Genomic DNA, 72,089 nt, shown 5'->3' on the forward strand with positions numbered 1-72,089 from the left:
CACATGACACCCACTAGAGACTTGAATGTCACTCTAACAACCCTAACACAGCATCTCAGTCATCAATCTGAGCAAACAAGCACCAGTTCTACAGGCACAACCCCCTTAGTGTTACCTGTAACATCGCCACCAAGACGTTCTGCCAAACACGACCAGACACAAGTGGAAAAGGGCCATCCAGCTTCAGAGGACGACCTGCAAAATAATTGATCATAATAATGTTTGTAATGGACATTGGTAATATTATAGAAGTAGCATTTTACATGTCCTGATCACAATTAAGGCCATGGTTTAATTTTTGCTAATTTTTTTTTTTAAATTGACATATTCAAAACTAAAACCAAGGTGAAAAAGTTGTCTGTCAATAAGTTCTAGAGTAATTTGAGTATAGTTGTTTAATTATATAATATGCAGGGGTGTATCTTCCTATTGACCAGGATGGCACTCGCCAGGGGCGCCAGCCGAGGAGGGGCACCATCCAGAGGTGCCACCCCGGGCAGTAGGTAGATTCACTTTTAGAGACAGCAGCTATCCCCCCACCCCCGTGTAGTTCCTCACCAGCAGGGATGCCCAGTAATGATCACAGCATGCAGCAGCGGCTGCTGGGAGGTGTAGTTTATGTAGAGCTTCTTGTCTGTATTGTGGTGCGGTGCTGGACCTCGACGCCAATTACAGTGGCTGCTGCTGCTGCATTCTTTGATCATTAATGGGCATCCCTGCTGTTGAGGAACTACACGGGGGTGGGGGGATAGCTGTCACCTCTAAAAGTGAATCTACCTACTGCCTGGGGTGGCACCTCTGGATGGTGCCCCGCCTCGGCTGGCACCCCTGGCGAGTGCCATCCTGGCCAATAGGAAGATACACCCCTGCATATTATATACTTATAATATGATTATATATTTATAGTTTGATATCATAATATAAAATTGTGAGGCCACGCCCACTTGCCCAGGAGTGTGCACGCCCTTCCCATATATATATATATATATATATATATATATTAGTGATGTGCACCGGAAATTTTTCGGGTTTTGTGTTTTGGTTTTGGGTTCGGTTCCGCGGCCGTGTTTTGGGTTCGAACGCGTTTTGGCAAAACCTCACCGAAATTTTTTTGTCGGATTCGGATGTGGTTTGGATTCGGGTGTTTTTTTTTCAAAAAACCCTAAAAAACAGCTTAAATCATAGAATTTGGGGGTCATTTTGATCCCATAGTATTATTAACCTCAATAACCATAATTTCCACTAATTTTCAGTCTATTCTGAACACCTCACAATATTATTTTTAGTCCTAAAATTTGCACCGAGGTAGCTGTGTGACTAAGCTAAGTGACCCAAGTGGCCAACACAAACACCTGGCCCATCTAGGAGTGGCACTGCAGTGTCACGCAGGATGGCCCTTCAAAAAAATACTCCCCAAACAGCACATGACACAAAGAAAAAAAGAGGCGCAATGAGGTAGCTGTGTGACTAAGATAAGCGACCCAAGTGGCCGACACAAACACCTGGCCCATCTAGGAGTGGCACTGCAGTGTCAGACAGGATGGCACTTGAAAAAAATTCTCCCCAAACAGCACATGACGAAAAGAAAAAAAGAGGCGCAATGAGGTAGCTGTGTGACTAAGATAAGCGACCCAAGTGGCCGACACAAACACCTGGCCCATCTAGGAGTGGCACTGCAGTGTCACGCAGGATGGCCCTTCAAAAAAATAGTCCCCAAACAGCACATGACGCTAAGAAAAATTAAAGAAAAAAGAGGTGCAAGATGGAATTGTCCTTGGGCCCTCCCACCCACCCTTATGTTGTATAAACAGGACATGCACACTTTAACAAACCCATCATTTCAGCGACAGGGTCTGCCACACGACTGTGACTGAAATGACTGGTTGGTTTGGGCCCCCACCAAAAAAGAAGCAATCAATCTCTCCTTGCACAAACTGGCTCTACAGAGGCAAGATGTCCACCTCATCATCATCGTCCGATTCATCACCCCTTTCACTGTGTACATCCCCCTCCTCACAGATTATTAATTCGTCCCCACTGGAATCCACCATCTCAGGTCCCCGTGTACTTTCTGGAGGCAATTGCTGCTGGTGAATGTCTCCACGGAGGAATTGATTATAATTAATTTTAATGAACATCATCTTCTCCACATTTTCTGGAAGTAACCTCGTACGCCGATTGCTGACAAGGTGAGCGGCGGCATTAAACACTCTTTCGGAGTACACACTGGAGGGAGGGCAACTTAGGTAGAATAAAGCCAGTTTGTGCAAGGGCCTCCAAATTGCCTCTTTTTCCTGCCAGTATACGTACGGACTGTCTGACGTGCCTACTTGGATGCGGTCACTCATATAATCCTCCACCAATCTCTTTAATGGTGAGAGAATCATATGCAGTGACAGTAGACGACATGTCCGTAATCGTTGGCAGGTCCTTCAGTCCGGACCAGATGTCAGCACTCGCTCCAGACTGCCCTGCATCACCGCCAGCGGGTGGGCTCGGAATTCGTAGCCTTTTCCTCGCACCCTCAGTTGCGGGAGAATGTGAAGGAGGAGATGTTGACGGGTCATGTTCTGCTTGACTTGACAATTTTCTCACCAGCAGGTCTTTGAACCTCTGCAGACTTGTGTCTGCCGGAATGAGAGATATAACATAGGTTTTAAATCTAGGATCGAGCACGGTGGCCAAATGTAGTGCTCTGATTTCAACAGATTGACCACCCGTGAATCCTGGTTAAGCGAATGAAGGGCTCCATCCACAAGTCCCACATGCCTAGCGGAATCGCTCTGTTTTAGCTCCTCCTTCAATGTCTCCAGCTTCTTCTGCAAAAGCCTGATGAGGGGAATGACCTGACTCAGGCTGGCAGTGTCTGAACTGACTTCACGTGTGGCAAGTTCAAAAGGTTGCAGTACCTTGCACAACGTTGAAATCATTCTCCACTGCGCTTGAGTCAGGTGCATTCCACCTCCTTTGCCTATATCGTGGCCAGATGTATAGGCTTGAATGGCCTTTTGCTGCTCCTCCATCCTCTGAAGCATATAGAGGGTTGAATTCCACCTCGTTACCACCTCTTGCTTCAGATGATGGCAGGGCAGGTTCAGGTGTTTTTGGTGGTGCTCCAGTCTTCTGTACACGGTGCCTGTACGCCGAAAGTGGCCCGCAATTCTTCTGGCCACCGACAGCATCTCTTGCACGCCCCTGTCGTTTTTTAAATAATTCTGCACCACCAAATTCAAGGTATGTGCAAAACATGGGACGTGCTGGAATTTGCCCAGATGTAATGCACGCACAATATTGCTGGCGTTGTCCGATGCCACAAATCCCCAGGAGAGTCCAATTGGGGTAAGCCATTCTGCGATGATCTTCCTCAGTTGCCGTAAGAGGTTTTCAGCTGTGTGCATATTCTGGAAAGCGGTGATACAAAGCGTAGCCTGCCTAGGAACGAGTTGGCGTTTGCGAGATGCTGCTACTGGTGCTGCCGCTGCTGTTCTTGCAGCGGGAGGCAATACATCTACCCAGTGGGCTGTCACAGTCATGTAGTCCTGAGTCTGCCCTGCTCCACTTATCCACATGTCCGTGGTTAAGTGGACATTGGGTACAACTGCATTTTTTAGGACACTGGTGACTCTTTTTCTGAGGTCTGTGTACATTTTCGGTATCGCCTGCCTAGAGAAATGGAACCTAGATGGTATTTGGTACCGGGGACACAGTACCTCAATCAAGTCTATAGTTGACTCTGAATTAACGATGGATACCGGAACCACGTTTCTCACCGCCCAGGCTGCCAAGGCCTCAGTTATCCGCTTTGCAGCAGGATGACTGCTGTGATATTTCATCTTCCTCGCAAAGGACTGTTGGACAGTCAATTGCTTACTGGAAGTAGTACAAGTGGTCTTCCGACTTCCCCTCTGGGATGACGATCGACTCCCAGCAGCAACAACAGCAGCGCCAGCAGCAGTAGGCTTACACTTAAGGATGCATTGGAGGAATCCCAGGCAGGAGAGAACTCGTCAGACTTGCCAGTGACATGGCCTGCAGGACTATTGGCTTTCCTGGGTAAGGAGGAAATTGACACTGAGGGAGTTGGTGGTGTGGTTTGCAGGAGCTTGGTTACAAGAGGAAGGGATTTAGTGGTCAGTGGCCTGCTTCCGCTGTCACCCAAAGTTTTTGAACTTGTCACTGACTTATGATGAATGCGCTGCAGGTGACGTATAAGGGAGGATGTTCCGAGGTGGTTAACGTCCTTACCCCTACTTATTACAGCTTGACAAAGGCAACACACGGCTTGACACCTGTTGTCCGCATTTCTGTTGAAATAATTCCACACCGAAGAGCTGATTTTTTTTGTATTTTGACCAGGCATGTCAATGGCCATATTCGTCCCACGGACAACAGGTGTCTCCCCGGGTGCCTGACTTAAACAAACCACCTCACCATCAGAATCCTCCTTGTCAATTTCCTCCCCAGCGCCAGCAACACCCATATCCTCATCCTGGTGTACTTCAACAGTGACATCTTCAATTTGACTATCAGGAACTGGACTGCGGGTGCTCCTTCCAGCACTTGCAGGGGGCGTGCAAATGGTGGAAGGTGCAAGCTCTTCCCGTCCAGTGTTGGGAAGGTCAGGCATCGCAACCGACACAATTGGACTCTCCTTGGGGATTTGTGATTTCGAAGAACGCACAGTTCTTTGCTGTGCTTTTGCCAGCTTAAGTCTTTTCTTTTTTCTAGCGAGAGGATGAGTGCTTCCATCCTCATGTGAAGCTGAACCACTAGCCATGAACATAGGCCAGGGCCTCAGCCATTCCTTGCCACTCCGTGTCGTAACTGGCATATTGGCAAGTTTACACTTCTCCTCAGACGCTTTTAATTTTGATTTTTGGGTCATTTTTTTACTGATCTTTTGTGTTTTAGATTTTACATGCTCTGTACTATGACATTGGGCATCGGCCTTGGCAGACGACGTTGATGGCATTTCATCGTCTCGGCCATGACTAGTGGCAGCAGCTTCAGCATGAGGTGGAAGTGGATCTTGATCTTTCCCTATTTTTTTAACCTCCACATTTTTGTTCTCCATATTTTAATGCGCACAACTAAAAGGCACCACAGGTATACAATGTAGATGGATGGATAGTATACTTTATGTATGACGACGAGTGACTGAAGACACAGAGGTAGGTACAGCAGTGGCCTACCGTACTGCTATATACAGTATAATGGACCTGGTGGACACTGTCAGCAGACTGCGTTTATAGTATAAAGAAAAAAAGACACCACAGGTATACAATGTAGATGGATGGATAGTATACTTTATGTATGACGACGAGTGACTGAAGACACAGAGGTAGGTACAGCAGTGGCTTACCGTACTGCTATATACAGTATAATGGACCTGGTGGACACTGTCAGCAGACTGCGTTTATAGTATAAAGAAAAAAAGACACCACAGGTATACAATGTAGATGGATGGATAGTATACTTTATGTATGACGACGAGTGACTGAAGACACAGAGGTAGGTACAGCAGTGGCCTACCGTACTGCTATATACAGTATAATAGACCTGGTGGACACTGTCAGCAGACTGCGTTTATAGTATAAAGAAAAAAAGACACCACAGGTATACAATGTAGATGGATGGATAGTATACTTTATGTATGACGATGAGTGACTGAAGACACAGAGGTAGGTACAGCAGTGGCCTACCGTACTGCTATATACAGTATAATGGACCTGGTGGACACTGTCAGCAGACTGCGTTTATAGTATAAAGAAAAAAAGACACCACAGGTATACAATGTAGATGGATGGATAGTATACTTTATGTATGACGACGAGTGACTGAAGACACAGAGGTAGGTACAGCAGTGGCCTACCGTACTGCTATATACAGTATAATGGACCTGGTGGACACTGTCAGCAGACTGCATTTATAGTATAAAGAAAAAAAGACACCACAGGTATACAATGTAGATGGATGGATAGTATACTTTATGTATGACGACGAGTGACTGAAGACACAGAGGTAGGTACAGCAGTGGCCTACCGTACTGCTATATACAGTATAATGGACCTGGTGGACACTGTCAGCAGACTGCGTTTATAGTATAAAGAAAAAAAGACACCACAGGTATACAATGTAGATGGATGGATAGTATACTTTATGTATGACGACGAGTGACTGAAGACACAGAGGTAGGTACAGCAGTGGCCTACCGTACTGCTATATACAGTATAATGGACCTGGTGGACACTGTCAGCAGACTGCGTTTATAGTATAAAGAAAAAAAGATACCACAGGTATACAATGTAGATGGATGGATAGTATACTTTATGTATGACGACGAGTGACTGAAGACACAGAGGTAGGTACAGCAGCGGTCTACCGTACTGCTATATACAGTATAATGGACCTGGTGGACATTGTCAGCAGACTGCGTTTATAGTATAAAGAAAAAAAGACACCACAGGTATACAATGTAGATGGATGGATAGTATACTTTATGTATGACGACGAGTGACTGAAGACACAGAGGTAGGTACAGCAGTGGCCTACCGTACTGCTATATACAGTATAATGGACCTGGTGGACACTGTCAGCAGAGTGCGTTTATAGTATAAAGAAAAAAAGACACCACAGGTATACAATGTAGATGGATGGATAGTATACTTTATGTATGACGATGAGTGACTGATGACACAGAGGTAGATACAGCAGTGGCCTACTGTACTGCTATATACAGTATAATGGACCTGGATGACACTGTCAGCAGACTGCGTTTATAGTATAAAGAAAAAAAGACACCACAGGTATACAATGTAGATGGATGGATAGTATACTTTATGTATGACGACGAGTGACTGAAGACACAGAGGTAGGTACAGCAGTGGCCTACCGTACTGCTATATACAGTATAATGGACCTGGTGGACACTGTCAGCAGACTGCGTTTATAGTATAAAGAAAAAAAGACACCACAGGTATACAATGTAGATGGATGGATAGTATACTTTATGTATGACGACGAGTGACTGAAGACACAGAGGTAGGTACAGCAGTGGCCTACCGTACTGCAATATACAGTATAATAAACCTGGTGGACACTGTCAGCAGACTGCGTTTATAGTATAAAGAAAAAAAGACACCACAGGTATACAATGTAGATTGATGGATAGTATACTTTATGTATGACGACGAGTGACTGAAGACACAGAGGTAGGTACAGCAGTGGCCTACCGTACTGCTATATACAGTATAATGGACCTGGTGGACACTGTCAGCAGACTGCGTTTATAGTATAAAGAAAAAAAGACACCACATGTATACAATGTAGATGGATGGATAGTATACTTTATGTATGACGACGAGTGACTGAAGACACAGAGGTAGGTACAGCAGTGGCCTACCGTACTGCTATATACAGTATAATGGACCTGGTGGACACTGTCAGCAGACTGCGTTTATAGTATAAAGAAAAAAAGACAAAACAGGTATACAATGTAGATGGATGGATAGTATACTTATGTATGACGACGAGTGACTGAAGACACAGAGGTAGGTACAGCAGTGGCCTACCGTACTGCTATATACAGTATAATGGACCTGGTGGACACTGTCAGCAGACTGCGTTTATAGTATAAAGAAAAAAAGACAAAACAGGTATACAATGTAGATGGATGGATAGTATACTTTATGTATGACGACGAGTGACTGAAGACACAGAGGTAGGTCAGCAGACTGCGTTTATACTTATAGTATAAAGAAAAAAAGACACCACAGGAGTGTTTTTCAGGCAGACAAACGTATACTGGTGGTCACTGTCAACAAAACTGTGCACTGTGCTCCTGCTATAGCTGCTCCCCAGTCTCCCCCACAATTAAGCAGTGTGAGCACTCAGCACAGTCAGATATATCATGCAGCACACTGAGGCTGAGCACAGATATGGTATGGAGCGTTTTTTTCAGGCAGAGAACGGATAAAAAAAAACTAGCAAAACTCTGCACTGTACTCCTCCTAACAACTGCTCCCCAATCCTCCCCACAATAAGCTAATCAGTAGCAATCAGATCAACTAACTATAACTATATAAACGGAGAGGACGCCAGCCACGTCCTCTCCCTATCAATCTCAATGCACGTGTGAAAATGGCGGCGACGCGCGGCTGCTTATATAGAATCCGAATCTCGCGAGAATCCGACAGCGGGATGATGACGTTCGGGCGCGCTCGGGTTAGCCGAGCCATACGGGAGAATCCGAGTATGGCTCGGACCCATGTAAAAAGGGTAAAGTTCGGGGGGGTTCGGTTTCTCGGAAACCGAACCCGCTCATCACTAATATATATATATATATATATATATATATATATGTGGGCACTACTGTATGGCATAATGTATATAAGGGGCATAGGCGTGCGCAGCTAATTGTATTAGGGGGTGCACCGCCAGAGAGGCGTGTCTAGCACCGCCTTTTGGGCGTGTCTAGCACCACACAGGGACATGTCTAGAACTATTTTACATTCTTGCAGTAAAATCACATGGCTTAATCTAATTTCTCCCTAGTTCCTAATAATAAAGCAGATATAATATACCCCAGTGAAATAAAATAAAACATAATGGTGCGACCGCCGGCCGGTACTGACTGTCTGCTGTGGCATAACCCTGAGTCCTAGCTTCTGCAGCACCATATCGCTACTTACACTTCCCCAACCTTTCCCTGACCAAGTGGCAGAACTAGAGAGTGGTAGGCCTAGGTGCATATGCATACCCCTCCCCTTGCACCCCCCAGCACCTACACCCTGATTTTGATTGGACCACTCTGAAAAATATGGCAGATTTAGGGGGCCAAATATTTCAGTTTTAATATAACACAAGTAAGGTTTATAATTTACACATGTGCCATCAGAGCCACATCTGCCTCTTTCTATGCCATCAGACCCCTCATCTGCAGGACACCAACATTTGTCACACATGTCCCCATGCTCACCAGCTACTGACAGTAGTGCCCCGTACTCACATTATGCCACACAGTATGAGCCGAAATTCACATTACACCACACAGTATGAGCCGAAAATTCACATTACACCACACAGTATGAGACGAAATTCACATTACACCACACAGTATGAGCCGAAATTCACATTACACCACACAGTATGAGCCTAAATTCACATTACACCACACAGTAGGAGCCGAAATTCACATTACACCACACAGTAGGAGCCGAAATTCACATTACACCACACGGTATGAGCCGAAATTCACATTACACCACACGGTATGAGCCGAAATTCACATTACACCACACGGTATGAGCCGAAATTCACATTACACCACACGGTATGAGCCGAAATTCACATTACACCACACGGTATGAGCCGAAATTCACATTACCCCATATGGTATGAGCTGATATTCGCATTACACCACACGGTATGAGCTGATATTCACATTACACCACACGGTATGAGCGGAAATTCACATTACCCCACACAGTATGAGCTGATAATCGCATTACACCACACAGTATGAGCTGATATTCACATTATGTTTCACAGTATGAGCTAATATTCACATTATGTTTCACAGTATGAGCTGATATTTACATTATGTTTCACATTATGAGCTGAAATTCACATTATGCCACATTGTATGAGCTAAGTTCACATTATGCCAAAGTGTATGCCCCCAGCAGTGCCAGAGACTCATAATACCCCCAGTGCTCACCATTATAATGTAAGTAAAACACATTATTAATATACATTTCGAGGGATATAACTAATCTATAGTAATAAAAAAATAGAAATGTAACATATATTAAACAGACATGTTACATACGGTGACTTACAGTACTGTCTCACTCGGCTCCGACTCAAAGCCCGCCCGAAAGGAATGCTGGCCTGATGCTGTAGCTGCACATTGGCACAAGAAGAGAGAGTGCAGGCTGGAGGGGGGAGAGAGAACGCGGACGGGAGGGGGGAGAGAGCGCAGACGGGAGAGGGAGAGAGAGCACGGACGGGAGGGGGAGAGAGAGCGTGGACGGGAGGAGGGAGAGAGAGCACAGATGGGAGGAGGTAGAGCACGGATGGGAGGGGGAGAGAGAGCGCGGATGGGAGGTGGAGAGAGAGCGCGGATGGGAGGAGGGAGAGCACGGATGGGAGGGGGAGAGAGAGCGCGGATGGGAGGGGGAGAGAGTGCGGGCGGGAGGAGGGAGAGCACGGATGGGAGGGGGAGAGAGAGCGCGGATGGGAGGGGGAGAGAGAGCGCGGATGGGAGGGGGAGAGAGAGTGCGGACGGGATGGGGGAGAGGATAAAAATATTAGTCCATCTTGACTGGGTGGCGGGCAGGGCCAGATTAAAGTCTGTGGGGGCCCCTGGGCAACAAACTTGTGGGGGCCCCTATCAATAAAAGTGATGTAGTGGCAATTAACAACATAATTATTGAATATAGCAATTGTTTCCCTATATATGTAAATATATATATATATATATATATATAATATTTATCTTATTAATTGTGGTTAGTACAAATTCACTAGTTAATCCTACAGTAGTTTAATCTGTAAAATCACAATTATTATTGAATAAGTAATTCTTACTAAGGGATTATTAGTAATAACCTCTTAGAAAAAATGACTGATTCAATATTTTTTTGATTTTACAGCTTAAACTACTGTAGGATTAATTAGTGAATATGCACTAACCACAATTAAAAGATCAATATTATATTTTACACATATATAATAAAATTAATGCTATATTACAGGCTACTACCTAAAAAGCTCACATTTCTGCATACCACTGGTCCAGGCAGCACTGCACCACAATGGGTAGGGGGTTCGGTGTAGTCAGCCAAGCTGCCCGCCAGCACCTGTCAGCTGGCGGCGCTGAAGTTGGAGCCTCATTCACTCATTCACTGAAGCACCATCACTTCAGTACTGCAGCATCCGCATTGAGTGTCTCGCGGGATTTGGCGTCCCGCGAGACTGTGTTCCGGCAGTATGATCATGATGAGTGGCTCCTCGGCGGCTGCACAGAGGGGGGAACGGAGACAAGCTAAATGCTGTGTCCCGTTTCAATAGTGCCTGTGTCTGATTCAAGGGACAGTGTGTGGGGGCCCAGGGATGACCGCCCCTTCTTTAAACCGAGCTTGATGGCGGGAGGGGGGCACAGAAACAAGCAACAATCACTGTGCTGCAGGTGTAGCGTGTGAGGGGTGCCGGACATTAGGGGGTGCCTGTGCGCACCAGGCACCCCCCGTGCGCACGCCTATGATAAGGGGTACTACTGTGTAGCATAAAGTGAATAATGTACATTACTGTGCTGTGTAATGTGAGTAAGGCACACTACTGTGGTGTAATTTGAATTGGGGTACTATTTAGCGGCCACGCCCCTTTTTTGACACTCGTGCCTTCCCTATTTCAAATATTGGGGGGGGCACCAGTCCTTTACTTTGCCAGGGTCGCTCGGACACCTAAATACACCCCTGATAATATGCATTCAAGCAACATAGATTACACATGCAGTTGTGGTAAAGTATAGATATAGAGAAGAGTGTCCTTAATAACAGTTTATTCTACTCTTAAAAATTACCTTAGGGAGATGTAAAAGCATGGCCAAACATACACAAAGCAAACAAAAAAAAAACACATAGAATACTGTGCTACTATAATGTTTATACTAACTTTAATTGCAGTTATTATAGATTAAAATGCATAATGCATGCAGTAAAAAGTGGTGTTATTTAAAAACTAAAAATAACACAATAAAAATGAAATACTATTTTCAAAACCATACAGGGTTATTATAACACTTACCTTAGTAATTGGACAGAAGTGACAGATGTTAAACCCGCCAGCCAAAAGCAGTTCTACGAATCGAGGCCTTTTGCGGCCGAATTTAAGGTATTTACGTCCGCATTCATAAATACGAATCCTTGATAAATTACCGCGTTGTATGAAATGACAACCGCATTTGACCGATGGTCTATGCATTCGTATTTGTGTCAGCCGTGAAAAACAATACGAATGGCTCAAACACTGCCCAGTTTAATGTTGAGTAAATTACAGAGATGCCACTTAAAAAAAAAAAAAAAACTCGAATGGATTCAAATGAAATCGGGACCTTAGTAAATTTCCCTATATGAGTCTGATACAGTGTTGAAAGTAAATTTGGTAAATGTTTCTCCAAATATGTGTGCATGGATAAAATGTGTATATTCCCCTGCATGTGGAGTTGTATGCATCTCTATGGTTCCTCTGCCTGCTAACCAAATGCTTAGTTTGGTAGCCAGCATCATCATCATCATAAATGCACACTAGTACCATCCTATACTGGATGTAAATTACAAACTTACAATCAACTGTGCATAGGCTGCAATTCTGTCTACTTCACCTATGTGAGAAAGTCCCAATACTTCCCAGTTACACCACTTCAGTTGCACGTGGAGATGCGATTGACATGTATGTGTCTCTGCATTGCCCATATAGTGGGAGACATGCAACATTAGCTCCATAAACAGGGACACCTACTCCGCAACAGCCACTAAATCCCTGTGATATTAACATTTATTTATAATACACATATACAGGCTGGTCATTATGTTTCCTGGTCCGATGTGAGGAGGTTGCTTTTCTGGATCTGTCCTTGTTATACCTGTTTGCCAAACAACCTGCAAAGGCCAAGCTTTGGTGGTTCTTGGATTCCTGGCCTGCCTACATCCTGCAAGATTCTTCGGATCATTTTCCAGACAAGAACTCCACAACAACATTGCTCGTAGATTCTTCAGATCAGTTCCCAGGCTAAAACTCCACAATTACAGATGGTGTCTCATATGAGATTCCGAAACTGAAACCTCTGGATGTAAGATACCTCTAATATTCCTGTATATTGTTACATAGAACATCTTGTTACCATAATTGTTCACAAACATTATTTTCATTCAGCTGTTTTTATTCAGCAATTGCACTTGAAACATTGTATAGAAATGTCCGTATAAGGGGAAGTGCCAAAGGAATCCCTTTCTAGCATAAACATATACATATAAGTCTATGACAGTGTACAGAAAGTGGCTTTATGACTGGGAAGTCAATTTATTGTCCTGTAAGACCAACATGTGAAAGTTGTGTGAATGGCAAGCATGTTGAAAGAAAGAGGAGTGCACTAGTGCGCAGACTCCAGTCTTCCTGTTCTCCAGGGAGGCTTCATGCCCTATTCCAAGATGGCCACCGACAATGTGCAGGGGCCATCTTATCTTTTGACTGTGTAGAGAGACTTGATGGATGACAGAAGTCTCCTCCTTAGCTCCTCTAAGAGATCTATCTGATTATTACCCTCTAGAACTCTGTTCCAAAATTCTGCACTGCTATCCCATTTTGGGTGGTGAGCTGTAAGAAATTATTTATTATTTATTTATATAGTGCACACATATTCCGCAGCACTTTATAGATAATATTTGGCCATTCACATCAGTCCCTGCCCCAGTGGAGCTTACAATCTATATTCCCTATCACATGTACACACAGACACATTCACGTTAGTGTTAATTTTGTTGGTAGCCAATTAACCTTCCAGTATATTTTTGGATTCTTGGAGGAAACCGGAGTACCCAGAGGAAACCCATGCAAGTACGGGGAGAATATACAAATTCCACACAGTTAGGGCCATGGTGGAAATCGAACCCATGCCCTCAGTGCTGTGAGGCTGTAATGCTAACCATTACACCATCCGTACAGTCCCAGTGAAATCTCACTCTGCTCAAAATCCTCTCAATCACCAGTGTACATGTTACAGTGAGTATGGCTGTACCTGTTATCTATCAATAAACCAACATCTCTAGTTAAGTAACTGGGCTGTTCATAGTTTGAGTCATCCGCTGGTGTGTGCATATATATCTCTGCCATATCAACACTTGCAATATAAACACCTGCACCTACATAATATCCAACAAAATAAACACGTTGCACCTTTCCTATGTTTGCAACCAGAGCACAAGTCCATTGTGTTGGTGCATACTGATGTGTTTGAACAAATGGAGGTAGAATCCATTAATGGGGAGCGTTTCATCATGATACTCATTGATGATGCTACAAGGGTGACATATGTGTATTTTATGCAAAACAAAAGTGAAGTAACAAGTAAGTGTACAACAGCCTCGTTGAAAACCAAACAGGTCTAACTGTAAACTGAAGGTACTAAGATCTGACAATGGCAAGAATAAAAATTTAGTGGCACACGGTATCAGCTATTTCCTCCACATCATAACAGAAGTGATATAGTAAGTCTAACAAGTTGAGAGAACTTGAGCTATTCTGAATGATTTAAGTTTTGATAAGAGATTTTGGATCAAACCAATACAAACAGCTGTTTACCATGAAAATCGATCACCTACAGTGGCAGTCAATGACAAGAAAAGCGGGGAATTGATGCAAGGGATGAGAGTGTTATACTCCCATTATATAAATCCCTAGTGAGGCCACATCTTGAATACTGTGCACAATTTTGGGCACCATACTACAAAAAGGATATCCTGGAACAAGAAAAGGTTCAAAGGTGGACAACCAAACTGATAAAGGGGATGGAGATGCTGTAATATGAGGAAAGGCTTGCTAGGCTAGGCATGTTTACACTGGAAAAGGGGAGATTAAGAGGGGGCATGATTAACATATACAAATATATAAGGGGACAATACACAGAGCTTGCGGAGGATCTGTTTTTGATAAGATCGACACAGAGGAGATTTCGCACACAGAGGCGAAAAGGTTTCTTCACAGTAAGTACAATACGTGTTTGGAATTCCCTGCCTGAGAGAGTAGTAAAGGCGGACTCGGTCAATACTTTTAAGAATGGGCTAGATAAATTCCTAATGGATAAGTATACACAGGGTTATGGTGGGTAGATAAAGCAATATAGTAAAAAATAAAAAGAGGAATAGACACAACAGCCGACATTCACAGCAGATAAAATTAGGCCTAAAAATAATACAGCGTAGGAGACCACAAACAGGTTGAACTCGATGGACAAATTGTCTTTTTTCAACCTTAGAAACTATGTTACTATGTTACACCTTTGGAAGTGTGGATTGGCAAAAATCCCAACATAAGCCACCTACTTTATTTGGAAGTAGAGCCTATGCTCACGTACCTAAAGAAAGAAGACGCAAACTTGATCCTGAGGCCATCGAGTGTACCATGCTAGGATACTGCATACAGAGCAAAGGTTACCATCTATGGGACTGCAATAAAAGAAAACTCATACTTTCACTGGATGTTTTGTGTCATGACAATACTTCAGCTAATGTCAACCAGATACTTGTGTTGCTATACATGCCCAGGGTTGGAGTAGCCCACAGGGGTCCACTTCCTCCTCTAGGATCAGGTTCCAGACTGTGCACTTGAATTATACATAATATATATGTTATGGTAAGAACTTACCATTGATAACGGTATTTCTCCTAAGTCCACAGGATCCACAGGATAACAATGGGGATATGATGAAGCGACAGCGAATTTGTACCAATCAGTCAAAGCTTTCCAGCCTCCCAGGATGCAACGGGCCCGTCCATATATCCCCGCCTCCTGGTTCAGGCAAATCAGTTGTATTCCAAAGCTCAAGGCAGAAGCATCATAGATAGCCCTAATCAGGCGATAAAAACACACATGCACACCCTTCCATACAAGATGACGAGTAGAATTAGCAGATACATTAGCCAGAACAGGGAGATCAGCTTGAGAATATGCTTCTGAAATCGTCATCCAAAGCCATCTTGCCAGTGTCTGCTTATCAACAGGCTATCCTCTCTTGTGAAATCCATAGAGAATGAAAAGAGAATCTGTCTTTCTGTTGGCACTGGTACGATCCACGTAGATCCTTAATGCACGGACCACATCCAGTGATGCATCTCCCGCAGAAAGGCCCGGTACCTGGAAAGCTGGGGCTACAATTTCTTCATTAAGGTGGAATTTAGACACCATCTTTGGAAGATACCCAGATCTAGTTCTGAGAACTGCTTTATCTGGATGAAAAATCGGAAATGGGGAACGACATGATGATGCCCCCAAATCTGATACACTTCTAGCTGATGCCATAGCCAGTAGAAAGAGAACTTTACCTGTCAACCATTTAAGATCCACTTTATTAAGTAGTTCAAATGGGGCAACTTGAAGTGCTTTCAGGACTAGACTTAAGTCCCAAGGCACTGTAGGAGGAACAAAAGGAGGTTGAATGTGCAGCATTACCTGGAAAAAAGTATGCACGTCCTGTAAGTTGGCAATTTTCTTTTGGAACCAATGTCAATGCTGACACTTTCACTCTTAAGGAAGCCACCATGAAACCTTTATCCATTCCTCACTGCACCAATAAATATAGGTTTGCCATATTTGGTGATAAATGCGAGCTGAGGAAGGTTTCCTTGCTCTGAGCATAGTTTGAATTACCTGTTGTGAGAATCCTCTTGACTTCAGGATAGAGGTTTCAAGAGCCACGCCGTCAAAGACAGTCGATCCAGATGTCTGTGATAACAAGGACCCTGCATCAGTAGATCTGGACGTTGAGGGAGCAGAAGTGGAGCATCCATCGACATTCTCTGCAGATCTGTGTACCAATGTCTTCTGGGCCAAGCCGGCACTATTAGTATCACGGCACCTTTCCCCTGCTTTATCTTTATCACCACCCTGGGTAATAGGGTGATTGTAGAAACACATAAGCCTGATGAAAGTCCCATCTCACAGACAGGGCATCCACAAAGATCACTCTGGGATCCTTTGTTCTTGACCCGTATGTGAGAACTTTGTTGTTATGACGGGACACCATGAGATCTATCTATGGCAACCCCCACTTGTCTACTAGAGTCTGGAAGATCTCCGGGTGTAGAGCCCATTCGCTTGCCTGAATGGCGTGTCGACTGAGAAAGGGCACTGCCCAGTTTAGGACTCCAGGAATGAACACTGCGGACAAGATTGGATGATGAAGTTCTGCCCACTTTAGTATGTGACATACCTCCTTCATCGCTTTTCGGCTGCAAGTTCCTCCCTGATGGTTGAGGTACGCTACTGCTGTCGCATTGTCCGAATGGATCTGGACTGGTTTTCTCAGAAGTTCCAATATATTTATTATCAGGCAACCTTCTTCCTTGGTCCATTGACCCTGGAAACACAACCTTCCTGACACTGCTCCCCAGCCTTGGAGACTGGCATCTGTCGTCAGAATTTCCCAATCTGATATCCAAATGGTCTCCTCTTGTCCAGATGGGATGTCTGTAGCCACCAGGCTAATGACCTTCTTACTTCTATCGTAAGAAGCATAGTCTGTGTTTTTATCATCTGATGCAACCCATTCCATTTGGCAAGGATCAGATGCTGCAGAGGCCTCGAGTGGAATTGTTTATATGCCACCATGTTGAATGTTAACACCATAAAACCCATCACACGCATTGCTGCGTGAATGGATACCTTTTAACTGTGTAGCAAGTCCTGAATCCTTGCCTGAACCTTGGATATCTTGTTCAGAGGTAACATTACTCCCTGAAGACTTGAATCCAGTACAGCCCCCAAGTGAGTCATCCGCTGTGACGGAACCAAAGACGATTTTGCCCAATTTATGAGCCACCCGTGCTTCTGCGGACACGTTATTGTCTGTTGCAGATGACATAGGAGCAATTCCTGTGACTGTGCCAGGATTAAAAGATCGTCGAGGTATGGAAAAATTCTTATCCCCTGCTGGCAGAGATAAGCTGCCATTACCACCATAATCTTGGTAAATACTCTGGGGGATGTGGCTAACCCAAAAGGTAGGGCCTGGAGCTGAAAATTCTGTTGAAGAATAGCAAACCTGAGATAGCACTGATGGGACAGTGCTATAGGAACATGTAGGTAAGCATCCTGTATATCCAGGGATACCATATAATCCCCTGGCTCCATGGCTAAAATGATAGAACGTAAAGTCTCCATGTGAAACCGAGGTACCCAAATGTATTTGTTCAGCACTTTGAGATTGAGAATGGGCCGAAATTACCCATTTGGCTTCTGAACCAAAAACAGGTTGGAGTAAAACCCCTGTCCCCATTGTGCATGAGGAACTGGAATGATTACTCCTGACTGAAGCAATTTCTGAACTGCCTCTTGCAAAGCCCTGACCTTCGTCTCTTCCCGAGATGGGCTGGTACAAAAAAACCTTTGAGGAGGGTGCTTCTTGAAGGCAAAAGTATAACCTAGAGATACAGCTTCCTGCACCCAGGCATCTGTTGTAGACTGCTGCTAGGTCTGTGCAAACTGAAGAAATCACCTCCCCACCCTAGGAGCCCCCAGATGGAGGCCTGCACCATCAGGCTGATGGCTTATCTGTCTTACCAACCGGTCCTCTGGTAGCCCAATGCTTTTTAGTCTTACCAGACTTGTTGTATTGGGACTGCCTGCTATCACTTTTACCTTTAGCTTTTCCTTTAGACCAAAAGGGCTGAAAAGCCAGAACTTTAGGTTTGAAATTGTATGTGGAAGGAAACTTTACTTTCTTGGAGTCTGCTTCTAACTCCAAAATATTTTTCAATTCTTTACCAAAAAGAATATCTCCAGAAAAGGACAAAGATTCCAAAAACTTCTTAGATTCTGAATCAGCTTTCCACGTACGTAGTCAAACTGCTCTACGAGCAGCTATTGTTGAAGCTGATGCCCTGGAGGCAATAGTACCCATATCCAATGTTGCTTCTTCCAAGAACATTGCAGCCTGTTTTATATGTGCTATATGGGATTTTTGCTCTCTAAAATCCCCCTCCAATGCATCAGCCCAGGCAGCCACTGCAGAGCCGGATTAAGGGGGGATCCCAGGGGACACATTACCCTGGCCCCCCCAGATTTAAGGGCCCCCCGTGCCTTCCGTCAAGCACTGGTAGTTTTTACTTTATTTTAGGAAGTTCATTCATTGGTGGCAGTGGTGCAAACTTTCCCCTCTCTGCAGACAAATTTTGTGTTTCAGAGACGGAGACAGCCTTGTCTCCGTCTCTGCACCCAGCGGGGCCACCCACAGGCACTTACGAACTGCCGTGAATGAATTGGCTGCTCCTCACTGAGAGCTCTGCCTCTGATCAGCTGAGCTCTCTGCCTCTCGAACACACAGTGGAGGGAGCTGCTGAGCATGTGCAGCAGCAGCAGCTCCTCCTATGTGTAACTCACATGGACTCCGGCAGAATCTCCTCCTCTTCTCCTCTGTTCAGTTGGTTAGTGGTGTGTGTGTGTATATATATATGTTGTAGGTGTGTAGTGTGTGTATATGTTGGTGTGTGTATGTATGCATGCTGTGTGTGTGTATGTGTATGTATGTATGTATGTATGCATGCATGCTGTGTGTGTGTGTGTGTATATATATATGTTGTTGGTGTATAGTGTGTGTGTATATGTTGTTGGTGTGTAGTGTGTATGTTGTTGGTGTGTAGTGTGTGTGTATGTATGCATGCTGTGTGTGTGTGTGTGTGTATGTGTGTATGCTGTGTGGTATGTATGTATGTATGCTGTTTGTGAGTGTTTATGAATGCTATGTGTGTGTTGTGTGTATGTATGCTAATTTTCTATTTAATAAAATGTGCTATACTTCGTTTCTGCCTCCAACAGCTTTCTGCTCACTTTTATCAATTATATATATATATATATATTTATTTGTAAGGAACCTCCCCTTCCTACAGTATATACACTATATTTAGCCCTCAGGGGCCCCCCTTGTCTAAAGTACCCTGGGCCCCTTGGAGCCTTGATCCGGCCCTGAGCCACTGCCTTTGCCATCCAAGCTGAAGCTATGGCTGGCCTTATGACTGCCCCAGACAGGGAAAAAAATGTTTTTTAGAAAACCATCCACTCTCCTATCCATGTCATCATTTAGTGATGCTGAAGGCAAAGGTAATGTAGATTTTTGCACTAATCGAATTACATGTGTATCTACTTTAGGAGCCTCCTCCCTTTTTAAACAATCTCCAGCTGGAAGAGGATACTTGGAATTCCATTTCTTAGGAAATCTAAACTTCTTATTAGGCATAGCCCAAGCCTCTTCCATGATTTCCATCAGCTGATCTGACCCTGGACACTCAGTCTTAACTGTTTTGGGACGTTTAAACACGTGCCTTGGTTTTTAACACAGGCTCCGCTGAATCCTCTAAGGATAGAATGGATTTCATTGCTTTAATTAACTCAGCTATATCCACTGAGCTGAGACCTTCCTCCTCCTCTTCGTATGCCGAAGTAGAATTAATTGAGCTTTCATCCTCCGATGAATCCTCATCTGAACCATGTGTAGCCTGTGAGGATGAAGATTTACTTACCACCAGCTTATAAGCCTGTTTCTTTTGAGAGGCAGCTGCTGGAAGTGATACACCACAGGTGGGAAGCTGCATGTAAGGGTTAATCGTGTAACCTATCCCCGGTACAGGAGTTGGAGGAAATATCCTTGCATCTATACTGAATAAAGTCTGGCAAACATAGCCCAAGGTAGATCATGCTGCACCTGAATCTGCTTTGTATTTTTCAAGAACCCCTGGTGAAAGCTAAAACAATTTGCACACAAACTATCCTGAACCAGATCCTTAGAGGATAACATAGCTTTGCAAGACAAACATGATATGAGTGTTGGTGATGCTGTGAGTGTATCTTCCTCACCTTTGCTGCTCTTAGACATGATAAATAATCAACACTTCCACAATGTACTACACAATTTGTGACTGTAATCACTTTAAGCTTTTTAAAGTGACATACAATCCGACCCTACCAATGCACCAGCATTGAGGATCACAATAGAACAAAACTATAGCAAAGTCAGCAATCACACTAGCAGTCAGTCACATGTTATACATTAGTATAATAAGCATTATGAGCACATCATCAACTACAGCTACATTTCAAGTATGTAGGAGTACATATTACTGAATCATATTTAAATAGATATACCATATTCAGATACATTGCAAAAAAACAACAGTAAATGTATACAGACTCATATGCAATAGGCACTTATCTAACTATTCATACTCAAAAGGTAGATAGAGACTTAGTGCTGTATTACCTGTACTCAGTAGAGTGGGATACAGGGAAACTCAGCTCGCTTCCAGGACCGATCAATACATTAGCGAACGCTGAGTGGATCCAGATGCTACTAGTGTACAATGCTGCTCCAGGAACCTATAGTGAACACAGACGCTCACAGAACACAGATGTACCAGTCACACAGCCGCATATGCTGCGACTGGGTCACCTTCATGTACAGCGTCTGAGACGGAAACGGGAAACAGTTCATGGCGGGAGATTTGGAGGAAACTGGTCATGAACCGGGGGGAAGGGTGACCAGGAGAGCGTCTGACTCCCCACTGCTGACATCAACCCTAGGGATCGTGGCCTCATACTATTCCTGGAGCCTATGATCCCTAAGGCCTAGCGCTGGTGCACCCGAGTTGGCAGCCACGTCAGTGACTGTTTGGTAGTCTCCTCCCAAAACAGTTCGGCTGTCTTCATATTCTCCTTCTAAGCTAAACCAATGCCTTACCTTCTTCCCATGCTCCGGCCACAGCCTGGTAATGTCTGCTGGACCTGCTAGTATACCCGACACAGACACCTGCCGAAACAGCACTGTACTCAGGGGTAAGCGTTGTCGTGACCCGGCGGAGAGTTGTTGGAGCGACTCTTTCTAAGGTATGTATAAGACGCTGTTTAGAAAGGTTGCTCAGAAAAATAGTAAGACTATAAAAATAAAATAAGAAAGCTTAGGGCTGCTAAAAACCAGCAGCCCTCTGACCATGGTCCAGCTCCTGCCGCACCAAACAAAAAACTGGGAGGCGGGGATATATGGACTGGCACGCTGCATGCAGGGAGGCTGGAATGCTTTGACCGATTGGTGCAAATCTGCTGTTGCTTCATCATATCCCCATTGTTACCCTGTGGATAACCTGTGGACCCTGCCAGAGAAACATGTCAAGTCAAAAATATTACATACCCACCACATGTAAACCCCAAACGGAGTGATCTCTGTTCGTGCGCGTTGCCGCCGTGCGTACGCATATACGCACGCTACGTACACTGGTTCACGAGCCTTGTGTATTGGCGTGTGGTATGAGTATATACGGTAGCATACGCATTTACCCAGAAAAGCCACAAAGACATATTCAATATTCTATTTATGTAGTGCATAATTTGCACATAGTCTCCACACACTTTGCCAGCAAGTTAAATATACTCAAAAGGTAGAACAACAGAGTTATTCAAGCTTACAGGATGTGAGGGGATGGAGCAAGGTTAGGCCTTAATGTTTGGTATCCAGATGTGCAGTATTCTGAGAGCTACATTCCGGTTGCTATTTGCAGTTTATCGCATGTTTCTGCGCATAGATATGCACAGAATTGTAATATTCTCAAACTACTATAAATACTGTACTCTTGATATTCAGCAGGAACCCAGTGGCAAACATCTGCAAATATACCTGGACCAAGCATCGCCCATTCATTAAAACCAACCCATGACCCCTCATGTACTGTAAATGACCTGACCCTTGACCTATGGAGGAAGAACTTACATTTCCCATTGTGCTGTATTTGGACACATTGTATAAAAGAGAGGTCTCCTGATCCAGGCTTCTGTCCCTATTTCTCTGAGGTCATCTCCTGGATCCAGGAGCGTTCGCGAACAAACGTATGTACTATTGGTTGTAGCTCTTCTCTGTAATATTGTTGTATCTTTTATCTGTATCTTTTGAGTAAATACTGTTGATGCGCTGGACCACAACATTACATTTTACTACTGGTGTCGCATTCCATTCTTGTTTGGGATAAGGTGTATTCAGCTACACGTGTCACTGCATTGTGCGTAACCCGTGTCGGCTTGTATACGCAACTTATATACATACTTTAGCTGGTGTACGCATATGTTTAGCGGCCGCAGCGGCTAAAACCCTGGTGTGATAAAGTACTGCTTTTCCTTATAAGTAGAATCAAACTTCACAGTTGGGGGCTCTTCTGGTTCACCTCATACTCGTGGACTTGCAGGTCCTTACAGACTTTGGTCTAGCAAAAAAGGGTGGAGACGCGTCTAAAGTAATTTTGTTTTGTGTTAAAACTACCTAATGTTATTAGACCACGTCTGTCCGGTATAGTCTTAGAGGTGCTGGTGCGAACCGAGGGACAGCAAGGAAAAGCTATACTGTTTTTTTTGTGTGTGCTACTTTTGGCGTGAAAATGCGCACAAGCATACTGATATTTTGTGTATATTCTCATATATTGTTGCCATAGGTTGTAATAGTCATTATAGACCTGCATAGAATCGGATAAGTTATTTGTTATACATTTGGTGTATTTGTGTAAGTGGGTACTTGTAAAACACATACAAGACTCAGTTCTGGCCTAAAAGTTTAGGCAGTGCACAACGGAAGTTATCCTCGTGGGTGACTTCCAGCGTGTGTGAGGAACAAAGGTGTATTGTGTATTAAGCAAAAGCAGTAGAAACACAAATTGGCTCCATTGCTTACATTGATTGATATAAGTGTGGAATATTTATTTGCGAACGTACAGTACACACGTGGCACGGTACAACAGTACGTGAAGCGTGCGTACGGGAACGCGCACGTGTGCACAATTACACGCACGGTTGCGTACTTACGTAAAAGTTGCATAAAATTGCGGGCGCAAGTTTGACACATAATAGAAGTTAATTTTAAGGTGGGATAAAAGACTTATTAACAAGTAACTATCTGATTTTAGACAGATTACTAAAAAATCTTATTATATGTGTACTACCTCTGGGGCAAGCTATCAATCAAAGGGAGTGATTTTTTTTTTCTGTACAGAAAATATTGTGTATTTGTGTGGGTTGAAAGTAGGTGTGATTGTACTGAACCCCGGAATTCGGGATCCCGTAGGGCGAGACACTCAGCTAGGAGAAGCTCCAGTGGCGTGGCGGCTCGCAACTGCACGTTTAAGGCCAAGGTGTGGGGTTAACCAAAACACCCCAGGTGACGGAGCCATACCCTTCTAAAAGTAAAATTGTCTTCATAATCGTAAGGCACACAAATAACAAGTATTTGTGAGTCGTGCGATTGAACCGCACGTGTGTGTATGTAATACGCGGTGCATCATGATACCATTTGTGTCATTTCGTGCAATTGCGTCATCATACGCGCTGTGTTAGCATACGCAGACGTGATTTGTGTAAAGAGAAGGAATTTTCACTGACTCTCACAGGAAATATTCCTAGGTGAACATTAATTGGATAGGGTGATCGATAAGTTGTTTCTCACCCAAGAAAATTCCAGTGGATAGAAACCAAAAAGAGCAAGCCTGTAACCTCCACTGAAAAAGACCGGGTATTGATTTATTGCTGTTAATACGTCATACTTCCAGTGCTGAGGGCTCTGGTAGGATCTTCACTGGGTACACGGCAGTCACTACAGAAGTGGACCGTGGTACTTTCCAGCAAAGAAGGAAAGAACTCGGAGGACTTTCACCGTTTGCTCGTATTGTCCATTTGGGGATCGTGTTAAAAGGCCCACGATGCGAGCCAAATGCACAAGCGAGAAAGTTTGGCAGCCAGGGTTCAGGCTGAAGTACAGGGGCCGAAAGGGTCCGCTAGTTATATTATGTATAGGAAATATGGTCCTTACACAGAGGCTTTTTGTGATGAATGGGTACGAATGACTGTTGATGATAGGGCATCATTTCCTAGGGTTGGTAGTTTTGAACCAGAGGTGCTGCAGAATGTTAGAAATAGTATATGTCTCATCAAATCCAAGAAACAAAGGATCAGACATAACGACTGTTTAAACATATGGCAACAAGAGGGAGAGATGCACAGGGAACTTGCTCGTGTAGCAAGCTCCAAACCAGACAGGAATGTGAATGCGAGTGCACCACCACCGCCATATGTTGATGGAGAGAAGGCTGCTACAAACAATAGCATACCAGGAAATGATAGGGATGCACTTACAAATTTTATTAACCCTAACCCATGCAAACTGTACCCTGTTTTAAGTTCTTTATAGGGTCATAGTTCAGAAGAGGATGACGAACCTAGCCTGATCTCGGCTCTCTCTCAGGCAGTAACCATACAGGAAACCCAGGTGGGGCAAGCCCAACCGGTAAGAGTAACAACTGCGTCCTCTTCAGGTGAGACGGCCGGGATCAGAGCTACCGGTAAGTATGGGTCCGTCCATTATGAAGAGACAGTGTATCCCCGGGTTGAGTCAGAAAGGAGTTAGATAGCAGGGCTACACCCCATCCGCATAATTGCTTTCCCCAATGGGAGAACTGACAGGGATGGGGTAACCCCCATGAGGAATATCACTATGTATTGCCCATTGACCAGATCTGAACTGCGGTCAATCATGTCAGAATTCCCCTATCCCAGGAGAGATTTAGCCGGATGCCAGAAGTTTATTAAAGACCTGGGCACTGCCCATGATCCCACAAACAAAGATTGGCGGACAGTGTTAAGAGCGTGCCTACCCCCTAATATTGACACCCAAAAATGTATAACAGATTGTAAGATAGAGGCAGACAGTCCTTTGACTGATGAATACAATCAGGAGAATGTAAGACAGATTAATATACAACTAGGATTGTATTTCCCCACAGTTGCAAAGTGGAATAAGATTTTCATAATCAAAGAAATCATCAGAAAGAAAGTGAACTGGCATCCGAATATTTCCATAGAGCTTTACAAGATATGGCTAAATACACTGGGATAGAGGATATAAAGGATAATGTGAACCACAAGGAGGTGGCTTTCTCTGTTCTAATGTACGGGCTCAAGGAGGCATTGAAAGCCAGAGTACAGACTTCTTTTCCTAATTGGAGGGGGATTACGGTAGATGCCCTGAGAGAGTTTGCTATTGACCGGAATATCATCAAACACAAAGAATCACAAGGGGGAAGGTTGATGGTGGTAAGTATACAGTCACTTGAAGGGATGGCCAACCAACCTAAACCGCAGACTTTTGAAGAGAACTGGAGAAGGTCAATAAAATTTTACATTTGCCAGATGGAAGGACATTTTGCTAGAGATTGTAGGAACACAGGGACACATAGTAAGTATAGACCCCCTAGACAAGAACATGAGCCACATTATCAGACACATAGATGGGACCAGGGAACATATAGAAGGAATTATGAACCACACAGAGAGGAAACACGGAGGTACCCACCAAAGAAGGACTGGCAGACCTCCAAAACCTCACAGCTAGCACCCTCACACATAGTATCTGCCAATGCTCTGTGGGAAGGCCCAAATCCACAATAGAGGTCAGGTCACACTTGTATTCTGCAGCCAGTGAAACTGACTGCTGGCCTTGTAGATGAACCTGAGGTCATGGTCAATGTAACCGGCACAAGACAACCTTTCCTTGTAGATACAGAGGCAGCCAAATCTGTATTAAACTCTTCAACAGGAATAATGACCACGTGCAAAACTATTTCGGCAATGGGAGTGACGGGAAAAGTGCAACAGTACCCTTTGACCAAACCTGCAGAGGTTACGATAGGGCCCTTGCATACCAAACATTCTTTCTTGTTGGCTGCATCGGCTCCGACTAATACTAATACTTGGCAGAGATTTATTATGCAAAATGCGGTGTGTTATATATTGTACCCCTGAGGGTGTGTTTTTAGATATACCTGAGAACCATGTGCAGGAAGTACAAGATATGTTAGACACCCCTCAAAGGCTAATGCTGCACTCTACCGTTCTAGACATGTCCATCGCAGGTAGAGGAAATGATCTCACAAATATCGGGTTATTATGGACCAAGATGGACAGGACATTGGATTGATAGAAAATGTAGCCCCAGTAGTAGTGCAAATAAAAGATGGCAGGTAGCTCCAAAAATCCCTTAGTACCCTCTGAAACCAGAGGTGGAATTAGGAGTATACCCTATCATAGAAAGGCTGCTACAGCAGGGCATCCTAGTCAGGATGTCCAGCACAGCCAATAGTCCCACCTTCCCTGTGAAAAAGAGAGGGGGGAGGGATTACAGGCTAGTGCTAGGATTTAAGGAGAATAAATAAAATAGTCTAGGATTTAAGAGGAATAAATAAAATAGTCAACAGACAATTCCCGTAGTGCCCAATCCAGCTGTCATTCTCATGCAGATTCCCTCTACCTCTAAGTACTTCACTGTAATTGACCTTTGCTCTGCTTTCTTTTCCGTTTCTCTTCACCTCGACAGTCAGTACCTCTTTGCTTTCTCTTACAGGGGAGTACAGTACACTTGGACCCGTCTCCCCAAAGGTTTCATTGACAGCCCAAGTATTTTCTCCCAGGCCCTACATGACTGTTTACAATCCTTTCAGCCTGAGAATGGGTCGGTGCTAATACAATATGTTGATGACTTGTTGTTATGCTCTGATTCATTTGAGTCGTCCCTGGCAGACACTAAACGGCTTCTGTTTCACCTCTCCCAGACAGGACACAAGGTTTCTAAGGATAAATTACAGTTGTGCTGGACTAGGGTTAAATACTTGGGACACTGCTTGACACAAGGACTAAGACACCTGACCACAGACAGGATACAGGCCATTCGCACTTTTCTGGGAATGAGTGGGTATTCTCGGAATTGGATTCCAGGGTTCTCTGTTTTGGCACTACCACTGCAGAAATGGTCTCTTCAAGCAAACCATAATGGGTCAGTCATACTGAGGGGTCCGAACTGGTGTTTGAGAGACTAAAAGAGTGCTTGTCTCAAGCACCAGCATTGGGGATGCCAGATTATGAGAACCTTTTGAATTATATGGTACCGAAAGTGCTGGGTGCGTGGCAGGGGTACTAACACAGAAACATGGTGATGCCAGCAGACCGGTAGCCTACTACAGTGCACAGCTGGACACTGTAGCACAGTCTCTCCCCACTTGCCTATGAAGTGTTGCAGCTATAGCTTTGTTGGTAAGTAAGAGTGAAGACGTAGTGCTAGGGCATGACCTGACAATCCATACACCTCATGCAGTATCAGCCTTGCTAAACTCTGCCCAAACCAGACATGTCTCATCCGCTCGGTTTACAAAATGGGAACTATCATTCATGGTCCCTGTAAACATCACCATGAAAAGGTGTAGCACACTAAAGTGGTCATTCCGAGTTGTTCGCTCGTTGACGATTTTCTCTATATTGCTATTAGTCGCTTACTGCGCATGCGCAAGGTTCGCAGAGCGCATGCGCTTAGTTTTTTTACTCAAAAGTTAGGTATTTTACTCACGGCATAACGAGGATTTTTCATTGTTCTGGTGAACGGAGTGTGATTGACAGGAAGTGGGTGTTTCTGGGCGGAAACTGTCCGTTTTATGGGAGTGTGCGGAAAAACGCTGGCGTTTCTGGGAAAAACGCGGGAGTGTCTGAAGAAACGGGGGAGTGTCTGGGTGAACGCTGGGTGTGTTTGTGACGTCAAACCAGGAACGAAACTGACTGAACTGATCGCAATGTAAGAGTAAGTCTGGAGCTACTCAGAAACTGCTAAGAATTTTCTATTCTGCTAATCTTTCGTTCGCAATTCTGCTATGCTAAGATACACTCCCAGAGGGCAGCGGCTTAGCGTGTGCAATGCTGCTAAAAGCAGCTAGCGAGCAAACAACTCGGAATGAGGGCCTAACTCCTGCAACTTATTTGCCAAGTGTGCCTTGTCATGCCCAAAGGGTGGAGGATGAGAACGATGGTGAAGGAGGATTTAGTACAGACACTGATACGCGTGACTGTATGGAATACTTGAACCAGACTTTCACTGCAAGACCTGACATTAGTGACAACCCACCAGAAGATGTAGACTTTACCTTTTACACTGACGGTAGTTGTCATAGACAGACAGACTCAGGAGACCTGTGCACTAGATACGCAGTTGTAGATGACAAAGGTATTATAGAAGCTAAACCCCTTGGTCCACCTCACTCAGCACAAGTCACCAAGCTGGTAGCACTGATCAGAGCATGTGAGTTGGCAAAGGGTAAGTCAGCTAATATATACATGGACTCTAGATATGCTTTCGGAGTAGTGTATGATTTCGTGGCCCTGTGGCACCTCAGAAATTTCATTACAGCAGCTGGCACACCTGTCGTGGATGTCATGCCTTCAGCATTTGCTTTGTGTAGATCTGATTACTTTTACTACAGAAAGTTGTATTATTGCCCCATCTGGTGGTCAGTCCCATCAATTAATTTGACCCTCATAGCCTCTTGTAGCCAGTCTTGCAATGCATTCTGGGATGAAGAAGCTGGGATCAGCCTTTCTACTTCCCTCATGGTCCCAGACAGTCATGCTTTACATGGGTCCAACTCTCATATAGCATTCGATGGTGAGTTTGTATATTAAATGTCTCATCTCAACCTGTTTAGCCAGTGAGTAATGTTAGCTGCACTGTAGTTTATACTTGCACATGTAATCACATGTTTGCACAGCCCATGTTATATGTACTTGTGTATATCCATTTTGCTTTTCACATGCATATCATAATTGCATATTCTTGTTTCATTAACAGTTTTACCTCATTATCACACATCATCATATCGTATTGTACATCAAATCAACGCATCATATCTGTGATCCCTTTACTGAATAATAAAACACCGTTCTACAAACACCTCTTCTGAACAGATTATTGAAAAGTAAAGGTGGTTATACTGTAGGCTTCAAATTTGCCAGAAAAGGCTTAGTGAGAGGCTGAACAGTAAAACATCGAATGCTACAAGCAGATGGACTCTCTTACACTGACTCCGTCAGTAAATCATTGCCTGTCAGCAGTGGGGACATATACTGACTTACAGAGCCGTTACACTGCCAGCCACAGCTATCTGCATATGACAGCCACACAGTTTCTATACAGTCTACCAACTATGGCAGCTCAGCAATAGGAGTACCGCCATTTGACTACACAGAAACCTGTACAAGTCAGTGCAGCCACGCTTATAAGGCAACACAACAGTCTCTTCACAGTCAAGCAGCTTCATAACAGTTCAAAGATACTGACTCCTCAGAGATCTGCGACACAGTCTGAACAGTTACTTGCAGACAGCATTACAGCAGTCTCTACACAATCAAACATCTCTACCAGATCACCATGTCACAGAAAACGATATCCTCATACAAAACAAGGTCCCAAGTCTCTGGTTCCTCCAAATCCTTGTCTGTCAGTAATGCAGCCATCATGGCACGTGCAAAAGCGGAAGCCGCAAAAGTAAGGGCTAAGTTTGCCGAGCAGGAGATGCAATTAAAAATCGAGAGCAAACGCTTAGAAGCAATCGGCGAGAAGCTCGCTGCAGAGAAGGAGGCAGCGGCTGCCATAGCTGAAGCAGAAATCTTGGAGACTGCAGAACTCCCTGATATAAGAAGAACCAATGTACTTGACACAGAGAATGGATCTCAGGATTCACTGCAACGCACATCAGAATACGTACGTCAAGTCTCAAAAAGGAGTAGCAACCCTCCATCTTTACAAGGTACGCATTCAGACTTCATGCAAACAAATCAAGTACACTCTACAGCGCCACCACCAGTGGACAACAGACCACACATTTGCAAGCAAGAGAATCCTAGACACTGTGAACCTATGAGGGACAACTCTTCCCCACCTCAGATGTCTGAATCTGCAAACTCCAAGAAAGACACAGCCTACTTCACACAGAAGCGGTGTGATACCAACCGTCGGGAACCAGACAACACTAACAGGTATGACTACACACCATATACCTACCGTGTTAATGTACCGACATCTCCAAGAGCCAATCAGGACACATTAGACTTTGCTAAATTTCTCACCCGCCGTGAATTAGTCACGATTAGTATTTCAAAGTTCAATGATTGCCCTGAGAACTTCAGAGCCTGGCAGTCCTCTTTTCAAAATGCTATCAGAGGAATAGACCTTTCACATAGTGAAGAGATAGACCTCTTAATTAAATGGCTTGGGAATGAATCTGCAGAACATGCTAGAAGGATAAGAGTGATTAACATTAACCACCCTGAGAATGGACTTAGGATGATCTGGGATAGACTTAATGAGTGCTATGGCTCACCAGAGATAATAGAGAGTGCTCTGTTCAAAAGAATAGACGATTTCCCCAGGTTACCCAACAAAGGCTATCAGAGACTCAGAGAACTAAGTGACTTACTAAAAGAACTTCAAGTAGCTAAATGTGAGGGAGATTTACCAGGACTTGCCTTCCTTGACACAGCCAGAGGCGTTAACCCTATAGTGCAGAAACTACCGTATAATCTGCAGGAACAATGGATCAACCATGGCTCCAAATATAAGCGGCAGAACAAAGTGCAATTTCCACCATTCTCAGTTTTTGTGGACTTTGTACACCAGCAAGCTATGACCAGGAATGATCCTAGTTTTGCCTTTACCTTGACAAATACTGCACCTATGGTACCTAACCCCCGCAAAACATCAGTTGCAGTTCACAAGACTAATGTGCATTATTCAGATTCTTTCCGCAGGTCTACCAGCTTTAATCGCCAAGAGACCACAGACAAAGATCCAGCCAAGCAATGTCCTCTGCATCACAAACCGCATCCTCTCCTGAAATGCAGAACCTTCAGAGAAAAGTCCCTGGAGAACCGCAAAGCCTTCTTAAAGGAGAATAGGATCTGCTACAAGTGCTGTTCCTCCACATCACACCTCGCCAAGGACTGCAAGGTTAGTGCTAGCTGCACAGAATGCCACAGCACAGACCACAATACCGCTCTACACCCTGGTCCTCCCCCATGGGCTTTGCAACACAGTTATACCGATACAGAGCATGGCGGGGAGCACAGTGTAGAACAAAAAGACACTGTTGCAGTCACACCAGAAATAACTTCACAATGTACCGAAGTCTGCAAAGATGCCATTAGCGGTAGATCCTGCTCCAAAATATGTTTAGTCAAAGTTTACCCCAAAGGCCATCCAGACAAAGCCGTTAAACTTTATGCAATCCTAGATGACCAAAGTAACAGGTCTCTAGCCAGATCAATCTTCTTTGAGACCTTTAATGTTAAAGGACCCAGCACTCCTTACTCCTTAAGATCCTGCGCAGGGAGTTTTGAGACAACAGGAAGGAGAGCAACTGGCTATCAAATTGAGTCCTTGGATGGGAAGACATGTCTCTCTTTACCAACTATCACAGAGTGTGACGAGATTCCAGACAATAGGAGTGAGATTCCTACACCAGATGTAGCTAAACACCATACACATTTGAAACGCATAGCACATCTGATACCAGAACTGGATCCACATGTCCAAATAAATCTACTCATTGGGAGGGATATCCTACAAGTCCACAAAGCCAGAAGTCAGATTAATGGTCCACATAACGCACCTTACGCTCAAAGACTGGATCTGGGATGGGTAATAATAGGAGAAGTATGTCTTGGAGATGTGCATAAACCAGATTCTGTCAACAGCATGCTTACCTGTACTTTAGAAAATGGACGCCCTTCTCTATTCCAGCCATGTCATAACCATTTCCTCATTAAGGAATTACCACACTGTACCTTCATAGACTCAACTAGTGACAACCATATCTGTGACAACTATCAAGATCATCTGGGACACGCAGTCTTCCAGAGAACAAAGAAGGATGACCAGGTGGCAATGTCCATAGAGGACAAACTATTCTTGGAAATAATGGAGAAAGGACTAGTCAATGATGATGCCAACAGCTGGGTTGCTCCTCTACCCTTTAGAACACCCAGACAACGCCTTCCTAATGACAGAGAACAAGTACTCAAACGCTTCTCTTCACTTAAACACAACTTTCACAGGAAACCAGAGATGAAAGATCATTTCTTCTCCTTTATGGCTAAAATATTTGAGAATGGTCACGCCGAGATAGCTCCCATTCTTAAAGACACAGAAGAATGCTGGTACCTGCCAATGTTCGGAGTATATCACCCGAAGAAACCAGGTCAGATAAGAGTGGTGTTCGATTCCAGTGCCCAGTTTGAAGGTGTTTCTTTAAATGACGTACGCCTGACAGGACCAGACCTCAACAACAAACTCCTAGGGGTACTCATCCGTTTCCGAAAAGACTCTATTGCCTTCACAGCTGACATTCAACAAATGTTTCATTGCTTTCTTGTGAGAGAAAAAGACAGGAATTTCCTAAGATTCTTCTGGTTCAGAGACAATGACCCCTCAAAAGACATCACAGAGTATCGCATGAAGGTACACATCTTTGGTAACAGCCCTTCACCTGCAGTTGCCATCTATGGACTCAGACGTTCAGCTCAAGAGGGTGAGCTAGAGTATGGTTCTGATGTTAGACAACTTGTAGATAAAGACTTCTACGTAGATGACTGCCTAAAATCTATGCCAACAGCCGAGACAGCAATCAGCCTCCTCAAAAGAGCTCAGGAAATGCTTGCTTGTTCAAACCTGAGGCTTCACAAAATAGCTTCCAACAGCAAAGTAGTGATGGAAGCCTTCCCTTCCCAAGATCATACCAGCGATTTAAGAGACTTGGATTTAGGAACCGATTCCCCACCAGCTCAACGTAGCCTTGGACTCTTGTTTGACTTAAAATCTGACACCTTTACCTTCCAAGTAAACAGCGAAGAAAGACCCTTCACTCGCAGAGGTGTTCTCTCTACTCTAAACAGCTTGTACGACCCCTTAGGATTTGCAGCTCCTGTCACTATCCAAGGTAAAGCTTTGCTCAGAGACCTAACCTGTGAGTCAATTGACTGGGATGCCCCACTGCCTCCCCAGAAAAGAAACTTGTGGCAAGAGTGGAAAGATTCTCTATCTACCTTAACCAACCTCCGCATTACACGTCCATATGCCCCCGTGCCTTCTACAGCAGTACAAAACCAGAGACTATGTGTATTCTCTGATGGCTCAACCCAAGCAATTGCTGCAGTTGCATATCTTAAGACCATGGACATCAAGGGACAATGTCATATTGGATTTGTCATGGGCAAAGCAAAGTTAGCTCCACGTCCAGAACACACAGTGCCCAGACTTGAACTTTGTGCTGCAGTACTAGCTGTAGAATTAGCTGAGCTCATTTCATCTGAGTTACCAATTGGACTCTCTGAAGCAGATTTCTACACAGACAGTAAGGTAGTATTAGGCTACATATGCAACGAGACCAGACGGTTCCATGTTTATGTCAGCAATCGTGTGCTAAGAATCAGAAGATCCACCAATCCAAAACAGTGGCACTATGTATCTACTGCTCACAATCCAGCAGATCACGCTACAAGAGCTGTCCCAGCCAGTATCCTCAAAGACACTACATGGCTCAGAGGACCTGAATTCCTGTACAAGGCAGATTCGAACAATCCTGAAAGTAGCATATTCAAGCTAGTAGACGCAGACTCAGATGTTGAAATTCGTCCACAAATAACTACAATCCATACCGTAACTTCAGATTGTCAACTTCAGCCTCACAGATTCCAAAGATTTTCAACTTGGAAATCACTTGTCAGAGCCATTACCTGCTTAACTCACATAGTCCATTCATTTAAACGCAACGCATCTGTAAGTGTGAATGGATGTAAAGGTTGGCATCACTGTCAAAATGTTTACGCACCAGAAGAAACACAACGATCCAAGAACCTTATCATCCGTGTTGTGCAGCACCAAATCTTTTCCGGAGAGATCGACTGCATTAACAGTGGAAATCCTATTCCCAAAGACAGCACCTTAAAAAAGCTAGACCCTTTTCTTGATGAAAATCATTTATTGAGAGTAGGAGGCCGTCTTCAAGAAGCAAACTTGGAGACAAATGAGAAAAATCCTTTAATCATTCCTGGGAGTCACCACATAGCTTCTTTAATTGTGCAACACTATCACAACGAAGTCAAACACCAAGGAAGATTGTTTACCGAAGGAGCTCTACGATCAGCTGGGTTCTGGATTATTGGAGCGAAAAGGTGTGTAAGCAGCACAATCTTCAAATGTATCATTTGCCGTAGACTTCGTGGTACTTCCCAAACTCAGAAGATGGCTAATCTTCCAACAGACAGACTTAGTACAGACCCTCCTTTCTCCAATGTTGGTCTTGATGTATTTGGTCCATGGACTGTCATCACACGACATACTAGAGGTGCGAATGCGAACAGCAAGCGCTGGGCGGTTGTATTCACTTGTATGAGCATCAGAGCTGTTCACATCGAAGTTATAGAATCAATGGACACTTCAAGCTTCATCAATGCCTTTAGACGCTTCATTGCTATCCGTGGCCCAGTAAAACACATCCGGTCCGACAGAGGTACCAACTTCATTGGAGCAGCCAAAGAATTACAAATTAATTCGAACATTGACACTAAAAGCATAGAGAGATATCTCAGTGAGCAAGGTTGTACATGGACCTTCAACCCGCCTCATTCTTCTCATATGGGAGGTGCCTGGGAAAGGATGATCGGCATGATACGCAGAATCCTTGATTCCATATTCTTGCAAGTGGGAACTGCAAGACTTACTCACGAGAGCTTAACAACCTTCATGGCTGAAGTCTCAGCTATCGTCAACGGAAGACCATTGACTTCAGTGTCTAATGACCCAGAAGACCCACTTCTACTTACTCCGGCCACTCTTCTTACACAGAAGACCGGGATTACCTATGCTCCTCCTGGAGAATTCAATACCAAAGACCTGTTCAAACGTCAATGGAGACAAGTTCAAAGCCTTGCAAACACCTTTTGGGACAGATGGAAAAGACAATACCTTTCTACCCTGCAGTCAAGGAGCAAGTGGCAAGTTGCCAAATCCAACTTAAAACCAGGTGACATTGTGCTCATCAGAGATTGCCAGTCACAACGCAACGAATGGCCTTTAAGTCTTGTCACCAAGACGTTCCCAAGCAAGGATGGGAAGGTTCGTAAGGTTGAGGTCAAGATCTGTAAGCGAGGAGAGACTAAGTTGTTCCTCAGACCAGTGACTGAACTATTCTTATTGTTATCTGTTTAGAGTTTAAAATATGGTACCAGTGATACCAGACGGGGAGTGTCATGCCTTCAGCATTTGCTTTGTGTAGATCTGATTACTTTTACTACAGAAAGTTGTATTATTGCCCCATCTGGTGGTCAGTCCCATCAATTAATTTGACCCTCATAGCCTCTTGTAGCCAGTCTTGCAATGCATTCTGGGATGAAGAAGCTGGGATCAGCCTTTCTACTTCCCTCATGGTCCCAGACAGTCATGCTTTACATGGGTCCAACTCTCATATAGCATTCGATGGTGAGTTTGTATATTAAATGTCTCATCTCAACCTGTTTAGCCAGTGAGTAATGTTAGCTGCACTGTAGTTTATACTTGCACATGTAATCACATGTTTGCACAGCCCATGTTATATGTACTTGTGTATATCCATTTTGCTTTTCACATGCATATCATAATTGCATATTCTTGTTTCATTAACAGTTTTACCTCATTATCACACATCATCATATCGTATTGTACATCAAATCAACGCATCATATCTGTGATCCCTTTACTGAATAATAAAACACCGTTCTACAAACACCTCTTCTGAACAGATTATTGAAAAGTAAAGGTGGTTATACTGTAGGCTTCAAATTTGCCAGAAAAGGCTTAGTGAGAGGCTGAACAGTGGATGCATCACACATCAAAAGACTGCTGACGCCCATACAGGAACCTGAAAGAGTGGCTGTTATCAAGTGTAAAGCACACACTTACAACCAAGACCGAATTTCACTTGGTAACAGCCGGGCAGACAAAGCTGCTAAATCGGCAGCAAGCACCATCACACAAAGCACCACCACACAACTGATGACATTCAATACAGTAAATACACAACAGTTAATTGAAATGCAAGATTTGTGTTCCCTACAGGAGAAGGCGGTCTGGAAGGCGAAGGGATATGTTCAGGAGTCCTCAGGATTCTGGAGAGATGGACAAGGTAAACCAGTGGCCCCAAGGGCGTATCTCCCAAGCCTACCTGAGGCGGCACATGGTCTGACTCATCTGGGCAAGGAAGGTATATGCAAATTGGTAAGAGCTTACTGTAGTGCACCAGGGTTCTCTTCTCATGCAAGCAAGAAAGCAATGACATGTCTTTCTTGCTTGAGGAAGAATATTGGTAAGACAATACAGACGGAGCCATCCCATATCCCTCATACAGACAGACCTTTCCAGGTAATAAAAATTGACTTTATACAGCTACCACCCTGTAGGAATTTGAAATATGTACTGGTATGCACTGATGTCTTCTCAAACTGGGTAGAGGCATTCCCTGCCACCACAAATACTGCTGTGTTTACCGCTAAGAAAATTGTGCAGGAATTTGTGTGTAGATATGGTATCCCTAAGATTATTGAGAGTGATAGGGGTACCCATTTTACAGGTGAAGTCTTTCAAGTCATGTGCAAACTAATGGGTATTAATAGTAAGCTACATACTCCCTACTGACCACAGGCCAGTGCGAAGGTGGAGAGAATGAACAGCACTATTAAAAACAAGCTGAGCAAAGTGATGGCTGAAACTGGACTGTTGTGGCTGGAGGCACTGCCACTCATGTTGTACAGCATCATAACCACTCCCAGGTCACCGCTTAACCTATCACCCTTTGAAATTCTTTTTGGACGACAGCTCCACGTAATGATAGATCCCCAGGATGATCTGAAATGCAATAATGAGATGACTGTGCAATACTTGGTTAGGATGAGCCAGCAATTGAGAAACCAGCAAAGGAATTTGAAACTGGCGATTCCTGACCTACCAAACAGTAATTGTCATGAAATTGAACCTGGGGACTATGTGATGATTCAAAATTTTCTACACTCAAGTTGCCTCATAGACAGGTGGGAAGGACCGTATCAAGTTTTGTTGAGCAGCACGACATCACTGAAGGTTGCAGAGAGAGAGAGACTTGGGTCCACTCATCCCACTACAAGAAGGTCGCTAACCCGGAGAAAGCTTGTGAGAAAGAGAAAGGTGAAGAAAACCTGATATCACTGGAGAATCTGTTCCAGGAAAGCTGAAAGGCAGGACTGTTGAAACTGCACCTGAGCGTGGTGAAAAACAAAATCAAGGACTGTTATCTTAATTTTTTCTCTCCAAATACCCCCTCTCTTCATTTTTTCCCCCCTTCCTCTTCCCGAAATGGATTTGCATCAAGAGATTGTTTTATTCCTATTCTGGATTTTTCTTGTTATTCTATTTTTGATCAGGACAATTTGTTTTTGCGAGGGCCTCCGAGAAGTCGAGCAAGGATCTGGAATGGGTTCTGATGGAGAGGATGAATTTGTAGGACCCCAGGATCAGTCCATCATTTTGGTCAATGCTGGTATAAGTAAGAGATCTGGTAGTCACGGAGCTCGTAGGCAATGTGAAGGGTTGTTATCTGATGAATACTGCATATGTAAGTACTGCGATAATATAGTCGAAGTTGAGTGCATCCAGAGATGTCAGTCAAACAATAATATCTATAATGACGGACATCTTTTGAGTGACTATCACTCATTAGTGGGTACAGTCTTAAACCAAACAGAATGCTGGGTGTGCTCACAAGTACCTCAAGGACAGAGTAAATCGGGCTTAGTGCCATACCCATTAACAGTAAATGAGGTACTCGAATTGCATGGGGGGAGACTGGTGGACAGAAAATACAATATATTTAGACCCCCTAGCCTAACGCTCCACCAGTACCACATAGATAGATCACTACTATGTTTCAACATAACCAATTTCCGGAAACCAGGAAATTGGGAAGTGACTTGGAACAATTAGACAATGACCTTCTCACACAGAGGTGACAAAGAACCCATCAACTCTGAACTAGTACGTGGGATAGCTGCAAGTGGGAGGTACTTCCGATACAAGTATACATGTGGGATCAAAACCATGTGGGCTGGAAAAGTGTCACAGGGATATTGTGTGCACATCATACAGCCAGATACTTGTGTCAAGCAGATGGAAAAACTGGGGACAGGTTTCTTTGTAAGAATTATCTGTGACATGATATTGATGCATTTTGTCCCCTATGTTCTCCCAGATGACGCTTATTTCATATGTAGAAGGAAGGCGTACAAGTGGCTTACTTCGAGCTCTGAAGGATTATGTTATGTAGGCAGAGTACTACCAGAAGTCATGACAATTGCACATGACAAAATTAAATATATTCACTGCAGAACTCTGCCTCCTTATACTCACACTCACTACGAACACATTAAGAGACACCTCATAGACAGGAGAGAGCGCGCGGCCTCTAATTTGCTTCATGAATCCACCGGGATTCAGATTCTTCTTGCATTAGATATCACCCATACTACCAGAGGAAACATAAATTATAGGTATATCCATGTGCTAGCGAACTTGATAGATAATATCACTGAGATGTATGACGACACCTTCAGGTATACGGGTAGGAAACTACAGGCCTACAAGAAGGAACTGGTACAACACAGGATGGTCTTGAATTATGTCACAGCCGTGATGGGTGGGTATGTGTCACCTTTGCAACTCAATATGGTGGGAAGTGCTGCACATATATTACAAACAGTACTGAGAACCCAAACGAGATCATTGATCAAAAGAGGGACGAGATCTTGCAGTTAAAATGGGAGTTTAGAAGGAAACACAATCTCACTTTAGCGGCTGTGGGTAATGAATTGACTGGATGGACCCCATGGCTGAACCCACTCAAGTGGTTCTCTGGGTTAGGAGAGTGGGCACAAGGAATGATTGCAAATGTGGGGAAGTTTCTCCTCTGTATCCTGGGTGTTGTCATAATTATCGGCCTGATATTTAAATGTGTTCAGATTTTGACTCAGTGAAAAAGGCATAATACAAATTTGATGACTCTAAGGAGCAGGTGCGTTGTAAATGCGGCAGATCTGGTATATGATCCGATGATAGAGACAATGCTGTGATAGGAATGTAAATGAATTTCATGGTCTGTTTCTTTCACCATCTTTTTGTGGTTTTCTCTCCCTCTACCCAGCAAAACTTCTACCGAATCCGGACATCAGTGTGCAAAGACATAGGTATATGTATTTATGCAATGTTCATTCAAATCAGACATTTTAGGCTATAGCACTGTCCCAGCATACTCTATAGGTTAAATGTCGTCCCACACCCAACCAGTGGTCCCATGACTGCTGAGCGCATATAGAGGATGTCTAGTCCTTTTCCCTGTCTTCCCCAACCATAGTCAATGTCTGATTTGCGAAATAAATACATACGTGTGTCTAGGTCACCTGTTATGTGTTTTGAATTTTTTTTTTGTCATTTACGACAGTTATTGTTTACTGTCAAAGGGTGGACTGTCGAAGTCAAAAATATTTCATACACACCACATGTAAACCCCAAACGGAGTGGCCTCTGTTTGTGCATGTTGCCGCCATGCGTACGCATACACTCACTCTACGTTCACTGGTTTACGAGCCTTGCGTATTGGCGCATGGTATGAGTATATACGGTAGCATATGCATTCGCCCAGAAAAGCCACAAAGACATATTCAATATTCTATTTATATAGTGCATATTTTACAAATAGGGCAATATTTACTAATATTCGTGTTTGAGTCAGTTTGTGTAGTGTTTAAACTCGTTTTGTATCGGGTGCATTTTCATGCAACTTTTTGAATCCATATACGCAAAGTTACGAAGCAGTCGACTTTATGATTGTTGTGTTTTCTGATGTCGATGCCAGTCGTTTTTTTTGGGCACATTTACAGCCGTAATTGTCGTTTGCGTACGTGTTTTTGTTGTATTTGCTGTTTTTTCCCCTAAGTTAAACGCGGCAGGGTTTTTTTCTTCCAGCGGCCGCATTTTCACTTTCAGTTTCGATTTTCATCCCCGTCCGTGATTGGTTGTGTTTCAGATGGTAGGAGTGTCTGTGCGCAACCATATAAATACGCCCCAAACCGTCCGCACCTCGTGGGTTTAGTTAGTGGTGAGGAGGAGGGAGGTTGTGCTGTGGAGGTAGGTGAATTTGTGGTTTGGTGAGGAGTGTTGGTAGCGATTTCTGAGTGTGGTATTGTGTTTGAAAGTCGTCTTGTCATTCTTGTTGTCTTGTATTTTGTGGTTTTGTCTCATTTTTAGTCCAAGTTATTTTTCTTTATAGTCCCTTGTCAGTGTGTGTGTGTGTGTGTGTGTGTGTGTGTCTGAGTTGTGTAGTGGTAGTGGAGGAGTGTGTTGTTTGTCTTTTTTTCCCCCTCTGTTAACTGTTTAGACACACAATTATGTGTGACTCAGAGGTGGAGGGTGTGAGTGAGGGGGAGGAGGTTGGTCAGGTGGAGGAGGTGAGTGTTAGTGAGGTTAGTGAGGTGGAGGAGGTGGGTGAGGTTGCTGCAGCAGCCTCAAGTGATAGTGACAGTCAGAGTGCTCCGCAGCCACGCACCACTACTAAGACTGGGCGGAATGTAAAGTTTAGTTTTGCTGAAAATGTGGCATTGGTGCGTGAGCTTATGAAGTATCAGAGGCAGCTATTTGGCCCTGAGTCCGCCAAGGTGCCAACACGGAGGAAGACGGTATTGTGGGCGAAAGTTGTTGCTGCTGTCAATAGTGAGGGGGTGGTCAAGCGGACGGAGGACACGTGCCGCAAACGGTACTATGACATAAAGCGACGTGTCAAGTCCAAAATGGCCAAGTAGGCCAAGTCGGCTCGGAAAACCGGTGGTGGGCAGCCCTATATTGCAAGTTATCTGGAGTATGAGGAGCCCATGCGGAGTGTAATCCCTCCAGAAGTTGTCTCTGCAACCCATGTCCGGGATTCAGGTAGGCCCAGGAAGAATGGTGAGCATGTGTATTTGCATTTACATTCTGTTTTTTTTTTTGCTTTTTTTTGTAATGTGTGTCATGTGACATTGCATATTGCTCCCATCTTCAAGTGTGTGTCAGCAAATACATTGTTTTGGTTAATGTTTTATTCAAAAGCCAATGTAACATCTTACTTTATTGTATGTCATGTGTTTTTCAGACAGATATTTTGCATGTGTAGTTTGGACTTGGTGTATCTCTGAATTGTCCTGCAATAATGTTTTCCTTTTGGGCGTTAAAAAATAAATAAATTGTGACTATGTTTTATATTTAAGTGATCCATGTGCAATGTTTTAAAAACAGTGGTTGTCATGTTAGAGGCTGGAGTACTGGAAAGTGGTTTGGAAACCACTTACATGTGTAATGTCATCTTTAGATAATGTTAATTATTTAATTTAAAAATCAATTTTTATTTTTTTTGCTTGTATTTGTACCGTGACACCACACTGCAGTGTAATTTTTATATAAATTGCTGCATTTTGTTTTTGCTCATATAGTGGTAATGTGTCTTTGGAGTGCCACATCACAGAGCAAATTATATATTGCATCTGTAATATTTTTCCTTTCAATACAAAATGAAGTTGTGTGTGTGGGGTTTTTTTTTTTATCTTTTCTTGAATTTGTGGCCTATGTCAGTGCCCTGTACATGTTTTCATGTATTGATGTTGCCATAGTGCATATGTGTTTTGGTCATTGTTTTTTTAATTTTTTTATTTCTAGTCCTTATGTTTGTGTTAAATAAAAACCAAGCATTTCTAAAAGAATAAATGTTTATAAGCATAATGGGTGGATGTATACACAATAGCATGATTTTTTTTATTTATTTAATTTATACAGTGTCTGAAAAAAGCAGTACTACTCGTCGGCCAGTAACTCCTATCACATCTGATGATGATGATGCTGCGGAAGCAGGTAAAGTGTCCATTGTAGTATAGGGTATGCTTGTAAAGGATTGGGCATAACAAAATTGCACTTTCATTAAAAGGTCCATCAAAAGAAGTATGGAGCAGCAGAAGTGGCACTTCTGTAAGACATCACCACAAAAACCTGTGGCCGAAAAGAAAGCAAGGTCGTATGTCCCGGCACAAACACAGCAGGCTACCCCGCCACGAAGATTATCGTCCGTGTGTTCTGTACCCCCACTCCAAATTTTGGACACACCTCCAAGACGTCATCCACACTCCCCTCATCTTGATTGTGAGTATCAAACTGAAAAAAATGTGTAAAATGTCAGAACATAATCAAAATCATTCATAATCGCATTAAGTCAAAACACATCAAAAACTAAAATACTTACCACAGTAAGTAAAAGCTGAAATGGAATCCAAGCTAAATGGCCTTGTCCACATCCACTAAAGATATGTATGTCCACTTGAGCCATACAGTATGACATTGGGTGTAAGATGCTGCAACAAAAAAGCATGTTGGTTTGTTTGCAAAAAGTAAGGTTGTTTTTCCAAATTTCACATGTGTGCTTGAGGTAACATTGCAAAATACATATAAAAACATTACTATGTTTGTTTGAACAAAGCTATAAGGTAACACATTATGTATTCCAATGTGTTTTTATGGTGGAGTATGTGTGAGCTACAATAAAACTAAAGTGTTTGCTTTCACAATTAAGTAACCAGACACATTTGCCTCAAACAGGCATATGTATGTATTTAAGCTATGAGTGATGATGTTGCTAGCCAGAATAGTTGAAAGCAACAGTGAATGACATGTGTTCCATGTGTAGTGATTTTTTTTTACATTTCACAAACATATGGATAGCTAACGGAGTTTTGTTTAACATTTCAGCTTCGAGTCCTGGGAACAGCATCCCTCCGCAAAAACACCAACACAGTGACACGGAGGAGACAAACATCTTAGAAATGCAGCCATTAATGCAAGGAATGAGCCCCCCAGCTCCTGTGAGTACACCACCACAGCAAAGCACACCACCACCACAACACAGCCCAACAACACCAGGAACACAAGGCCCTGATCAGGTGTTTTGGACTATTTGGGCTAGACAGTAGGCCACTAATGAAGATTGCCTGCGTAAGCAGACACAAATGTTTGCAAGCCTACCATCTCACCTCAGAAGAATATCAAGAAATCTGAGTAGACAAAATGAACAAACAACCAGAATAGGCAATACCATGGAACTCATGCGTACAGACATTACACAGGTCATGGGCAACTTACAGCGCATAATGGAAGAACAGCACAGACAACAGCAAAGTTATATGAGCATTTTTCAAAACAATCAAAAGATTAATGAAAGTTTATTCCGACTAGTAGACAATCAAAATGCTGCTACACGTGAACTCAATGCCACCCTCACTAACCTGAATGAAACACTCAGATGCATGCACCAACAGCAAACAAGCAGCAGTTCTGGTACGACTACTCCAAATATCACGCCAGTCTCATCACCACCAAGACGCTCCACCAGAGCACGACAACATGACAGTGCTAAAGGCAAAGGGCAGGACAAGCAGCCACCCAAAAAAACGTGAAAAAAAACAAGTTAGACATTTGTGATAAGTAACTCAAAATAGTTAGCAAGTGTTTTTGTTGCTAATAAAATATAACACTTAGCTCCTTGACACTTTTTTCAACATCATTAATTATAAGTGGTACAAACAAAAACATAAAATTAGTACGCACATTTATTCATTACCATTTTTTTTTGTATTGGAGGAGGGAAATGTTGATGGAGCCACACATACATGTTAGCAGGAAGTAAACTGACCACTTGATTTTTTTCTAATCATTACTCTTTCTAGATTACAATCATTCTCTTTGCCTGCAGATACAATAATTGCCAGCCAGGCAGAATGTCTTTAGCAGGAAGTAAACTGACCACTTGATTTTTTTCTAATCATTACTCTTTCTAGATTCCAATCATTCTCTTTGCCTGCAGACAATCCAAATTACAATGTTAGTGACACATATCTTAGCTTTCTTATCTATACAACATTACAAGAAGAACACAATTGAGTTGCGTAAAAAGCTTGTAATATGTTGGCTTTGTTTTGTTTGAAAAACATTGTCCAAATGAATGTCAGTATTGTTGGGACATGTTTGTGTGTGTTAAAAATTAGTAAGAATGTTTTTACACATGATGCTGAAACAAACAAATATGTACTTTTACAACAAAAAACAAAAAATGTGTATAATAATGTATATGTGTGGCAAACTGTGTATTTACTTACACATCATCAAGTTTACAGCATCAAACATTAGGAAATAAATTATTCCTGATTACAGTAAGTTTGTGAGTCTTAAATATGATGGTGCATCACACATAGGGACACATGTATTCCTCAAGGCTAATATATTATATGTTGAGGAGTGTTTTTTGGGAACACAGGTTCTCAAACTTGGCCCTCAGGAACCCACACAGTGCATGTTTTGCAGGTCTCCTTACAGAATCACAAGTGACATAATTAGCTCCACCTGTGAACCTTTTAACATATGTCTGTGAGTAATTCATACACCTGTGCTTCTACTGGGTTACGTGAAAAACATGCACTGTGTGTGGTCCTGAGGGCCGAGTTTGTGAACCTGTAAATTAGGACGTTACACACAATGATAAAGTGAAATACTAAATGGATGATGTGGGCTTGTAAGAAATTAGCACTGCAAGTTTACGATCACTTATCCAGACTTAATGCATGCCACTCATAATCTGTTGTTTTGAGATTAAAAATACACACAATACACATGCGACATTTGTTTTTCATATAGCGAGGGTATGTTTGTATGTGTCAAGGAGACAGACACATTCTGAGTAATGGTTTTTGGTAAAAAAGGCAAAACATCTATTTATGATTACACAACAAATGAAATAAGCAAACCAAGCTTACCTTAGTAATAGTGATTGATGATCTGTTGCCTAACCTGCCTCCCTACATCAGTACTCCAAGTATCACCAGATGTCTCTAATTCCTCTGCTTGCTGGCTGCTTTCTTCCTCCTCCTCCTCCTCCTCCTCAACATGTGGCAGATGTTGTTGCAAACACATGTTATGAAGAAAGCAGTAGCAGAACACAATTTGAGTCACCTTGGAGGGACTATACAACAAAAGGCCACCAGACTTATCCAGACACCGAAACCTAGATTTCAGCACACCAAAACATCTTTCTATCACATTCCGCGTGGACTTATGTGCATGATTGTAATTGTGTTCAGCAGGGGTATCAGGTCGGGACAATGGAGTTAGAAGCCAAGAGAAACAGCCATATCCTCCATCACCTAAAAGACAGATATAGTAACGTGATTCATGTTAAGATACAGCAACAGATAAATAACACACTGTGGGGCAGATGTATTAACCTGTAGAAGGCATAAGGAAGTGAAAAAACAGTGATATGTGCAAGGTAACAAAGGCAGCAGACAATCTGTTCCTAAATGTTATTTACATATTGGAGCTGATTGGCTGGTGCCTTTATCACCTTGCACAGATCACTGGTTTCTCACTTCCTTATGCCTTCTACAGGTTAATACATCTGCACCTGTATTTGGACAAAGTATACGCAGGCCTACACATATCAAATTACATACTCAGCAGCCATCCATCTGGCATTTGTCCGTCCTCAAACTTATCAAAGAGGGATGAATGACTGAGGATGAAGGAGTCATGGCAGCCCCCAGGGTAACCAGCAACAATGCTCATTATTTTGAGATTTGCATCACAAACCACCTGCACATTTGTGGAGTGTTCGAAATGGCGGTTTGTATATATGTGCTGCCTGCCCCTAGGTGGTCTCAGCTGAATGTGTGTGCAATCTATGGCTCCCAGCACATTGGGCATGCCAGCCAACTCATAGAAATCTACCCTGACGGCATGCCACTGAGACTCCTGGGTAGGGAAGCAGATTGAGGCCTCGATGTGGGGCTGCAAAACAGCCAACACCTGTGTGTACATTTTAAAGAACAATAAACATGAGATTTTAGGACAGAACTGGCCACCGAGAAATTAAAACAAACACAAAACAGAAGAGGTCGTTAGGTATACAACACCTGTGTTAAGATTCTGGAAAATGAGGGCTGTGAGATTCCTATGACATCCCCAGACACAGCCTGAAAGCTGCCAGTAGCCATAAAGTGCAACACAGCCAGGAGTTTGTGCAGGCCTGAGACAGGGCGAGAGTGTGCTGTTTCAGGGTCTAGGCCCAGTTTGACAAGGTCATACAGACGGAAAATGTTGTTACGATTTAGACGGAACATCTGTATGACCTTATCATCGGACAATGCATTCAAGTTTAAACGCCCCCTAAAAAAACGAGGCCTGCGCAGCCTTTGCGGAACCTGTACAACCTGCTGACCATGTTCAGTTTCTTGGCCCTGGGTACTTACAGGCTGATGTCTGAGTCTGAGGAATCCCACAGCACACAAAAGATCACTGGCCCACAGTCCTGCTGCCATTTCTGAGTGTAGGTGTATTGAAATGGGCCTAACATCCTTTAATAGGCATCCTAATTCAGGTGTGAGTGATTTTTTATTTGCAACACATGTAAACACGACTGAAAAAAGCAGGTCTATTTTTTTGCCGCTTTTTTTTACGAATCGCAAAAAAATACGACCGCATTTGAGCACTCAGAGACTAACACCCAAATATGAATGAATAGTGAATTCCCGTATTCTATGAAATAACAGCCGCGTTTGACCGATGGTCTATTCATTCGTATTTCGTAACGTTGTCATTCAAACCATTACGAATAGACCAGACACTGCCGAGATTGGTGCTTAGTGAATTCCCGGATTGGGACTTAGAAAAAAAAACACAAATCGGCCAAACTCAGATTTTTAGTAAATACTGGCCCTAGTCTCCACACACTTTGCCAGCAAGTTACATATACTCAAAGGGTAGAACAACAGAGTTATTCAGGCTTACAGGATGTGAGGGGATGGAGCAAGGTTAGGACTTAATGTTTGGTATCCAGATGTGCAGTATTCTGAGAGCTACATTCCGGTCTCTATTTGCAGTTTATCGCATGTATCTGTGCATAGATATGCGCAGAATTGTAATATTCTCAAACTATTGTAAATACTGTACTCTTGATATTCAGCAGGAACCCAGTGGCGAACATCTGCAAATACACCTGGACCAAGCATCGCCCATTCATTCAAACCAACCTATGACCCCTCATGTACTGTAAATGACCTGCCCCTTGACCTATGGAAGAAGAGCTTGCATTTTCCATTGTGCTGTATTTGGACACATTGTATAAAAGAGAGTTCTCCTGATCCAGGCTTCAGTCCCTATTTCTCTATGGTCATCTTGCCAAGACTGACTGAGACCTGGATCCAGGAGAGCTCGCGAACAAACGTATGTACTATTGGTTGTAGCTCTTCTCTGTAATATTGTTGTATCTTTTATCTGTATCTTTTGAGTAAATACTGTTGATGCGTTGGACCACAACATTACATTAAACTACTGGTGTTGCATTCCATTCTTGTTTGGGATAAGGTGTATTCAGCTGCACGTGTCGCTGAATTGTGTGTAACGCGTGTCGGCTTGTATACGCAACTTATATACATACTTTAGTGAGTGTATGCATATGTTTAGCGGCCGCAGCGGCTAAAACCCTAGTGTGATAAAGTACTGCCTTTTTTTGTTAGTAGAATCGAACTTCACAAACATATGTTACTTATATTGCATAATACTGTGGTGTATTCTCTACAGTGCATTGTTGCTATTAATTTGGTACATTATCATGTATGCACTAGCAGAATTTACATATTTATCAAGGGGCCCAGACCATGCCCTCTCTAATGGTTAGCCAAGACTCTGTGGAAGCTGGCCACACCCCCTCTGGAGACTGTCCACATCCCTAAACATGGGCCCCTTCCACTGCATCCCCCTGGTGGGACCTTCATGCCCCAGTCCGACACTGTACATGCCTGCAGCTGAAAGTTTGTCAAAAAGTGAGACTACAAATGGTAGGGAATAGGCATTCCATGAGGAGCAACAAAGAGGAACTTTCAAGATAGCAAAATGAGGAGTTGACTAGACTTGATGACTGTACATCAAACACTCCATGATTGTAAACCAAATTTTGATTTAGAAGAATGCAAATCTACAGTACTATAGGCCTTAAAACCCAAAGCAAGTGTCCGAGATGCAAGAAATCTTGGGTGTTATGCACCCAAGTCTAAGGAAGAAGTTGAATGAATACTTGCAGATGTACTTTTTCCTTTTGGGACTAAGGGTTTTTTATTTATCATTTTTTATTTTTTTTAATTAACTAAAATATTTTGAGAAAATGGTGTTGTCACACACTTTTCACATTATTTTAGTATCACCTAAATGTATCAAAGGACTTGGAGGAATTTTCATAAAAAAAACTCTTCCAAGCCCTTAAATTCTAATTCATTTACAGTAATAAGTGTGATCTGCTACAGATATACTAAAAGAAATTGTAAAATAATACTGGCGCAGATTCTATTTATTCATGAATCCTCTATCACTGCATCCCCGCTATAATATTGAGACATGAATTAGTGAGATTCAAGGCTTTCTATAGACCAGTTCATTCCAGGTCTGTGTTTGCGATATTAGAAACAAAGGCCATAAATAGTACAAGGGTGTTCTAGGGTATGCCAGGCAAGAGTTTGTTACATTTATTATGATGTCAAACAAAAAAGTAAATAAAGCCATATGGAAGATAACGTTCATTTACATAAGTCATAAACAGCTTCCTGGTAGTTTGGCTGAAAGTTTTGATCTGCTGTGTGCTGCCGATAAGCATACACTGACTGAGGTGACACCCTATTGGAATGCTTTTGGTTGCTCACCGGTGTGACCTAAGCAGAGAGTTTGCGTGACTGAGTACAGACCTCAATAAGGACATGTATGATCAGGAAGTAAGCCAATGAAAGACAAACATCATGAATCATTTGGTAACACTGCTGAATGAATATATATTACACTTCTCTTTCAGAATGTTTTGAGAATTTTTTAAATGAGTATATAGATATCAAGTTCTGTATGAGACAATATCACTGCCTTATGTCAGAACTGTGTTAAATTAATGTATTGTCCTAAATTATAAAAATTCATCAAATGTATTGCCCTTCCCACTCTTATCAGCGTTAGACATAAACCGGTTCTATTATATTTGTGTATTTATTTATTATGGTATGTTTAACCTTTTTCCTGACCACTTATTTATACTATTTAAATGTTTGATACAGCCTATTCTATAGACTATCTACAGTATAGTGTAAAATATTAATAATGTATTCTATACAGTATCCAGTGTAAATAAAATGTTTACATTAATGTCCAGGGTCATTATTAGGTTCTGCCACTCACTGGGCCTCCCGCACTTTCTCCAATTTTCTGCAGAGCGGGAGATTGTGTACTGCATTTGGAAACCCCCCTCTAGAAATCCCGCGTTTGCCACGGTTCTTTTATATCAAGGGTGTTATTTTGGGGAATGGCATCCAGAAGGTGTAACAGTGAATCAACATTACTACAAAAATGTTCTAGCAACTTTGCTGGAAACAATCAAAGAAAGAGCTCAAAGTTCTGGAAAATGGTTTCAACCAGGACAATGCACCAGCCCATATATCTCTCTCTGTGAAGCAGTTTTTGGTTGTGAAATCGATTGCAGTGCTAGAACACCCTCCATACTCACCAGACTTAGCACCGTGTGACTTCTTTCTTTTCCCTATAGTCAAACCTATATTCAAGGGAACCCGTTTTGCAACAGTTACTGAGGTAAAGAAAAAAATAACAGAGCAGTTGAGACAGCTGACAGATAATGAGCTACAGTACGGCATTGACCAATGGTAGAATGCAGCAGTGTGTGGATGTAGAAGGGGAGTTTACAGAAGGGGAATGGAGTTAAAATGTACCTACAGTAATATAATTAAACATAAATTATAGCATCAGTCTTGTTGTGAAAATAGCCACAGATATCCAAAATATTCCGAGGTGCATATGAAACATAAATGCATTTTGGGGAAGATATACTAAGCATTGGAGAGTGATAAAGTAGAGAAAGATATGGGGGTCTAAACACATAGGGGCAGATTGTGAAGACTTGGAGAGTAATAAAGTGGACGGAGATAAAGTACCAGCTAATCAGCTCCTAATTGCCATGTTACAGGCTGTGTTTGAAAAATGACAGTTAGGAGCTGGTTGGCTGGTACTTTATCTCTCTCTCAACTCTATCTCTCTCCAAGGTTTAGTAAATAGACCCCACAGTACCAACCAACCAGCTCGTAACTGTCATTTTTCAAACACAGCCTTTAACATGGCAGTTAGAAGCTGATTGGCTGGTACTTTATCTCTCTACATTTTATTATTCTCCAGGTATTCGAACATCTCCCCTTTGTGTTTAGACTTGGGTCCCATCCCCAAGATATCACATTATGGCATGCAAATATTCCAAAAGATGAAAAAAATCCAAAATACTTCTAGTCCTAAGCATTTTGGATATGATAGACAGTAAATATATATTTATATAATAATTTCTTTACATATACTAGATAAGCTGAAGGCTGCATAAGCCTGAAGCCATATAAGAGCCCAATTTTTTGTGATTGGTTGTTTGTGACTAAGCAGTTGCTAGGCAGATCAGTGTGTTCTTGGGTATTTTCCTATAGGATTATAGGGCTGTCCATCAAGGGTTTAGGGGTTGGTCTTGGAATAATATATAAGCCATGGTCATGTGACTCAGACTTCCTCTTGCCATTCTGGAATGGCCCAGGAAGGTTGAGTACTGATTGCTTTATCGGTTGTTCATATTTATTTAATTTGTGGTGTTCTTATTGCAATGTTTCCCCCACCATCCCCCTCCCTCCCTCCTCCCCTCCCCTACCCCCCTTTCTACTTGCTTTTCTTTCAAGCATGGTGCTTGTGGCTCCTGTTCCCCCCGCTGCTATGCCTCGTCCACCGGGTCCTCTCCCCCCCACCCCGTCTCTTAGCTGCAGCCTGATGGCGTCTCATGGCCTGCCGCGCCGGACAGAGCGCGGCGGTGTCGGACCGCTGCGGCCACGCTTCTCCCCCTGCTGCTCGTCCGTGCTAGGGACACTGTGCCCCTACTGCAGCGGTCGAGGGTGTTTGGTTCGGCCGCGCTCCCGGCTATGGTCTCCCCTGCCCCTGCATCCCGCTCTTGACAGCGGGTCCCGGCGGGGTCGCGATGCCGCGGTCCGCGCCTCTCCTCCGTCGGGCCGGTCTGGAGGGAAACGGCGCCCCTGCCGCGGCTGCCGCGGGCGTGGGGCGGACTGGGGTGGTTTCCCCAGCGCCCGCGATGCTGCGGATTCCCCTCTCCTCGCGCGGCGTTTCCAAGCGCGTCGCTCTCCCCTCACCGCTGGCGGCTCCGGCGCCCACGTGGGCCTGGCGGCCATGGGCTGTATGCGGGGGGGTGACGGGCGGCGGCTTGTGTGGCCTGGAACGGCGCATGGGAAGCAGCCGCTCCCTGCCCTCCTGGTAGACGGTGCCTGGGTTGGGGTTTACAGCTCCCCCATGCGGGGGGGCATGCTATGATGGCCGAGGGGGGGTACGGGGGGCCGGACGCTCTGGGTTTGGTGGACGGGTGTTCACGTTTTTTCCTCCAGGGCCCGCGGGGTGTTGGCGACTTCTTTTCGGGGTCGCCTGCCGCGGGGCTCAAGCCGCGGTCCCACCTGTGGGCCCCTGCTCCCTGGGGCTGCTTGGTTCATTGCCCCCCCATGTGGCACAGTTCACGGGTTTCCCCCGGGGCGCGGCAGCCAGGTCTGCCTGTTGCCTCCTTCCCACAATTTGCGCCATGTGCGGCGGTTTCTGCGTCCGGGGTCCTTACCCGCAGGTTACTTCAAGGGGCCTCGGGTCTCCACCCCCCCCCCCGTCCTTTACGGGTTCATAGCTCGGTAATGCCTCAGCGGCCGCGGACCCGCGTGCCCGGTTTTTGTCCCTCCTGGCTTCCGGCCTACACCATTGGGTCATCCCGTTTAGCCGGGCTTCCCCTCCTGCCGCGTGTTCCTCCCTCCCATCTGGGTGTGTTCCCTCGCCTCAGCCCTCTGTCCAAGGGTTGCAGCGTTCCTTTGCCCCCGCTTGTGCCTCCTGTTTTCTGTCTTTATGCGCGGGCGCTTCCGGCGCTTGTTGTCCCCTCTGTTTCGTCCGCATAGGTGTCTGCGAGTCTGGGGAGTCGGTGGATTCATCGGGAGGGATCGGTGACAAAGTAGGGATGCGGCTGCAACGACAGTGGATGACGCAACGACTGGGTCGGTGGCGTTGGAGCCGGCTGATGGTATTCCACGTCCTCCAGACACCGGTGAGCATGCTGTTGTTTAGTATTACTTTACAGTTCTTGTACCTTCTTGTAGCGTTTTACTCTGGTTCTCCTGGGCGCCCGCGTTAGTTGGCTAGGCTCATTGCGCGGCGCGTGGCGTTAGGCATCTCGGAAAGGCAGGGCGCCGGCGGCTACTGTTTCCTCCGCCCCCTTCGGTTCGTGGAGAAGGCGGACGGTGGGGGGGATGGGGGAGACGGCTTTCCGTACTTTTCATCTGTGGTTACGTTTTTTGGATGTTACGGCTTGTTGCACCGGGTCGCGACCTGACGCGTATCCCCACATGGTGCAGTTTTGGTGTCAGCGCACGCAATTTTAATCCTAGGTTTCCGCTTGGGGTGATTACGACGTGAAGTCCATCGGGTTCGGGGGGTAACGTCAATTTCTTGGGGTTGTGTTTGGGGGTCGCCCGGCAGGCCGGACCGCACAGTGGGGTCCCAGACCGCGGGACCCTCGCAGTGGGCCTTTCTGTTTTGCGCTCCTTGGTAGGGGGGGGGGTCGCTTATGGCAGGGGCTAGTACACCATAGGTCCTCTCCCGTGTTCGTCACTCCTGCAAATTTGCTAGGCCTGTCTCCCGTCTAGTGACGGTTCCCCAGCTGCGAACGGGTGTAGTAAGTCCGCGCATGCTTTCCCGCATCAGGTCCGGTGGAGGGTGGTCGCCGAACCGGCTTAGGGCTCGTGTGGGCCCTATGCCGTTTTTTCATCTCTTCCCGGCTTGTGCTTCTTCCCTGTGGGGTTGTGGCCAGGGACCCCGGGCTGGGTCCACCTTAGCCTACATTTGTCGTATCCTCAAGGGGTTTTTCTTTGCATGCTCCATTTCCGATACCTCGCGCGGGGTGAGATTAGTCTTTTAGGGACTCTGCGTTTTGTTCCAGGAATATGGGCCGGGTACCTCATTTTTGGTTAACTTATACGTTGGGTCGTGTTTGCGCCGCTTCCCCTGCGTCCCTATCACCTCCAATTTTTCGGGCCTCGATTAGTGGCCTGTTTTATGCTGACAGGTTGGTGCCCCTGAGTTTTTCTGTCTCATGTGCCTTTTTTGAGAAATTCTGCACTTTCTTGCGTTGGTGCATACGGTCCGGATCCGGCCCCTTCGGTGTTTCTCGCTACAGGGACTATTTTCTCTTCATGGGTCTGGGAGGCATTTTGGTTTGCAGGTATCCTTCTGTAGGTTGCCAGGTCTTTGTCAGGGTCCTGGAGGATCCCATTGCCCCGGTACGCGGCTAGGGCCTTACCGGTTGCCTGAGGTTTCAGGGGTTGGCGCTGGGCACAATTGCGGGTTGCTGTCGCCTCCCCACTGACAAGGTGCCGACACTTGTGGGGTTTTATTAACAACGGCTGGGGGGTAACGCGAAGTTCGGTTTAAGCGGGTGCAGTTGTTAGATCCGCCCATTTGACGAGCAGGTTTATCCCCATGGGTGGCATAGTTTGCAAGAATCCTAATGTCCCCTGCGGGATCGACCAGGTAGCGTACCGCAGTTTCCATTCCCGTGGGATCAGTGATGTTTGGGTGGATTTGGTCTTCATTCCTATAGTTTTTACGGGGAGGTTGTTGTGGCCTCTTCCTCCTTGTTCCCTATGGTCCCCCCAGGCTTTGCGGCTGTTGGGACATCTGCGTGGCTGCTGGCGGTGCAGTTTTACCATCCCGCTCCGGAGTCGGAATGGGATGGCGGATGCTTTGTTTCTTTGCAGCTTTATGAGTGCCGCGAGTGGGTTCCGGGGGTGGCATCATACGGTTTTCTCATGCCCGTCTGCTGTCGGGTGGATTGTCCAGGCGGGTTGGCTACTCGGGCTAGGCATGCGTTGGCTCCTTCCTCGTTTGGGGTGTCTGCTGCGTCCTGGTGTTTTTTCAGTAAGTTGGATACAGCGGGTGTGTCCCTGGTAGTCGGTTTGATGGTTTTCCTGTTCGAGCGTTATTTGGGAGGGAGGTCCTAGGGCGGCCATGTATCCTGCCTTTGCGGGCATTTCCTTCCGTTCTAGGCTGCGCGGGCTGGTGGACCCCGCCTGGTCTTTCGTTAGCACTTTAGGGTTGGGGCTAGGCGCCCCGCGCCCACGGATACACGTAGGCCTGCTACGTGGAAAATTTTGGCGGAGTTGCTGGGTGTGCTGCCTCCTGTCGCCGAGTTGGTGTGGGAGGTGGACCCTGGTTAGATTAGCCATTGCGTTGGCTTTCTTCTGGGTTTTGCGGGTAAGCGAGGGGTGGCGAGCAGCAGGCTTTTCGGGATGCCGGGACCTTTCTCTGTAATGCGGGTTGCAGGGTGGTCGGTTGCGCTGCAGGATGGTGTGATCTAAATCGGATCAAGCAGCTGGGGGTCGCTGGGTGTCCTTGGAGGCCCAGTAGGTGGTGGGTGTCTGCCCGCTGCGCCTGGCGCATGAGTATAGATGGGCCTCCGGGGGGGCGACCAGTTGCTGATACAGGCGCTCGCTGGTCCTCTCACTAAGGTACAGTGTTGCTGCTGTGTTTGGGTTCGGTACCCATTCCTTGCGGAATGGGGCGGCTGACCATGCGGCAGCCACAGGGTCCGCCACGGCAGCTGTTCAGGAGCTGGCCCATTGGCAGTATACTTCTTGGGTCCTATTCCTTGCGGATTGGGGAGGCTGCCATGCGGCAGCCACAGGGGCCTCCACAGCAGCTATTCAGGAGCTGGGCCGTTGGGGGTATACGTCTTAGGTCCTATTCCTTGCGGGTTGGGGTGGCTACCATGCGGCAGCCACAGGGTCCTCCTCGGCTGATGTTCGGGAGCTGGCCCGTTGGCGGTATACTTCTTAGGTCCTATTCCTTGCGGATGGGGGAGGCTGCCATGCGGCAGCCACAGGGGCCTCCACAGCAGCTATTCAGGGGCTGGGCCGTTGGAGATGTATGTCTAAGGGCCTATTCCTTGCGGATTGGGGTGGCTACCTTGCGGAAGCCACGGGGTCCTCCTCGGCAGCTGTTAAGGAGCAGGGCTGTTGGGGGTATGCTTATTATAGGTCCTATCCCTTGCGGACCGGGGTGGCTGACCATGCGGCAGCTACAGGGTCCTCCACGGCAGCGGTTCAGGAGCAGGGTTATTGGGGGTATGCTTGTTGCAGGTCCTGTTTCTGGCGGATTGGGGAGGCTACCATGCGGCAGCCACAAGGTCCCCCTCGGCAGCGGTTCCGGTGCTGGGCCGTTGGAGGTATACTTCTTAGGTCCTGTTCCTTGCGGATTGGGGAGTCTGCCATGCGGCAGCCACAGGGTCCTCCACGGCGGCTGTTCAGGAGCTGGGGCGTTGGAGGTTTACTCCTTATAGGTCCTATTCCTTGCGGATTGGGGTGGCTGCTGTGCGGCAGTCGCAGGGTCCCCCACGTCAGCGGTCCAGGAGCTGGGGCATTGGGGGGTGTACTTCTTAGGTTCTATTCCTTGCGGATGGGGGTGGCTACCATGCGGCAGCCACAGGGTCCTCCGCGGCAGCTATTCAGGAGGCGGTCCGCTGGAGGTATACTTTTTAGGTCCTATTCCTTGCGGATGGGGGTGGCTACCGTGCGGCAGCCACAGGGTCCTCCACGGCAGCTATTCAGGAGGTGCTCCGTGGAGGGATGATTTCTATAAGCCTTCTGCATATGGATAATGTTTAGTTGCGCCTGTTGCGCTAACCCAAAAACTGGTTTACCCATCGGTTTTTGAATGGGTAGCGTTCAGGAATCGAGGGTGTGAAGGGAATTTTTAAATTTTCCTCCGAGGGGGCCTAATTACAATTGGCTCATCAAAGGTCCACGGGAGTTTTTTTGAGTTTTATCCTTCACTTGGGTTAATTCTGTTATCTGTCACTTGGTTTTCCTATGTAAGGTATGTCAGTGTGATGATTTTAGGGTGTTTTTCTTTTGCAGCCGTCGATGGTTTGAACAGGAATGGCTGGTTTGGCCACTCTTACATTTTTGGGCGGCAGGGCATTACTTGGCGCATAGGACAGCTGATGTTTTGGGTTATGGCTTTTAGGTGGTCAGGCATCCTCTGCTTGTACTGCGTCAGCCGCAGTTTTGACAAGGGGGAAGGCGTTCGTCTTCTCCGGCTGGAGTTTTGCAGGTTTTGTCTTACCTGGGGTTTTGGTCTTTTCAGTTAGCTTTCTTCTTTTCCTGGTTTTTATTGGTTTGGATGGCGGGGCGGTTTGTTAAACCTTTGTGGCGGGAAGTCGCTACCAACCAGCGGTCATATGGGCATAAGTGGTCATTGTGGGGCACCCTCTTTAGAAGGACGGCAGGTGTGTCCTTACCTTGCGGTTGGACATTTAGACGTTCCCCTGCGGGAACCGAACGTTTGCCAGAGAAAAGAGTGGTGAGTCCTGCACAATGCGGGTTATGCAGAGAGGAGGCGGGGTTTGGGTACTCCCCTCCTTGGTGGTTGGATTTCATCCAAGGGACTGGAGCTGGTGTCTGGTAGCGACTAGTCCTTTGCCATCCTCCAATATAAAATCAATTCAATTACAATTATAGTTTAAAGAACAGGTCAGCGATCAATAAATATCGTCTGACCTTTAACTACAGCTAACCGTGTCCGTGTCGTTATTTTAGTGTGTCGTTATTTTAGTGATAAGCTAGCTTAAAGAAGTGTTTATGTCAATCGCAATAAAATTGCGCAATAAAATTATGGGCGCCTTATTTCTACCTTATACATAAAAAAGATGGTATTTATGCCATGAATATGACTACATTCAGCAATGATCGTCAGCAGAGAAAGTCGTATGTGGACTTTATTATTTTTTCTTATATAAAGGAAAGCTTGCTATGTTTCACTATAGAAATTCATAATAGTTTTGATAAAACAGACAGTGATTAAAGCCATTTCCTACAGGAGGATGAACGGTTTATCTTTGCAGCAACTGAGTTTTGATTTCAATCAATTAAGAAATAAAGACAGTTACTTTAACACTTTGATTACTGGAGATAAATTTAATTATGCTGGTTACTATTCCTAATCGGTCAAAACAGGTTAAAAGACCATCAGTTATATGCATTCTTATTGACAGTGACACAGAGCTTGGAATAGCAGATCCATTTAGCATAAAAGCCCCTTTGGAAGCAGACTTCTACATTTAAACAGTCTATAGCTTAGACACATTTAACATCGTCACTTTTTAAGTGCTATCTTCAGTAAGCATGACTGATGCAGAGCACATATTGTGGGATGACATCACCCACTGCATAGCCGGCTTAGGTATTTGAACAATATTTTCTGTGCTCAAATGTGCAGCCATTAAAGATCTTTCGCTTCACATACCAAGGTGCCCATATCATTATATTATGATGATCGAAATGAGACATCAAAGACAATTTGCGCATTCCCCAGTGCCTAAAAGACACATGCAAGCTGCAATTTCTTTTTTTATTAGTTAAGAGGACTCAGAATAGCTGACATTCTTATCAGAAATCCTGTCCAAGGCACAAGTTCCACCCTTACCTATTGCTTCATACATGCCCTATTGATTTTATTTGTCATACGTTATATACCAGATAGCAAATCCAAATGACTGCAAACATTTGCTTGGTAGAGCTATTGTTCCAGGATAAGCATAAACCTTTCACTTTTGATATATAAGTATTGATTATTGCCCCGATCATTGTTCTTAACTTGAGGTATTTTAATGATGACCTCTAGTGATGAACAGCCACCCTTGCCTGAGGGGTTAGAGGCACTGGATTATGAGGAAAGATTTAACATTTTAGATTTGTTTACACTGGAAAAGAGGCGACTGAGAGGAGACGTTATTAATATTAATATTTTTAAATACATTAAGGGACAATACAAGGATTTATCAAACGATTTGTTTATTAAAAAAACACTCCATAGGACACGAGGACATCCCCTGAGGTTAGAAGAAAAAAAATTCCATACACAACAGAGAAAAGAGTTCTTCACAGTAAGAACAGTAAGGATTTGGAATTCTCTGCCAGAGAAGGTAGTATTGGTGGACTCAATCAATAAGTTTATAAATGGATTAGATAAATTCCTAGCTGAAAAAAATATCCATAGATACAGCATTTAATTAATATATAAAAAAAAACACCTTATAATACAGGTTGAACTCGATGGACATTTGTCTTTTTTCAACCTCAACAACTATGTAACTATGTAAAATAACCTGCTTTCTTACTAGTCCTATACAGAGTCGGTCCTAGGCATAGGCAAACTAGGCAATTGCCTAGGGCATTTGGTATGCCTAGAGGCACAAGCAGCTTCTGCTGATTAAAATGATATGCAGCATGCCTATATTCTGTGTGTAGCATTTCATATGCAGACACAGCCGCAGTTGCACACAGTATATAGACATGCCGCATATCATTTTAATCAGCAGAAGCTGCTTGTGCATCCTAACCACATAGCAATGCAAATAAGATGCATTTTTTTATCAGAAATAGGCGCCCGACGTTAGCAGAGCTGACTCACGCCTGGTATCTCCTGCTACATGATGCATTGAGGCAAGATTTATGTGGACACATCTGTAACTAATCAGAGGCCACAGTGTTAGCGGCCATGTGAGTGCTGTGTGTGAGTGGGTTGTGCAATAGTGTTCGGCATACGTGTAAGGGGCATCATGCGTGTCATCTGTATAAATGCATTAATAATGTGCAGCAAATGTGTAAGGGGCACTATGTAGGTCATTATGTGTATAAGGGCATTAATAATGTATGACATATGTGTAAGGGGCACTATGTGTGTCATTATGTCTATAAGGGCACTAATTATGTGCAGCATATGTGTAAGGGACATTATGTGTATAAGGGCATTAATAAAGGTTGGCATAATGTGTAACGCGCATTATGTTTATAAGGACATTAAATATGTGTGTCATATGTGTAAGGGGCATTACTGTGTGGTATTATGTGTATAAATGCATTAGTAATGTGTAGCATTATGTGTATAAGGTGCTCTACTGTATGGCGTAACGTATAGAAAGGGCACTACTGTGTGGTTTAATGTGAATAAAGAGCAATATGGTGTGGTGTAATGTGAATAAGGGGCAATGAAGTGTGATGTAATGTGAATAAGGGGCACTACTGTGAGGAGTAACTTATATAAGGTAAAGTGGTACTTCAGTGTGATATAAAGTGAATTAGGGACACTATTGCATGATAAAATGTGAATAAAATTGCAGTACTGTGTGGTGTAATTTGAATTGGGGGTACTATTGTGTGGCCATGCCCTTTGCCAGCAAAAATACACACCTTTATTGCTGTGCCCCGAATGTGCGCACTGTTCCTATTTAAATTATAGGAGGTAGGAACACCAAAATAAGGACTGCTATGGGTGAGGGGTGATGCTGCTGAGAAAGGGGTGCAGGGTCAGTGGCGGAACTAGCGGTGGTGCTAGGGGGCACCAGCCAAAATCTTGCCTAGGGCATCATGTTTGTTAGGGCCGGCTCTGGTCCTATATGCATGGCAGAAAAATAATTCAGAAAACTTATACCCCTTTTACATCACAAAAATAACCAATTATCGACCCGGCATATTGCCGGGCCGAAACGGGTCAATGTGCGATGTGAAAGGGCCACATGAGAATTCCCGGGTTGTCTGACCCGGTAATTCAACTCGGGTAATAAGAAGGGTTATTCCTGGGTTGAAATTTAGTGATGTGCACCGGACATTTTTCGGGTTTTGTGTTTTGGTTTTGGATTCGGTTCTGCGGCCGTGTTTTGGATTCGGACGCGTTTTGGCAAAACCTCACCGAAATTTTTTTGTCGGATTCGGGTGTGTTTTGGATTCGGGTGTTTTTTACAAAAAACCCTCAAAAACAGCTTAAATCATAGAATTTTGGGGTCATTTTGATCCCATAGTATTATTAACCTCAATAATCATAATTTCCACTCATTTCCAGTCTATTCTGAACACCTCACAATATTATTTTTAGTCCTAAAATTTGCACCGAGGTCATTGGATGACTAAGCTAAGCGACCCAAGTGGCCGACACAAACACCTGGCCCATCTAGGAGTGGCACTGCAGTGTCAGACAGGATGGTCGATTTAAAAAATAGTCCCCAAACAGCACATGATGCAAAGAAAAAAAGAGGTGCACTGTGGTCGCTGGATGGCTAAGCTAAGCGACACAAGTGGCCGACACAAACACCTGGCCCATCTAGGAGTGGCACTGCAGTGTCAGGCAGGATGGCACTTCAAAAAAATTGTCCCCAAACAGCACATGATGCAAAGAAAAATGAAAGAAAAAAGAGGTGCAAGATGGAATTGTCCTTGGGCCCTCCCACCCACCCTTATGTTGTATAAACAGGACATGCACACTTTAACAAACCCATCATTTCAGCGACAGGGTCTGCCACACAACTGTGACTGAAATGACTGGTTGGTTTGGGCCCCGCACCAAAAAAGAAGCAATCAATCTCTCTTTGCACAAACTGGCTCTACAGAGGCAAGATGTCCACCTCCTCCTCATCGTCCGATTCCTCACCCCTTTCACTGTGTACATCCCCCTCCTCACAGATTATTAATTCGTCCCCACTGGAATCCACCATCTCAGGTCCCTGTGTACTTTCTGGAGGCAATTGCTGGTGAATGTCTCCACGGAGGAATTGATTATAATTCATTTTGATGAACATCATCTTCTCCACATTTTCTGGAAGTAACCTCGTACGCCGATTGCTGACAAGGTGAGCGGCTGCACTAAACACTCCTTCGGAGTACACACTGGAGGGTGGGCAACTTAGGTAAAATAAAGCCAGTTTCTGCAAGGGCCTCCAAATTGCCTCATTTTCCTGCCAGTATACGTACGGACTGTCTGACGTGCCTACTTGGATGCGGTCACTCATATAATCCTCCACCATTCTTTCAATGGTGAGAGAATCATATGCAGTGACAGTAGACGACATGTCAGTAATCGTTGGCAGGTCCTTCAGTCCGGACCAGATGTCAGCACTCGCTCCAGACTGCCCTGCATCACCGCCAGCGGGTGGGCTCGGAATTCTTAGCCTTTTCCTCGCACCCCCAGTTGCGGGAGAATGTGAAGGAGCAGCTGTTGACGGGTCACGTTCCGCTTGACTTGACAATTTTCTCACCAGCAGGTCTTTGAACCTCTGCAGACTTGTGTCTGCCGGAAAGAGAGATACAACGTAGGTTTTAAATCTAGGATCGAGCACGGTGGCCAAAATGTAGTGCTCTGATTTCAACAGATTGACCTCCCATAAATCCTGGATAAGCGAATTAAGGGCTCCATCCACAAGTCCCACATGCCTAGCGGAATCGCTCTGTTTTTGCTCCTCCTTCAATGTCTCCAGCTTCTTCTGCAAAAGCCTGATGAGGGGAATAACCTGACTCAGGCTGGCAGTGTCTGAACTGACTTCACGTGTGGCAAGTTCAAAGGGTTGCAGAACCCAGGGCCGGCTCTACCATTAGGCAGCTTTAGGCGGCTGCCTAGGGGTGCCAGCCACTGGAGGGCACCACTGAATTAATCTAGGAAAAAACTAAAGGATGTCTGTGTATGCGGGTCAGTAATGAACTTACAGATGGAGTGATGAAAGACAATAAGAAGCTTACAAATATATATATGTCTGTGCGCATATATGTACGGATACACATACAATTAAAGGAATGTAGTTGGAATCCTGGCTGACGGATTGCTGGAATACTGGTGCCAGAATCCAGACACCTGTCAGAATGCTGACGCCAGTATCCCGACAGCTGGCATCCTGAATGTTAGTATGTCAGGGGGTTATGGTTAGGCTCACGGGAGGGCTAGGGTAAGGTTCATTTCATTCAAAATGTCGGTATTATGGTGGTCGAGATGACGCTGTCGGTATTCTGACTGGAGGCATGCTGTACCCAACCCCAATTAAAAATCCCCACCAGACCCCATATACAGTATTATACAGTATATAAAGAATAGACGACACGCAGGGAAATGTAAAGTGAAAAAAAATTGTGATTTTGTTTACAATATACTTTGTCACTTTAAAAGTCCTTGAGTGTTGTCCCTTTTCTCTGTAGACATATAATGATGCAATTCACCCCAGCTCACCTAGTGGCCACCTGCATCTCCCCTCCGGGAGATGGTGGTGGTTTTGCAGGTTAGGGGGCGCTACCCTGAAGCTTTGCCTAGTGTGCAGAAAGACCTTGCACCGGCCCTGGCAGAACCTTGCACAACGTTGAAATCATTCTCCACTGCGCTTGAGTCAGGTGCATTCCCCCTCCTTTGCCTATATCGTAGGCAGATGTATAGGCTTGAATGGCCTTTTGCTGCTCCTCCATCCTCTGAAGCATATAGAGGGTTGAATTCCACCTCGTTACCACCTCTTGCTTCAGATGATGGCAAGGCAGGTTCAGGACTGTTTGCTGGTGCTCCAGTCTTCGGCACGCGGTGGCTGAATGCCGAAAGTGGCCCGCAATTCTTCGGACCACCGACAGCATCTCTTGTACGCCCGTGTCATTTTTTTAATAATTCTGCACCACCAAATTCAATGTATGTGCAAAACATGGGACGTGCTGGAATTTGCCCAGATGTAATGCACGCACAATATTGCTGGCGTTGTCCAATGTCACAAATCCCCAGGAGAGTCCATTTGGGGTAAGCCATTCTGCGATGATGTTCCTCAGTTTCCGTAAGAGGTTGTCAGCTGTGTGCCTCTTCTGGAAAGTGGTGATACAAAGCGTAGCCTGCCTAGGAACGAGTTGGCATTTGCAATATGCTGCTACTGGTGCCGCCGCTGCTGTTCTTGCTGCGGGAGGCAATACATCTACCCAGTGGGCTGTCACAGTCATATAGTCCTGAGCCTGCCCTGCTCCACTTGTCCACATGTCCGTGGTTAAGTGGACATTGGGTACAACTGCATTTCTTAGGACACTGGTGACTCTTTTTCTGAGGTCTGTGTACATTTTCGGTATCGCCTACCTAGAGAAATGGAACCTAGATGGTATTTGGTACCGGGGACACAGTATCTCAATCAAGTCTGCAGATGCCTGTGAATTAACGGTGGATAACGGAAACACGTTTCTCACCGCCCAGGCTGCCAAGGCCTGAGTTATCCGCTTTGCAGCAGGATGACTGCTGTGATATTTCATCTTCCTCGCAAAGGACTGTTGGACAGTCAATTGCTTACTGGAAATTGTACAAGTGGTCTTCCGACTTCCCCTCTGGGATGATGATCGACTCCCAGCAGCAACAACAGCAGCGCCAGCAGCAGTAGGCGTTACACTCAAGGATGCATCGGAGGAATCCCAGGCAGAAGAGGACTCGTCAGACTTGCCAGTGACATGGCCTGCAGGACTATTGGCTTTCCTGGGTAAGGAGGAAATTGACACTGAGGGAGTTGGTGGTGTGGTTTGCAGGAGCTTGGTTACAAGAGGAAGGGATTTAGTGGTCAGTGGACTGCTCCCGCTGTCATCCAAAGTTTTTGAACTTGTCACTGACTTATGATGAATGCGCTGCAGGTGACGTATAAGGGAGGATGTTCCAAGGTGGTTAACGTCCTTACCCCTACTTATTACAGCTTGACAAAGGCAACACACAGCTTGACACCTGTTGTCCGCATTTGTGTTAAAATAATTCCACACCGAAGAGGTGATTTTTTTTTGTAATTTGACCAGGCATGTCAATGGCCATATTCGTCCCACGGACAACAGGTGTCTCCCCGGGTGCCTGACTTAAACAAACCACCTCACCATCAGAATCCTCCTTGTCAATTTCCTCCTCAGCGCCAGCAACACCCATATCCTCATCCTGGTGTACTTCAACAGTGACATCTTCAATTTGACTATCAGGAACTGGACTGCGGGTGCTCCTTCCAGCACTTGCAGGGGGCGTGCAAATGGTGGAAGGCGCCACCTCTTCCCGTCCAGTGTTGGGAAGGTCAGGCATCGCAGCCGACACAATTGGACTCTCCTTGGGGATTTGTGATTTAGAAGAACGCACAGTTCTTTGCTGTGCTTTTGCCAGCTTAAGTCTTTTCATTTTTCTAGCGAGAGGATGAGTGCTTCCATCCTCATGTGAAGCTGAACCACTAGCCATGAACATAGGCCAGGGCGTCAGCCGTTCCTTGCCACTCCGTGTCGTAAATGGCATATTGGCAAGTTTACGCTTCTCCTCAGACGCTTTCAATTTTGATTTTTGGGTAATTTTACTGAACTTTTGTGTTTTGGATTTTACATGCTCTCTACTATGACATTGGGCATCGGCCTTGGCAGACGACGTTGATGGCATTTCATCGTCTCGGCCATGACTAGTGGCAGCAGCTTCAGCACGAGGTGGAAGTGGATCTTGATCTTTCCCTATTTTACCCTCCACATTTTTGTTCTCCATTTTTTAATGTGTGGAATTATATGCCAGTATCAATAGCAATGGCCTACTACTATATATACTGCGCACAACTGAAATGCACCACAGGTATGGATGGATAGTATACTTGACGACACAGAGGTAGGTAGAGCAGTGGCCTACTGTACCGTACTGCTATATATTATATACTGGTGGTCAGCAAACTGTGCAAAACTGAAATGCACCACAGGTATGGATGGATAGTATACTTGACGACACAGAGGTAGGTAGAGCAGTGGCCTACTGTACCGTACTGCTATATATTATATACTGGTGGTCAGCAAACTGTGCAAAACTGAAATGCACCACAGGTATGGATGGATAGTATACTTGACGACACAGAGGTAGGTAGAGCAGTGGCCTACTGTACCGTAATGCTATATATTATATACTGGTGGTCAGCAAAATTATGCACTGTACTCCTACTATATACTACAATGCAGCACAGATATGGAGCGTTTTTCAGGCAGAGAACGTATAATACTGGTGGTCACTGGTCAGCAAAACTCTGCACTGTACTCCTCCTATATAATACTGCTGGTCCCCAGTCCCCATAATAAAGCAGTGTGAGCACAGATATATGCAGCACACTGAGCACAGACATGGAGCGTTTTTCAGGCAGACAACGTATACTGGTGGTAACTGGTCAGCAAAACTCTGCACTGTACTCCTCCTATATAATACTGCTGGTCCCCAGTCCCCACAATAAAGCAGTGTGAGCACAGATATATGCAGCACACTGAGCACAGATATGGAGCGTTTTTCAGGCAGAGAACGTATAATACTGGTGGTCACTGGTCAGCAAAACTCTGCACTGTACTCCTCCTATATAATACTGCTGGTCCCCAGTCCCCACAATAAAGCAGTGTGAGCACAGATATATGCAGCACACTGAGCACAGATATGGAGCGTTTTTCAGGCAGACAACGTATACTGGTGGTCACTGGTCAGCAAAACTTTGCACTGTACTCCTCCTATATAATACTGCTGGTCCCCAGTCCCCACAATAAAGCAGTGTGAGCACAGATATATGCAGCACACTGAGCACAGATATGGAACGTTTTTCAGTAGTGATGTGCTCCGGACATTTTTCGGGTTTTGTGTTTTGGTTTTGGATTCGGTTCCGCGGCCGTGTTTTGGATTCGGACGCGTTTTGGCAAAACCTCACCAAAATTTTTTTGTCGGATTCGGGTGTGTTTTGGATTCGGGTGTTTTTTTCAAAAAAACCTAAAAAACAGCTTAAATCATAGAATTTGGGGGTCATTTTGATCCCATATTATTATTAACCTCAATAACCATAATTTCCACTCATTTCCAGTCAATTCTGAACACCTCACACCTCACAATATTATTTTTAGTCCTAAAATTTGCACCGAGGACGCTGTGTGACTAAGCTAAGCGACACAAGTGGCCGACACAAACACCTGGCCCATCTAGGAGTGGCACTGCAGTGTCAGACAGGATGGCACTTCAAAAAAATTGTCCCCAAACAGCACATGATGCAAAGAAAAATGAAAGAAAAAAGAGGTGCAAGATGGAATTGTCCTTGGGCCCTCCCACCCACCCTTATGTTGTATAAACAGGACATGCACACTTTAACGAACCCATCATTTCAGCGACAGGGTCTGCCACACGACTGTGACTGAAATGACTGGTTGGTTTGGGCCCCCACCAAAAAAGAAGCAATCAATCTCTCCTTGCACAAACTGGCTCTACAGAGGCAAGATGTCCACCTCCTCATCATCCTCCGATTCCTCACCCCTTTCACTGTGTACATCCCCCTCCTCACAGATTATTAATTCGTCCTCACTGGAATCCACCATCTCAGATCCCTGTGTACTTTCTGGAGGCAATTGCTGGTGAATGTCTCCACGGAGGAATTGATTATAATTCATTTTGATGAACATCATCTTCTCCACATTTTCTGGAAGTAACCTCGTACGCCGATTGCTGACAAGGTGAGCGGCTGCACTAAACACTCTTTCGGAGTACACACTGGAGGGAGGGCAACTTAGGTAGAATAAAGCCAGTTTGTGCAAGGGCCTCCAAATTGCCTCTTTTTCCTGCCAGTATACGTACGGACTGTCTGACGTGCCTACTTGGATGCGGTCACTCATATAATCCTCCACCATTCTTTCAATGGTGAGAGTATCATATGCAGTGACAGTAGACGACATGTCAGTAATCGTTGGCAGGTCCTTCAGTCCGGACCAGATGTCAGCACTCGCTCCAGACTGCCCTGCATCACCGCCAGCGGGTGGGCTCGGAATTCTTAGCCTTTTCCTCGCACCCCTAGTTGCGGGAGAATGTGAAGGAGGAGCTGTTGACCAGCAGGTCTTTGAACCTCTGCAGACTTGTGTCTGCCGGAAAGAGAGATACAACGTAGGTTTTAAATCTAGGATCGAGCACGGTGGCCAAAATGTAGTGCTCTGATTTCAACAGATTGACCACCCGTGAATCCTGGTTAAGCGAATTAAGGGCTCCATCCACAAGTCCCACAAGCCTAGTGGAATCGCTCTGTTTTAGCTCCTCCTTCAATCTCTCCAGCTTCTTCTGCAAAAGCCTGATGAGGGGAATGACCTGACTCAGGCTGGCAGTGTCTGAACTGACTTCACGTGTGGCAAGTTCAAAGGGTTGCAGAACCTTGCACAACGTTGGAATCATTCTCCACTGCGCTTGAGTCAGGTGCATTCCCCCTCCTTTGCCTATATTGTGACAGATGTATAGGCTTGAATGGCCTTTTGCCTCCATCCTCTGAAGCATATAGAGGGTTGAATTCCACCTCGTTACCACCTCTTGCTTCAGATGATGGCTGGGCAGGTTCAGGATTGTTTGCTGGTGCTCCAGTCTTCTGTACGCGGTGGCTGAATGCCGAAAGTGGCCTGCAATTCTTCGGGCCACCGACAGTATCTCTTGCACGCCCCTGTCGTTTTTTAAATAATTCTGCACCACCAAATTCAATGTATGTGCAAAACATGGGACATGCTGGAATTTGCCCAGATGTAATGCACGCACAATATTGCTGGCATTGTCCGATGTCACAAATCCCCAGGAGAGTCCAATTGGGGTAAGCCATTCTGCGATGATGTTCCTCAGTTTTCGTAAGAGGTTGTCAGCTGTGTGCCTCTTATGGAAAGCGATGATACAAAGCGTAGCCTGCCTAGGAACGAGTTGGCGTTTACGAGATGCTGCTACTGGTGCCGCCGCCGCTGTTCTTGCTGCGGGAGGCAATACATCTACCCAGTGGGCTGTCACAGTCATATAGTCCTGAGTCTGCCCTGCTCCACTTGTCCACATGTCCGTGGTTAAGTGGACATTGGGTACAACTGCATTTTTTAGGACACTGGTGACTCTTTTTCTGAGGTCTGTGTACATTTCCGGTATCGCCTGCCTAGAGAAATGGAACCTAGATGGTATTTGGTACCGGGGACACAGTACCTCAATCAAGTCTCTAGTTGCCTCTGAATTAACGGTGGATACCGGAACCACGTTTCTCACCGCCCAGGCTGCCAAGGCCTGAGTTATCTGCTTTGCAGCAGGATGACTGCTGTGATATTTCATCTTCCTCGCAAAGGACTGTTGGACAGTCAATTGCTTACTGGAAGTAGTACAAGTGGTCTTCCGACTTCCCCTCTGGGATGACGATCGACTCCCAGCAGCAACAACAGCAGCGCCAGCAGCAGTAGGCGTTACACTCAAGGATGCATCGGAGGAATCCCAGGCAGGAGAGGACTCGTCAGATTTGCCAGTGACATGGCCTGCAGGACTATTGGCTTTCCTGGGTAAGGAGGAAATTGACACTGAGGAAGTTGGTGGTATGGTTTGCAGGAGCTTGGTTACAACAAGAGGAAGGGATTTAGTGGTCAGTGGACTGCTTCCGCTGTCATCCAAAGTTTTTGAACTTGTCACTGACTTATGATGTATGCGCTGCAGGTTACGTATAAGGGAGGATGTTCCGAGGTGGTTAACGTCCTTACCCCTACTTATTACAGCTTGACAAAGGCAACACACGGCTTGACACCTGTTGTCCGCATTTGTGTTCAAATAATTCCACACCGAAGAGCTGATTTTTTTTGTATTTTGACCAGGCATGTCAATGGCCATATTCGTCCCACGGACAACAGGTGTCTCCCCGGGTGCCTGACTTAAACAAACCACCTCACCATCAGAATCCTCCTTGTCAATTTCCTCCCCAGCGCCAGCAACACCCATATCCTCATCCTGGTGTACTTCAACAGTGACATCTTCAATTTGACTATCAGGAACTGGACTGCGGGTGCTCCTTCCAGCACTTGCAGGGGGCGTGCAAATGGTGGAAGGCGCAAGCTCTTCCCGTCCAGCGTTGGGAAGGTCAGGCATCGCAACCGACGCAATTGGACTCTCCTTGGGGATTTGTGATTTAGAAGAACGCACAGTTCTTTGCTGTGCTTTTGCCATCTTAAGTCTTTTCATTTTTCTAGCGAGAGGGTGAGTGCTTCCATCCTCATGTGAATCTGAACCACTAGCCATGAACATAGGCCAGGGCCTCAGCCGTTCCTTGCCACTCCGTGTCGTAAATGGCATATTGGCAAGTTTACGCTTCTCATCAGACGCTTTCAATTTTGATTTTTGGGTAATTTTACTGAACTTTTGTTTTTTGGATTTTACATGCTCTCTACTATGACATTGGGCATCGGCCTTGGCAGACGACGTTGATGGCATTTCATCATCTTGGCCATGACTAGTGGCAGCAGCTTCAGCACGAGGTGGAAGTGGATCTTGATCTTTCCCTATTTTAACCTCCACATTTTTGTTCTCCATTTTTTAATGTGTGGAATTATATGCCAGTATCAATAGCAATGGCCTACTACTATATATACTGCGCACAACTCAAATGCACCACAGGTATAGAATGTAGATGGATAGTATACTTAATGACGACACAGAGGTAGGTACAGCAGTGGCCTTCCGTACCGTACTGCTATATATACTGGTGGTCACTGTGTCAGCAAACTGCAAAACTAAAATGCACCACAGGTATAGAATGTAGATGGATAGTATACTTAATGACAACACAGAGGTAGGTACAGCAGTGGCCTTTCGTACCGTACTGCTATATATAGTATACTGGTGGTCACTGTGTCAGCAAACTGCAAAACTAAAATGCACCACAGGTATAGAATGTAGATGGATAGTATACTTAATGACGACACAGAGGTAGGTACAGCTGTGGCCTTCTGTACCCTACTGCTATATATAGTATGTTGGTGTTCACTGTGTCAGCAAACTGCAAAACTAAAATGCACCACAGGTATAGAATGTATATGGATAGTATACTTAATGACGACACAGAGGTAGGTACAGCAGTGGCCTACCGTACCGTACTGCTATATATAGTATACTGGTGGTCACTGTGTCAGCAAACTGCAAAACTAAAATGCACCACAGGTGTAGACTGTAGATGGAGAGTATACTTAATGATGACACAGAGGTAGGTACAGCAGTGGCCTTCCGTACCGTACTGCTATATATACTGGTGGTCACTGTGTCAGCAAACTGCACAACTGAAATGCACCACAGGTATAGAATCTAGATGGATAGTATACTTGACGACACAGAGGTAGGTACAGCAGTGGCCTACTGTACCGTAATGCTATATATTATATACTGGTGGTCACTGGTCAGCAAAACTCTGCACTGTACTCCTCCTATATAATATTATACTGGTGGTCCCCAGTCCCCACAATAAAGCAGCACACTGAGCACAGATATGGAGTGTTTTTCAGGCAGACAACGTATACTGGTGGTCACTGTCAGCAAAACTCTGCACTGTACTCCTGCTATATAATACAGCTGCTCCCCAGTCCCCACAATTAAGCAGTGTGAGCACAGATATATGCAGCACACTGAGCACAGATATGGAGCGTTTTTTTCAGGCAGAGAACGGATAAAACTGGTGGTCACTGATCAGCAAAACTCTGCACTGTACTCCTCCTATATTATACAGCTGCTCCCCAGTCCTCCCCACAATTAAGCAATAAAGCACAATCAAGTTCAACAATAACGGAGAGGACGCCAGCCACGTCCTCTCCCTAACATTTCCAATGCACGAGTGAAAATGGCGGCGACGCGCGGCTGCTTATATAGAATCCGAATCTCGCGAGAATCCGACAGCGGGATGATGACGTTCGGGCGCGCTCGGGTTAACCGAGCCATACGGGAGAATCCGAGTATGGCTCGGACCCGTGTAAAAAGGGTGAAGTTCGGGGGGGTTCGGTTTCCGAGAAACCGAACCCGCTCATCACTATGTTTCAGGCAGACAACATATAATACGGGTGGTCACTGGTCAGCAAAACTCTGCACTGTACTCCTCCTATAATACTGCTGGTCCCCAGAATAAAGATATGCAGCCCCCTGAAACAAAGTAAGAGGACGCCAGCCACGTCCTCTCACTATCATTTCCAATGCACGAGTGAAAAATGGCGGCGACGTGCGGCTCCTTATATAGAATCCGAATCTCGCGAGAATCCGACAGCGGGATGATGACGTTCGGGCGCGCTCGGGTTAACCGAGCCATACGGGAGAATCCGAGTATGCCTCGGACCCGTATAAAATGGGTGAAGTTCGGGGGGGTTCGGTTTCCGAGGAACCGAACCCGCTCATCTCTAGGTTGAATACCTGGTCAGTGACAGCGTAAATGGATTCCTGAGTCGATGTGACCTGGGACCCGTTTACTATATCTCCTAGTGCCACCTCCACCCCCGCCCCTGCTGCCGGCTCCGCCCCCCGCCGCTAAGAATTTTATAAGGGCAACATTAATCATCTCAGAGATACAAGAAGAGCTCTCTCCATAGGGCAGGATTAACTAAAAGGGGATATAGGC

At 44.9% G+C, this 72,089-nt stretch overlaps 2 long non-coding RNA genes across 2 annotated transcripts; both read left to right on the forward strand.

The window, feature by feature from the left end:
* The first annotated feature begins 29,205 nt into the window (after positions 1 to 29,205).
* LOC134928896 (uncharacterized) lies at positions 29,206 to 29,560 on the forward strand. Its single transcript, XR_010178106.1, has 2 exons — positions 29,206 to 29,275; positions 29,459 to 29,560. It is a non-coding gene; the product is annotated as an uncharacterized LOC134928896 (long non-coding RNA).
* A 6,151-nt stretch (positions 29,561 to 35,711) lies between these two features.
* LOC134928897 (uncharacterized) lies at positions 35,712 to 36,427 on the forward strand. Its single transcript, XR_010178107.1, has 2 exons — positions 35,712 to 36,142; positions 36,326 to 36,427. It is a non-coding gene; the product is annotated as an uncharacterized LOC134928897 (long non-coding RNA).
* Positions 36,428 to 72,089: the final 35,662 nt, after the last annotated feature.

The sequence above is a fragment of the Pseudophryne corroboree genome, chromosome 5, assembly GCF_028390025.1.
Source record: "Pseudophryne corroboree isolate aPseCor3 chromosome 5, aPseCor3.hap2, whole genome shotgun sequence".
Lineage (NCBI taxonomy): Eukaryota > Metazoa > Chordata > Amphibia > Anura > Myobatrachidae > Pseudophryne > Pseudophryne corroboree.